The sequence below is a fragment of the Podarcis melisellensis genome (genome assembly GCF_964234715.1).
Source record: "Podarcis melisellensis genome assembly, chromosome: 17".
Classification (NCBI taxonomy): Eukaryota; Metazoa; Chordata; class Lepidosauria; order Squamata; family Lacertidae; genus Podarcis; species Podarcis melisellensis.
In genome coordinates this window covers 35,254,089-35,305,926 of record NC_138534.1, presented here as the reverse complement: position 1 = coordinate 35,305,926, position 51,838 = coordinate 35,254,089, and the positions used below count along the sequence as shown (strand labels likewise).

The window sequence follows — 51,838 nt, the reverse complement described above, 5'->3', positions numbered from 1 at the left end:
AGCCAAAACAAGATGGCTGAGTGCTGGGCCTAATGAACACAGCAGTTCAATCCTGGTAGGTCTTCCTCCATGAAATCAAGTGCAGAGACTACAGGTCCTCACTTCCTCACAGCCATCAATGTCTCGTCCTCTCCAGGGCTTTCCCCAAGCAATCGGAGACTGCGCCTGCATGCCTGTCTTTGCTCCTCCTGTTTCATGCCTCTTCTGGTTCTGGGAGTTGGAGAACTAGTTGCAACAGGAGGGGGAGACATCTCTCTCTCTCCACCAGAGTAATCTCATGTCTCCTGGCTCCCATCGTCTCCTGCCTCCGATTCCAGACTTCTGTTACAGACTCTCCCAGCTCACTAAGCCCTGTTACCTCCTCAGCTTCTGACACTTCCTCTTTCCCCGTCTTCTTCTGATAGCTCAACAACAGTCCATGACAGAGAAACTGTGACCCTTCTATGAATGTGTTGCTCACGTAGAGGAGAACCTACAGTGATGGATTATGGGACTTTAGGACAGGACAGTAACGTATCAGTCATTTCATTTATTGTTGTTCAGTTGTTTAGTTGTGTCTGACTCTTCGTGACCCCATGGACCAGAGCACGCCAGGCACTCCTGTCTTCCACTGCCTCCCACAGTTTGGTCAAACTCATGCTGGTAGCTTCGAGAACACTGTCCAACCATCTCGTCCTCTGTCGTCCCCTTCTCCTTGTGCCCTCCATCTTTCCCAACATCAGGGTCTTTTCCAGGGAGTCTTCTCTTCTCATGACGTAGCCATAGTATTGGAGCCTTCAGGATCTGTCCTTCCAGTGAGCACTCAGGGCTGATTTCCTTCAGAATGGAGAGGTTTGATCTTCTTGCTGTCCACGGGACTCTCAAGAGTCTCCTCCAGCACCATAATTCAACAGCATCCATTCTTCAGCGATCAGCCTTCTTTATGGTCCAGCTCTCACTTCCATACATCACTACTGGGAAAACCATAGCTTTAACTATACGGACCTTTGTTGGCAAGGTGGTGTCTCTGCTTTTTAAGATTCATTTATTACATTTGTCTTAATCATACAAATTTTCTTTGTCAGGCATCCAAATTTGCCGGGCCATCTCACCCAGGTTATGCCTAGCAGGGTGAGAGAATGGGATCCTCCATCTTCCATGGGGCGTCGAGTGAGAATGGGGCTGACACCTGGTGTGGGCTTACCTGAAAGTTGAAGACCACTAAAGTTTCTCCTTGTCTTCTTCTTCCCAATTGAAGTGCAGAGTGTTTGAGGACGGGGACATTCGCAGGGAAACCAAAATGCTTGTTTACAAAGCTATTGTACTAGCAATCTTACTGTATGCTTGTGAAACATGGACCACTTATAAATGCCATCTCCAGCTCCTTGACCCAGTCAATTTATTATCAGTTTATGATGGGGTGGAAGGTTCACAGGCTATGAAGGACTTGCTCACAAATTTATTGACAGCTGCACGAATAATTACAGCTAGGAAGTGGAAGGGGCAAGCAGAAAATAAAATGGAAGAATGGTATAAAGAGGTGTGGGATATAGCTATGAATGACAAATTAACACGCGCCATTAAGGTAAGATGGGGAATATGCCGGTGAAGTTATTTTGAGGAGATATGGAGGGTGTTTGTAGAATTTGTACTGTTAAAATGGAAAGGGGTCAAACCATCGCAAGAGGTGTTGAAATTTTGGGAGATTGGATAGTTGCAGTGGAATAGTTTCGGTGATGGGGTGCACATTTTTATTTATGATTTATTATTTTGTCAAAAAAGAAGAAAATAAAAGAAAGTCATCCTGCTCAGACAGCACCATGAGCCAGGTGTTCAAATAACATTTTAATATCGAGTAAAGAGCTCTTTCCCTTAAAATCAGTGCCATCAGCTGGTTACGGTGTCATGCTGATAACTCCAAGGTTGCAGGTTCCAAAAGGGACAGCTGTGTAGTTCTGCATTGCAGGGTTTGATGTTCCCCCGGGTCCCTTCCAGTTCTGATTCCTTGAGTACCACTTCGTTTTTTTACTATATTAATTTTGTGCCTGGGGCTCACTTGCATCCTTCCTTGCCTGTCTATCATGAGTTTGGACTCCTCAAATCTATTGCTTCTGCCTCCTTGCAAGATGTTTAATGAGGATTCCACCAGAGACCTGGTTGGTTTCTAGTGAACAGTGGTTGTTTAAAAGTTAGGGGTAGCCAACATGCTGCCCTTCAGATATTCTGTAATACAACGCCCATCATTTCTGACCATCGGCCATGCCGGGATGTCTTATTCCAAAGCACCCAGAGGCAATCTCGCTCACAGATTATCTTGCTTGAGGGAACCCCTGTACCCTCCTATCACCCGCAATCCATCACGTGGGTACCAAATTCAAGCTCTTGTTGCTATCGCCAAAGTACCCTACAATTTTGAGACCCTAAATGTAGTTTTTGGATTGGGTGTGTGTGTGTTTATTTGCTTTTAAAATAAACTGTTTCTGGTGAGGGCTGACCGATTGGAACTCAGATGAAGAAAGCTCTATGACAAAACTAACTGGTTTATTGTGGCAGGAACTTTGAGAAGACAACAGCTCAGTCCAAACGAGATGCATGAAGTGGACAAGAGTACATACATAGGAGGCCTGACAGATGAAAAGCCAGCGGGGGGGGGGGGGCGGCGTCCCTCTATAAGTGCAGCTAAGAGTTTGTGGAAAGGTAACAAGCAGTGGACAGATTTTGCTTCTCAGGTAAACTACCTGTATGTCACTTTTAGAATACTGGCTGCTAATGGAATCCATTTTCCAAGGAAGTTCCAAGGACGCTCAGGTTGCAAACATGGTCGATGCGGGATGCACGCTCACAACCTGCTGCGTTCGCAACCCGTGTCTGTGCATGCACAGGTTGTGATTCGGTGCTTCTGCGCATGCGCAAAGCGTGATTTAGCGCTTCTGCACATGCACGACTGCCGAAATCCAGAAGTAACCCATTCCGGTACTTCTGGGTTTTGTCAGTCCGCAACCCAAAAAAACGCAACCTGAAGCGGCTGTAACCAGAGGTATGACTGTACTGAAATCCAGTGAGGAGGCATGTCCAGCATGACAGCTCCTCCCGGTGGCACTGAAGCAAGTGGCTATAAGCAAAGGAAAGCATCTCACAACGTGCACTGTCAACTTTCTGGATCACTTCCCGTCAGCCATGTCCACTGACAGGCCACTGCTGGGGAGTCAGGGGTGGCTAACCTGGACTACAACTCCCATCATCCCTACCCACTGACCATGCTGGCTGGGGTTGATGGACGTGTGTGATGTCGTGTGTGTCTCGTGAGGCTGGTGCAGCCTTCTGCTAGGACATGTTGGTCTAGCGCAGGGATGTCCAACAGGTTGGTCGCAATCTACTGGTAGATCCCTAGGAGGTTTTGGTAGATCACGGTCGATCGCTGGGTCCCTTTCCTTAGCATTGGTAAAAGAGAATCCGCCCCCGCCCCACCCTCCATTGTTGCACGATCTGCAGAACGGAAGACGGAGTTTACTCAGTGAGGCTGTTTGTATCCCCAGCGATCTGTTGATGAGTGGCTGATCCCCTTTCTCCCTTGAGTTTAGGCGTGAATCCTCAAAAATCAGGGCTTTCCTTCTGCCTAAAAAAAAGCTCAACAACTTTGACCCGAACCACCTAAAAGGGGGTAGAGTTTTAAATTCTGTGAGTAGATCACAGTCTCTTGTGAGTTGGCCACCCCTGGTCTGGCGGAAGGCTGCACTGACCTTCGCAGTGTCGGGAGCTCCTGCGCAGTTCAGTATGACCTCACGCCTGCACAGTGGTCCCCACGGCATTTCCAAACACTGCGCACACTGCTGCAGCCTCCTGCTGGGCCACGCAGCACCGGGAGATGCCCCGGGTACCAGTGCGCTTGGTGTGAGGTCGCACCAAACCGCACAGCATCTCCCAACACCGCCATACCTGCGGGAAGGCCCAATGGGGCCTGCAACAGGCTGTGGAATATTGAACTTTGGGGGGGGCAGCTGCCCAAGATGGTACCCCTGGGCGTTAGAGTCCAATAGGTACAATGAGGCACTCTGTCCCCGACACTGGAGCCACTTGGATTAGATAATTATCTGCTCTGCGTGTTGTTTTGTTTGTCCACTGTGCATTGCTTAAGCATGAGGTGCCCTGATTTTCACCCAAGCGCACTGAATCGTCTGATGCGCTTCCCTCAACCTTGGCTGTTATCTGTGCAGGTTGGCACACCCAAACTATAACTTTAGAATGTTCTCAGTACTTCAGTCCGGGCGACAGACAGCACTCTCTCTCAGCTATTATGGGTTAGTGGCAAATTGACACTGGAGACTGCATGCATATAACTGCAGCTGTTTACACCCTGAGTCACGCAAAAGAGACGAATCTCTTGTGTTCTTTACCTGTGGCGCAGGGGGGGGAGGGGAAAGCAAGTTGGACATGCACCAAAATACTATTCTGCATGAAGGCTGAGCAATCCTGTCAAGTTCAACTCATTTAAGCCATGAGCACTGATATCCGTTAGGGGGACTGTTCAATTGCTTGCTTCAGTCCAGCTGTTACATATCAGCTTGTAATTTTACTGGGAGGAGAGCTTTTAAGGGCAGACACTTGGCTAGGTCGTCCCCCGTTGAAAGTCGGACAGGCACCTGTGCAATATCCTCATACACAAGACGAGGCCCTGAATCGTTGCATGAGGCAGAAGAGGGCTGCACTGAGGGCAGTGTACTGGCACACAAGGAGTCTTATGCTCAACTGGGGATAACCCCTCTCCCAGGCTTGCTGTGCCGCTTGGACAAACTGGCGATAGCTGTACGCGACATCTCTCAGGTTGACCGCGAGGTCTTTGTGCCTCTTGCTGCAAAGGCCACAGTTTGTGAACTGAAAGCACACTTCGGTCAGCTGGAGAAGGTTCTGGAAGGTCTCCCGAATGGCGTTTTGCGTCTCCGAGGAAGGCCCATGTGCTTTGATAACTTTCTGGCAACTGGACATCAGCCTTTGTGATTCTGTGTGCAAGGTGTTCTTGTTTTCTGAAAAATGGGCCAAACATTTATCCCGAGGGTGCTTTATTCTGCTTCCCCCAAACTGCCGCAAAATGCCCTGTAGGTCTATAATATTATCTAGCAACTGGTGGAAGTCAAAAGGTGAGGCACACATTCTATCCTTTAAACAGCTCAGCACTTGAATATGAGAGTCTGGAAGCAAGACGTGATTTCTACAGTCTTTGGGGTTACCATTCACATAGTTATGCTCTAGAATAAATCTCGTGGAGTTAATATCTAAAGACGGAGAACTTCTTGTTGTTGGTGGGGTTGTTAACGGCTCCTCAGAAGGACCACGTGCAACTGGACTGGCAAATTCTAATTCTGCCTCGTCTAGCCCATGGAAACAACTTGCATACGTCAACCGGCAACTGCACCTGTCTGTTTTATGTTTTGGCGAGAATGACTCTGCGGTGTTCACTGCAGGTGGAGACACTGTGGTCTTAGAGCTCACTGGTCCTTTCGCATCAACTGTTGAGTTACCAGAACACAAAAAAGACAACTCTGAAATACCGCTTTCCTCACTGAGCCTTGTAGACTTACACGGATTGTCATGCGAAAAGCCATCCACTCCATCTGAAATGCCAGCTTTTCCATGCTCCACACTCTTCTCTGTAGGGACAACTTGGGGACTGGGCAGTTTATTCTTACAATCCACATGGGAGGCATCATTTGTGAGCGCTCTCTCCTCTGGCTTCTGGTCACCAGCGAGCTCTGAAGACCTATCCAGAGGAGTCATGGTTGACGATGACCATTGACTTGGGACATCATCGTTTAAAGAGACCTGATCTGCAACTAGGTCACTTTGGCCAACAATTCTCTGGTACTTGTCATCTACCTGGTGCTGTGTTCCTCTTTGACCTCCCACTGAACTAAAACCAAGCTGAGAGTGGTGTGTCTTGATCCCTGAAGCACCATCACACTTGGAAAGGAGCTCATTTGCTTTGGAGAAACCCAGCCGTTTGGCATCTTCAGATGTTGCTACAGAGCCTTCACTCAGCGTTTTGCTGGTGTCTTCTTGGAGCAGTAGGTTTCCGGGAGGTGCCTGGCTTGAGCCACGTGAGGCCAGGTCACCTTTGATTCTTTTGCAGGGACCTAGCACAAGCTGCTCGTATTTCTCCACCTTCTCAGCAGGAAGGAGATCCTGTTCCGAGGTTGGCACGCGAGGCGACACTTTCCCTTGGTAGCTGTTCAGAGACCCAGAGGGTTTAGTAGTGGTGTGTATTATTTCTTCAATCAATACATAGCTGATTCCTCCTGCTTCACGTGAGACTTTCGCTGTCCCTGCTGCAATGCCAGATATTTTCTTTCCTCCAGACACACAATGGTCCTGAACTCTGCTAGCTGTTTCTGTAAGACCTTCTGGTTTTTCTTTGTAAGTGGTGTCAAGGTCGTGAAAGGATATTTCTGACACAGCTAAACTACCGTCTTGCTTCACTGTGGAGAAAGAGCTGTGGGCGAAGTCTGAACTCTCTATCCCTTCCGGAGCACCCTGAAGACGAATGGCCAAGACAGGACACACAACTGAATCGGTTAATGACTTGGTTTCTAGTGAATCGGGCTCCATCTCCATTAAGACAGGTGTATTTTTGGCTATCTGAGCTATGTGTTCGACCTCAAGAAGAGCAGAATCTCTCTCAGGGTCCTTCAAGGAGGCCACAATGGGCGAGGAGGAAAGATCTGAAGAGCCAGGTTCTCCTTCACAGGACAACGGATCAATGTTTTCCAGGGACTGAGTTGGAGCTTGAGGGAAAGTAACTTGGGAGGTGTAATTCGTCTCCAGGAAAGACCTCCTCTTTCTTAGGCTGTTACCACACCTTGGTTCCTTTTCTGGCCTGTGTTTTGTCCTCCTGCTTTGCCGTGACAGAACATTTTCACCCGAGCTGCAGCTGGAAGACCCTTTCAGGGTGTTGCAGTCTTGTACCTTTGGCAGGACCGGGTCTGCAGAACCTAAAAATAAGGAAGAGACTATCAGTGTGAAGAAAGAAATGTTATTTTTTTAAAAAAAAAACATTATGAGGATAAATGATCTGCTCGTTTGAAACCATTGGCTATTGATACCTCACTGTTTGCACTACCAGTTTTTAAGGCTTTGTAAACTGCTTAGATGTCTACTTTGGCATTAAGCAATATACAGTGGTACCTCGGGTTACAGATGCTTCAGGTTACAGACGTTGCTAACCCAGCGACAGTTCAGTGCAATCTGTCAATCAGTCCATCAACTGATCATGACCCCCACCCCCAGGGAATCCCTTTGGCCTCACCTGCTTGTGCCTCTGCCTGTGTCACCCTTTCGGCTGTGTCGTAGAATTCCTCATCTGAGCTGGCATCTCCGAAGCCGGGGGGAGGAGACAAGATGAAGCCCCGCATGCCGCTTCCGCAGAGCCCCTCGTCTCCCTCAGGGCCGTTCAAAGAGCCACCCTCTGGGCTGTCACTCTGGGCAGTCTTCTCTCCACTGCTGGCTGGGGAAATGTTGGCACAAAGGCTGTAGTATTCCATGATGTTGCTCTCCGACAGCTTGGACTCCAGAGCAGAAGCAGCCAGCTCACTTTCCCTTCGGGAGTCTCCGTCCGGCTGCGCAAGCGGCTGGGGTGGCAGGAGGAAGGAGAACACAGACTCCTGCGTCACACGGTTTCCCTCTTCTCTATCTGTACCCAAGAAGGCCTTGCCATTGCCCATCAGTTCCTGAAGGGTGGGGGCATACAGGTGGAAAAACTCCGGCTTGCTCGTGGAGCACGTTTCCAAATCATCCTCTTCGAGAGCGTCCAAAGAGTCGCTTGAACCGCTGGTCTTCAGTCCCCGACTCTCCGTGTTGGCCGAGTCAGAGGCTTCCGACAAGCTGTCGTTTGTGTTGTCGTACCCGTTGCAGAAGCTCGTCCCTTCGCCCTCCAGATCCTTCCTTTCTTGCTGCAATGACTCCTGCTCTCCTTCGTCCTCAAGCAGGGGGCTGGCGCAGTTGTGCCGGGGCGACTGCGTGTCTGAAAAACGGTCCAAGGAGGAGTCTGGCTCAGACGACTCTTCGGAATCACTGCAGGTCCTTGACTCATACCCTGCCAAGCAAGACATGGAAAGAGAGCTTGTGGGAAAGGGGTCAAAGCACCGCAAGAGGTGTTGAAATTTTGGGAGGTTGGATAGTTGCAATGGAAAGGTCTCGGTGGTGGGGTGCACATTTTTATTCTTAGTTATTTATGATTACAGTGGTATTTGGTTCTCAAACATCTTGGTTCTCAAATGCCTTGGTTCCCAAACGCCAAAAACCCAGAAGTAAGTGTTCCAGTTTTCAAATGATTTTCAGAAGCCGGACGTCCAATGCGGCTGTCGGCTATTGTTTTCGGGGCGCCTGCACCAATCAGAAGCTGCGCCTTGGTTTTCAAACATTTCGGAAGTCAAATGGACTCCGGAACGGATTAAGTTTGGCGCTTTTGTTTTTGGTATTTATTTTGTCTTTTCGTTTTTGAGGCTTTTTTGGTTAATTTGTTTTTGTGACTGTGTGGAACCCAGTTCAGCTACTGACTGATTGATTGTGTGACTGCGGAAATGGATAAAAGCCCCCTATCCAAACAATGACTATCATCAGTGCAGGTAAGAAAAAAAAATAATTTTAATTTTGATCATCTACAATACTATCTTATTTATTTTATTGCACAGTACACTGATTATTGCTTTCATATTATGGATCAATGGTCTCGTTATATAGTAAAATCCATGTTAAATTGCTGTTTTAGGGGTTGTTTTTAAAAGTCTGGAACGGATTAATCCATTCTGCATTGCTTTTATAGCCTTGGTTCTGGAACGCTTTGGTTTTGGAATGGACTTCCGGAACAGATTTATACCACTGTATTCCTTTGTCAAAATAAAAAAAGAATCTATAAAATGTATTTTTGTTTTTTTAAAAAAGGAAATACGGCTTGTGTGGAGTTGTTCATGTCTGCATTACTGATTAGAGCAGTGGTTCTCAAGACTTTTTTCCTCTGGGCTACATATTCAGAATAAAAACCTACTTGTGCCACACTGATTTTTTTAATTGATAAGAAATACGTTGGAAAATGAAAAGAATAAACTCCTAGCAGTGCTTGATTTATAACACAGAACACAAATACTGTATCGGCCTGAATATAATCAGCATCTTTAAAATTGGAGGGGGGAGAAGAAAAAAAGGAAAAATACCTGAATATAAGCCACTCCATTCCTTGCTGCTCCTGGCTGCATACTTGGGGGGGGGGGACGGACAACACTGCGTTGCTGGTGGCCTTCCCCCTTCCTCACGCTCTCCCTTCCCAGCCTTGGGGGAGAGGACAGGACTACGCATGGGGTGCATAGCTGTCAACTTACAGACTGAAAATAAGGGACCAGCAACCTCAAAAATAAGGGATCAGCAGCCAAAATAAGGGATTTTCCGAACACAGGTATGTTCGACTTCTGAGCCCCTCCGAGCCAAAGGCAGAAAGCCCAGCCAGCAGCCAAACAAAGCCTCAAGCGGTGGTTCCCACAGCGCAGCAACCCGGCGAAGGGGATGCAGCAAGGAAAACCACCGTCACCTCTCCGCTGGGAAGCACTGAGCAAAGGCAAGTTCCCAGGCAACGCGGCTGATTTGATTGGCACAAGGCATGCAAGCTCCACCCCCCCAGTCGTTCTTAGACTCCTTATTGGGTAAGCAATGCAGCCAAGCAACACAGTTGGAGCCTCCCTCCTCCCTGGCCGGCAGGGAGAGAGGAAGAGGAGCTGCTTCCTTTGAAACCCGGGAAATTTAAGGGACATCATCAATAAGGGACAGCAGTGGGACACAGCGCTGGGATAAGGGACCTTCCCGCCAAATAAGGGACGGTTGACACCTATGATGGGGTGGGTGCTGCTTTGCCTTGCTCCTGCTGCATACCGTAAGGTCATGAATATAAGCCGCACTTCAACTTTTCATGGTCAGAATTTGGGGGGAAAGTCAGGCTTATATTCAGGCCAATACGGTACTTCACAATATGTTCACGGGACTGTAAGAGTCTTCCTAACTGTTTGGTCACTCCTCTCGGGTTGTTTTTACCTTCCTCGGCAGAGATACGATGCACAGGAGGCCTTTTCTCCCCCCAGACGAATATGGAACTGCTCGAATCGACAAACAGCCTGCAGTAGCCATGGATGAGACAAGCCAGGTCTTTGGCATTGTTCGTTTCCAGAAGCAGAGTCAGCAGCTTGAAGGAGGGGAAGAAAAAGCAGGCTGAAGACATCTGCACAAACCCTCATCCACACCAAGAAACCTTCTCTGCCTGTGCCACCTTTTCCACGCATAAAATGCTCGTGTACATGTTACGACTCCATGCATGGCGAGTGTGTCCACACACGTTGTCTATGTACACTCACACGTGTGGTCCAAGGAGGAAGAAATGCAGCAGGCATTTATTATGGTTTGCAAAACAAAAGGAGAAGGTGCCCTCAAACTGGTTCCAGCTTCTAGTTTGTTCATACTGTGAACAAAATATACCCTGAAAGCACATTTGAAGCACATTTCTGCTCCCACTGGAGTTTGCTGAGGGTTGCTGGGAATTGTTAACTCTGCGAAGGCGAAACTACGGAGCCCAGAATTCTTTGAGGGAAAGAATGTGCTTCAAACATGGTGTTACAAAAGTTGGGTTCCTTCTCCTCTCTCTGTCAAGCTGTGGCAAGAGTCCAGGACTGCATTCCATTGGAAGATTGAGACACGACAGAGACCATTGTAGCTTTAAGAAATATGGTCTATTCACCTATTTACACCTTCAGTCTGCATGGGGGGGGGGTCCCATTTCCTCTTTCTTATTAAAGCACAGAATGGTGGATTTTTTTAAAAAAATAATATTTATTAAAGTTTCAAAGGAATTACAAAAATAAAATGGCGAAAAGAGAAGAAAAAAAGAGAAAAAGACAAAAAATACAAAACACAGAAAAATAAAGAGCAATTAAAAACAAATCAGTCTTTCCATATCTAGTCTTTCATTTGCTTGTTTCCCTGACCTCCCGTTTTTGTATTCTAGTTCAAAAGTTGCTTCAGCAAGTCCTTACCCTTTTTACTTTTATCTTGATATTTTATCTTAATATATAATAACTTTGCATTTTCACCTGTTAACAATCCATTTTTACATACCCCTTAATGACATTATTGCTAAAACCACATAAATTCATTCCAGCATCCTTCTAACATTCATTAATTTTACAGTGTTTCTGTAAATAGTCTTTAAATTTTTTTTCCAATCTTCTTCCATCGACTCTTCTCCCTGGTCTCGGAAGAATGGTGAATTTTGAAAGATGACATAAAATAGATCTCCCTTCCACCTGTAGTCCAAAGAATTCTTAAAGTTATGGCTCAGGACCGCAATACCTCAAGGACCGCCTCTTTCCATATGAACCTACCCAGACCCTGATATCATCTTCTGAGGCCCTCCTTCATGTGCCTCCTCCTTGAGAGGTCTGGAGGGAGGCAAGACAAGGAGGGCCTTCTCTGCAGTGGCTCCCCATCTGTGGAATGCTCTCCCCAGGGGAGTTCGCTTGGCGCCTTCATTATACACCTTTAAGCGCCTGGCAAAAACGTTCCTCTTCAACCAGACTTTTGTCGGACATCCGATGCCCTTTTAAAATGTGTTGCGGAAATGTGTCTGTTTTTATTATGTATTTTCTGTTTTTTAATATTGTGATTCTGTGTTGTGAATCTGTGGGTATAGGGTGGTATACACATTTAATAAATAGAAATAAGTAAGTAAGTAAAAGTCATATTTACCTTGATATCTTGGAGGTAGATTTTCACCATGCTCACTTTGTCGGATTCTTCGGTCAGCTCCAGTCTGCTGATGTTCGCAAATTCTGCCAGCATGGTGACAATGTTCAGTTTGTTATTAACCACTTGGCTGATTCCATATTTGGCTCCCACCAGGAGGGCCACACATGATTCTCTGTCCTGCAACTACATGGAGGGAAAGTTTGCTTACACTCCTGCGGGCAACTTCTTACCCATGGTGAGATCCCATGCATGCATGTTCATGGTCAATGAGGACTTGCATGTGCGAATGAGCCCCCATGCATCAAAGACCACAGACAGAACTTCCTACCACCGCCCTCAATATTTTACAAAGAAAAATGTCAACACACTCCACTGCAAATCAAGGAATGGAAATGGGTGACTCGGTTTCTACATTGATTGAGAAACAGTGGGCTCATTCCCAGAGAAGAATAGTTAATAAAGATGATGGACTATGCCAAAATGGCAAAAATGACCAGGAAGATCAGAAATCAGTAAGATAATAAATTGAAAAAAAGAATGGGGAATTTTAAAAAAGTTACTTAGAAGAACACTGTAAACAATTAAAAACATTGGCAGGATTTTGACAACACTTGTAACAATAACTATGGTAAGAATTGAGCTTTAAGGAAATATGGAGAACATTATATGATGCAGCTGGGTTGGAGGGAAATCCAAGGATTCAGAGGATTCTATTTCTATATGATTATGATCTATATATGAATGCAAATGTTAAATGCAAAATAAAAGACAATAACGGAAAGAGAAACAGTGGGCCATTGACCAAGTTAGTTTCAATGCCCTTTGACCTCAAACAGACATTTCTGAAAAGTTCAAATACTCTTTTAAGCATAATTTTTGAGCTATATCATCTAAAAATAATATAAATAATGGGCAGGATTCAACTAAATTGCTGCATGTGCAGAATAAATTTAGCTCATGCAATGAGACATTTTGCCCTCTCCCCTTGCACCACCTAAATCTGCTCTGGAGGACTGGGGGAACCCCCCCCAAAAGATTTAGAAGGAGAGTTGGCGGCCGGGGGTGGGGGGAGTCTTGTTGCACAAGCAGACCTTATTCCATGCACAAATGTTCCATTTAGCGCTATGTTGAATTCCACCTGTTTTCCTATTCTGGAACCTGGTTCTACTACTCTCCTAGCAAGAGCATTTATTTTTGTGTTTCTATATTGTAAACTGCCCTGTGATCTTTGACTGGAGGGCGGTACAGTCGTACTTTGGTTCTTGAATGCCTAGGTACTCGTACGTTTTGGCTCCCGAACACTGAAAACCCGGAAGTAAGTATTCTGGTTTTCGAACGTTTTTTGGAAGCCGAACGTCTGACGCGGCTTCCGCTTGAGTGCAGGAAGCTCCTGTAGCCAATCGGAAGCTGCGCCTTGGTTTTTGAACGTTTTTGGAAGTCAAACAGACTTCTGGAACGGATTATGTTCGAGAACCAAGGTACGACTGTACAGAAATTTAATAAGGAAGTAATTTTGACAAACTCCTCCAATGCAGTTCTCCTGTGAAGTAGTGTGTGTGTGTGTGTGTGTGTGTGTGTGTGTGTGTAAATAGCATTAAAATGCATTATATTAGGGAAAGTAGCTTGCAAAGAAACATATATTAGGTAACATTGCACACAAAAATTGCTTATTAGGTGAAATTCGCACCAAAATGCTGGTGCATTTTCTTAAGGACTTTAAAAAATAAATAAATCACAGGCTGAGGTGGATATGTGGAGAAGTGAAATCAAGGTTGGAAAAGTGAGAAACGACGAGTACCCAAAACTGACAAATTTGCCCATCCCTACCCTGGACCCAGACTGCTTCCACACTCTTGAGTTCTCACAGTAAAGGAGCCGAAAAAATACACTAGAAGTGTATTTCAAAGATTGCTGATACACCGTGTTAAACAGATAACGACCTTACCATTAGAGTGGCATTGAAGATCTTTCCTCCGTAGAGTTTCAGATCCCCCAGGATCTGCAGATAACATAGACGCACATGTGCTGCTGAGAGGAGGTGCTGCAATGGTGAAGAAGAATGCTTAGCAATAGTTCAGAAAACCAGCTATTGTACAAATCAAGGTAAGCAATGGGATCTCAATGCTGAAAGGATAATCTAAGACCTGGGAACTAATGCATACCTCCAGGTCTCTCCATATGACCTTTGGGAGTCTCACCAGACCACACCCTCTTCCCAGACATACCCTCTTTCCCCAAACCACACCCCTTGCCAGCCCCTCTTCCTACGCTCCTTGAGTACTTTTGCCTGGCTGGAATTTGTCCTTGGACTCACCTTCTATCCTGGTACAAGTGGCGGTGACTATACAGTGGTACCTTGGTTCTCGAACATAATCCATTCCAGGAGTCCATTCGACTCCCGAAACTGTTCAAAAACCAAGGTGTAGCTTCCCATTGGCTGCAGGAGCTTCCTGCACTCAAGCGGAAAACCAGAACCAGGGAGCTTATTTGTTCGGCAACTAAGCTGTTCAAAAACCAAGGTACTACTGTATTGCTCTACCAAGCCCCATCACTGCTAGCCAGGTGTTTGGATCAACCTCTAGTGTATGAGTCACTTAGTAGGCGTAAGAGTTTAATATTCTGGGAACATTCTTTCATATGCGGTGGACTTGTAAAAGGGTAAGAGCATTGGGAAATGATCCACAATGAAATGAAATAAATGTTTAAAAGTACTTTCTGCCCCCAAAAGAGTCCTTTCTGTTGCAGATAATTCAGATGAAAATTCCCAGGTGTCAAAAAAGGTTATTTATGTATGTCTCTACTGTGGCCCGTGTTTTGTTAGCCCAAAAATAAAAAATGAGTGAGGTCCCAACCAAAGAAGAATGGCAACTTAAGTTGACAGCATATGCACAGTTTGCAAACTTAACATATAGAAAAAGAGAACAAGAAGAACATATGTTTAGAGAATTATGTTTATTGAATATATGAAAAATAACTGTGTACAGCTGAAAATGCTGGCAGCATTAAGATAAATTCAACAGTGTAAATAAGTTTTGATGGCTGCAATAATGGAATACTGGATGGTACGGTTTTTGTAAAACATGCAGGGATTTCTGATATGTAAAATGAACCATGGAAAGAGAAGAAGGGAAGTCATGGATATGTTAAGGATGTAAAAATGAGTACTTTAAATTGTAAAACAGAAAATAATATATATATATACACAAAAAAGAGAGTGTTTAATATTCAGCTTGCATCACATGCATGCAGCCAAACCAATCTAACTTTTTCCCACATTGTGTTCTTTACGTTAGTCCACTAAATCTGGAATCGAGAACCTAGACTACTCTAGAATACTGATCAAAGGTCACTGAACAGATTTGTTTAACAGCAGCAAACAAACTCAGTGAAACAAAGCAGTCAGGGATCTTTCTGAGATGTGCTAAAGCCGCATTACCTTTTGTCTCGGATCCAGCAAGAGTTGATTCCTCTTCATGTGAAAGCTAATGGCCTTTTTGATGTCTTTGCCTTTCATGTTTCGGAGCAGAGTTGGGGAAATAAAGTTTTCAATTCCCCAGTCCTTTCTGTTCAAAAACAAAACAACAAAAACCCCAGAGAGCAAATGTCGGAGAGGATAACCCTACAGAACTCTCTGTTTAAAGAAAGTCATCCCAGAGGGGGAGGGGGGTCATTGGCTGCATATGATAGAGGTGATCAGAAACTGCTTGACTCTGCATTTCTGGTGCTAGGTAAAGGCAAAGGGACCCCTGAGCATTAGGTCCAGTCGTGGCCAACTCTGGGGTTGCGGCGCTCATCTCGCTTTATTGGCCGGGGGAGCCGGCGTACAGCTTCCGGGTCATGTGGCCAGCATGACTAAGCCGCTTCTGGCGAACCAGAGCAGCGCACGGAAACGGCGTTTACCTCCCCGCCGGAGCGGTACCTATCTACTTGCACTTTGACGTGCTTTTGAACTGCTAGGTTGGCAGGAGCAGGGACTGAGCAACAGGAGCTCACCCCGTCGCGGGGATTCGAACCACCGACCTTCTGATCGGCAAGCCCTAGGCTCTGTGGTTTAACCCACAGCGCCACCCGCGTCCCTGGTGCTAATGGCAGTGTAAAAGGAAGCATTTGCTTTTTCTTTCTCCCCCACCAGTGCCATCATTATTGCAGGAGATCATATGCAATGGGGAAGAAATTAGCACACCAGGAGTTGCCATTGTGGCACTAAGACATAGAAATAGGAAAATCTGTCTCAGTTTCCCCAATCCTAAATTCAATTTGGGATAGTTTTCTAAGCCCTCATAAAAAATCGCTCAGCATTTTCCCCTAATACAATGCATGCTTGTATGTTATTTCCGCTAGCTTTTATGCATTTCAACACCTATTTGACACTAGTTTTGCACATACCTACTTGACTAGAGAAGTACATTGCCATATTCGGAGAAGTGTGACTTACTCTATATATTTCAGAGAGACTTTCTGTGGCTGAGCACAGGCGATAATCCGCTCTTGGATGTGCAGCGCAGCCAGCCGTAAAGCAACGCTGCACTTCATCTCGACAGCAAATCTCTCCTGAAGCACATCACTGCAGCTCTGAAAATGACAGAGCCAGGTTAGCAAGATGAGAAATACACCATTTCATTTATGCAAGCTATTCCTAACCACAAGCAACCACTCCACCCACCCCCCGCTCCCCACAGACCCAGAAGTTGGTGTCCATGGTCAATGGTCCTGTCAAAGCAGAACTTTAGGGCAGAAGTCTAGGGTCCCACTCAGCAAAACGAATAGGAGGGCCCCCAAATGCAGCTGATCTGGCTTATAACATTTTAAAGTGTTGTTGTTGTTGAGTCGTTTAGTCGTGTCCGACTCTTCATGACCCCATGGACCAGAGCACGCCAGGCACTCCTGTCTTCCACTGCCTCTCGCTGTTTGATCAAACTCATGTTCGTAACTTCGAGAACACTGTCCCACATCTCGTCCTCTGTCGTCCCCTTTCCTTGTGCCCTCCATCTTTCCCAACATCAGGGTCTTTTCCAGGGAGTCTTCTCTTCTCATGAGGTGGCCAAAGTATTGGAGCCTCAGCTTCACGATCTGTCCTTCCAGTGAGCACTCAGGGCTGATTTCCTTCGGGATGGGTAGATTTGTTAGGGTAGAATGGGCTGATTTCCTTCGGAATGGGTAGAATGTTTGTTTTCCCCAGTGGCTTGCCAAAGCTGCTGAGTCATAGCATCTCCTACATATGCATACATGAACACATACATACATACGCAAGCACACTGGAATCCAAAACAATGACTCTCAAAATGTAATGAAACACAAATGTGAATAAACATGCACAATGAATATACAAATACAAAATACTATGTACTTGCTTTTATATTCCTATTACTGTATTTGTGAAGATTTACAACATACATTCTTTGGGTTTTTCTCCTTGATAAAAAAAATCATAGATCAAATTAGATTCAGATTCACATCCGAATGTGGATACTGAAGTTCTCAAGAGCTGCAATTTTGAAAATCCGATCAAGTGCATTGTGTTTTGGATCTTGTTTTAAAAATGTATTTTTTTAAAAAATGAAAAGCACCATTTGTGTGGGATCTATGAGCTATGTATGTAATGCACAGTTGCTAATCTATGCAGGCACTTCAGTGGGATGTGACAGCAGCAGAGCTGTGGCAAAAGTATAAAACTTGAGAAATACCTTTCGGGTTCCTGTTAGGTGTTGCTAAAAACCCCAACCAAGGCACACAGGGCTATAGACTGACCCATGACGCATTACCACATCACCTGCAAATAGAGATACTCAAAGGCAACTGGATCTTGCTGCAACAGATCCAGTGGATCCTTGGGTATAAAGCAGACTCTGAAGAGGCAGCGGTAATCATGAGACTCTTTCCTCTGAACTACCTGAAATGAAGAAAAAAGGGAATTACCGCCACAACGCAGTGATTTGGCTCGGTATCCAGCTTCCTGAAAATGTCCACTCTCATTTTTGTAATAAGCAAGTTCTTATGGTTTGCAAAGATGGTTGCTTGAAAACGTGTGGGCAATTCTTAATTTCTGTGTGTGCTCTAGTGGAATAACATTGAGAGAGCCAGTGTGGTGTAGTGGTTAGGAGCAATGGACTCGTAATCTGGTGAACCAGGTTCGCTTCCTCGCTCCTCCACATGCAGCTGCTGGGTGACCTTGGGCTAGTCACACTTCTCTGAAGTCTCTCAGCCCCACTCACCTCACAGAGTGTTTGTTGTGGGGGAGGAAGGGAAAGGAGATTGTTAGCCGCTTGGAGACTCCTTCGGGTAATGATAAAGCGGGATATCAAATCCAAACTCTTCTTCTTCTCTTCTACTAACAAAGCTTGATTGTCATTTTCTTTCAAGATCAAATCAATACTATTTTGATCCTTTTTCATGGGGCCCCTAAAAGGCATGGGGCCCACAGGCAGATGCCTATTCTGCCTATTTAGTAACCTGGCACTGGGGTAACTGTTGAATATGATATCTTAGGGATAAGTGGGTGGAGTTTCACTATCCAGTTTAGCCCTCACACCTCCCTTGTGTATAGTGGAAGTGGAATAAATTTTGCAGAACAGTATATTTATCAGGATTATCTGGAGTTTATTGGGGGGGCATTTGCCTGAAGTCCACCTGAAGTCTGATATGACTCAAAGGACATTCCAATGGTGTTTTAGACAAAGAACAAACAAACAGATGATATAGTCAGCACTTATGAGCTATCACCACCAGCAACACCTAGAAAGAGGGCCAGAGATTTGCTTTGAACAACAGAATACATGGCTGTTGTAACACTATTCTGAAATGCTAGCAGGAACAGATCCTTGTGAGAATTGGCATTTTAGAGGGTTCCAATGAAGTAGCTCCCAGTCACCCACAACCCACACATTCTGAGGAGCCACCCCCCCTTTTAGTAGCTGCTAGTCTAGATGGACTTGCAAGATCATTCATTTATTTATGTCTTCCGATGAAGTATCTCAAAGCGATTTCACAATACAACACAGGCAATTGCATATAGTGGTACCTTGGTTTTCGAACGTAATCCATTCCAGAAGACTGTTCAACTTCTGAAACATTTGAAAACCGAAGCATTTCTTTCCAGAAGCATTTACTTCCGGAAGACTCAATACGGAAGCCGCGTGGAACGTTTGACTTCCGAAAACTGAAGCAATTACTTCTGGGTTTTTGGCATTTGAAAACCGAAATATTCAACTTCCGAGACATTCAAAAACTGAAATGTTCAACTTCTGAGATGTTCAAAAACCGAGGTACCAGTGCATTTTAAAAATGCAGCTAAAATAATTGCATAAACATTTAAACATGGGCCCTGCCTTTCCCCTCAGAATGCAGCCCAAGGCTTGGATTAGTAAAGGAGTGCGGTAGGAGTAATAAAGGAGATCAGAGGGACCGTTGTGCCAAAGCATTGACGGTAGCTCAAACTCCCTGCAACGGGAAGTTAATCTATTCTGTAATGTACTTCTTGTTGCTCTTCCCATTTGTCCAGCACCCTTTTGCTGATGGGAGCACCAAAAGTACTGCAACTGACCTGTCCGATGAGTTCATCCTCATGCAGAAGATACATCTTCAACACGTTGTACTGCTCCTCCAAGACCAAGGCAAAATAACCGATGCTCCGGATCGAGAGCTTCTCTTTCAAAGTGAGAAGAATGTCCTGCCAATTATTGATGGCAAAGCAACAAATTAAACAGCAAATCTATGCCCCAGATAAATTATCTAGGACTACGCGTGAATATTCCCGCAGCTGGGAGTACACGTCGGGCAACGTGAAGTCTCCATCTTGGGTGGCAGATCTGGAGCACCGTTAATGGCAGCAGAATGGGCGAGAGGCAGAGCTGACCCATGGGGAGAATTCCTTGGCAAACTACCCTTTCAAATGTGTCCCAGATGTTTCAGAGCACAGCAGGTTTCTTGGTACAAAAGCTTACCCATTGCGATGGACTGTCTAATTCCAGGGGTTACTAAGCACCCCAAATCTCATGGGTTTTGTCAGGGAACTGACATTGGAGCCGAGTGGAGAGGTTAGGCTCCCTAATGATGCCGGAGAGGGAACTAGCAAGGGGAGAGAGAGAGCTTCCGCTGGGGAAGGAAACCAAGGTGACACCAGGAAGAAAGGAGAGGCTGAGAGTACTTCGGAGGGGAGGCTCCGAGACTCTTCCAGCGAGGTCAGTGAGGAGAGTGCAGGACCACCGCTTGGCACACCCACTCTGCGCAGAAGGCTTCCGCGCAGAGAAGCGAGGAGGAGGTTGTCTGTTAAGGAATTCTTATGTTGGAGGAAGTTTAGGAAACGGCCACTGACGGATTCTGCCAGTGACTGAGACAGTCGCGTTTTAGGGCTGTCAAACCGGGGAAAGGTCCAGCTATACTACCAGCTCGGAGCAGTTTGGAATTTACGCACAAGCAACCCTAATTCCCATTACAGGTTTCACTGGGATTTTATGATGATTTGGCGAGGTGGGGGAGAAGAAATCACGCCCATACGGGTTAAAACAGATATTAGCATGGGGTACAACCCATCACAGAGTTATGGATGCTTGCCTTGTTTTTGTGTTTTGCGTTCCCATTTTGTATTTGTATGTTGTGAACCGCCCTGTGATGTGCAGATGAAAGGCGACATACAAAATTCAATAAAAAAATATAAAAGTAAAAAGAACCAGTGGTACTTAAGCATGCATAACCGGACGGCGGACATAGATTTTTGTGATAAGACACATCAGGCCACAGCAAAATCTACCATGCAGAGCATCTTATGGAAACAGAATGAAATCAAAACTAGATAAGCTTGCCAAATAAGCCCATGTTCGGCATTTCTCTCTAAAATCATCAACTGTAGACCCATCACCTGGTCTCCTGTCAGCCCCACCTGCACTCTGTCTATGCACTGGGGAATGTCTGAATAGAGAAGGCTGTTGAATGTGTGTAGGATGCCCACATGACCCTGTGCTCAGCAGACTCCCCCCATCAATTCTTCCCCCAGTGCATGGATAGCATGAAGACAGGGCTGGCAGGAGGCAGGACAGTGGGGTGGCACTAGCATGCACAGCCCTGCTACCCTTTTGCACAATGTTACATGGAGAGGGAGCAAAATTGCCTGAAGGGGGCTATTGATACAGGTAGGAAGTGCTTTACTGGGATGGCACAAGTCACCCATTCAAGACTGGCATGTGTGTGTGTGTGTGTGTGTGTGCAACCTCCATATCCTATTTCCATCGTTCCCACCCCCATCGTTCAGCCCGGACACTGAGATCCAGCGCTGAGGGCCTTCTGGTGGTTCCCGCATTGCGAGAAGTGAGATTACAGGGAACCAGACAGAGGGCCTTCTCGGTAGTGGCGCCCACTCTGTGGAACACCCTCCCTTCAGATGTGAAGGAAATAAACAGTTATCCTATCTTTAAAAGACATCTGAAGGCAGCCCTGCTCAGGGAAGTTTTTTAATATTTAATGCTGTACTGCTTTTAACATTTGATTGGGAGCTGCCCAGAGTGGCTGGGGAGACTCAGCCAGATGGGTGGGGTATAAATCATTAATAATAATAATAATAATAATAATAATAATAATAATAATAATAATTACTACTACTACTACTATTATTATTATTCCAAGACACTCCTCAATACCCAAATGTTCATTTGTGCATCAGGCCCCAGCACTTTCTGCAATATAACAGAACTCAAAATATAACAGGTAAAATCGAGAGTCCAGCTCAGAGTACCTTGACAGTAGTGCTGGAGTCAAACTTGAAAGCTTTCGTCTGTCCGTTTTCCAGATACACCTTGAGAACGTTGGGCATACACAGCAGAGAACTTCCCTGGAAGACCAAAAGACACCATCTAGTCGCCATACATTGTTTTTCTTTAGTTCAAGTGTTCTGCTTAGCAGATCTATCAGGAACATGTCATCTTCGGCGATCACATATGACCCAAAGGCAAACAACGGGATCTATTAATACAATTATTATCGCACCTACAAAATACCCTGACCTGGCCACAGTGATCCATGCGACGGTCCTTTTTTAAAAAAATGCAAATTGACATGGAAATGTGGAGAAGTGCATCTGAGACAGATCACATGAGAAACAGAGTGGAAGTGACCTTGGCAATATTAACTCATCCCTTATTTTAAATTGAGCTGCTATTATTATTATTATTATTATTATTATTATTATTATTATTATTAATACAATGGTACCTCGGGTTACATAGGCTTCAGGTTACAGACTCCGCTAACCCAGAAATATTACTTCGGATTAAGAACTTTGCTTCAGGATAAGAACAGAAATTGTGCTCCGGTGGCGCGGCAGCAGCAGGAGGCCCCATTAGCTAAAGTGGTGCTTCAGGTTAAGAACAGTTTCAGGTTAAGAACGGACCTCCAGAACGAATTAAGTACTTAACCCGAGGTACCACTGTATTATGTATTAATTTATATACTACTTATATGCCAAATTGGCTTCTAAAGGGTTTACAAAGTAACATTCTGCTCTGGTCAGACCTCACCTGGAGTACTGTGTCCAGTTCTGGGCACCACAGTTCAAGAAGGACACTGACAAACTGGAACGTGTCCAGAGGAGGGCAACCAAAATGGTCAAAGGCCTGGAAACAATGCCTTATGAGGAATGGCTAAGGGAGCTGGGCATGTTTAGCCTGGAGAAGAGGAGGTTAAGGGGTGATATGATAGCCATGTTCAAATATATAAAAGGATGTCACATAGAGGAGGGAGAAAGGTTGTTTTCTGCTGCTCCAGAGAAGCGGACACGGAGCAATGGATCCAAACTACAAGAAAGAAGATTCCACCTAAACATTAGGAAGAACTTCCTGACAGTAAGAGCTGTTTGACAGTGGAATTTGCTGCCAAGGAGTGTGGTGGAGTCTCCTTCTTTGGAGGTCTTTAAGCAGAGGCTTGACAACCATATGTCAGGAGTGCTCTGATGGTGTTTCCTGCTTGGCAGGGGGTTGGACTCGATGGCCCTTGTGGTCTCTTCCAACTCTATGATTCTATGATTCTATGATTCTATATCATGAGGCAGCACACCACCTCATGTCATTTTTAAATTTTTAAGTATTACATTTGTAAACCGCCCTTCCTCCAAAGGATCACAGGGGGCGCTTCCAGCATAAAAAGACAAAATAAATACACAAAATACACAAGGTAACAATAGCAAACAAAGCAAAACACCAATGTTTGGGAGATGTCAAAGATTCTCTGCCATTTCCATGGACGGAAAATATCCTGTTTGCCATCTCCCAGACATCTGGCAGCATATTGCCTTCTCCAGAACACACTGTTTTATAGCAACAGAATCAAATTAAAGTATTAGTCAAATTGCGGCACTGCAGCCCCCAAACAGACACCCATTTGCTGAGTTGCTCAATGCAGGCAAGCTCTATTCTACTTGCCCCATGGGGCCAGGATCCTAGAAGATGGGATTTGGTTAAGCACCATCAGTTTCCAGGCCCTTGGTGCAATGTGGTTTACTTATATTTCTGTACCATCCTCCCAGAAAAAAGGTCAGGGCAGTGCGCAGCAATACAAAATAAATAAATAAAAGAATCAAAGTCAGACCATTCATCTGGCTACCTCAGTATTGACTGCTAACAGATCTCCAGTGTTTCAGACAGGGAACATTTTCACCCCACCCCGGAACCTTCTACACTAGTGGCCAAAATTGTGGATACCTTTTGGGGAAAGTGTATTTCCGAGGTTTGATGGCTCATGGTGCTGTGGGTTAAACCACAGAGCCTAGGACTTGCTGATCAGAATGTCAGCGGTTCGAATCCCCGCAACGGGGGTGAGTTCCCGTTGCTCGGTCCTGCTCCTTCCAACCTAGCAGTTCGAAAGCACATCAAGTGCAAGTAGATAAATAGGTACCACTTTGGCAGGAAGGTAAACGGAGTTTCCGTGCACTGCTCTGGTTCACCAGAAGCAGCTTAGTCCTGCTGGCCACATGACCCGGAAGCTGTACGCCGGCTCCCTTGCCAATAAAGCGAGATGAGCGCCGCAACCCCAGAGTCGGTCACGACTGGACCCTTTCCCTTTAACAACTGATTGGCTCTCTAAACACTCATACTCATTGGCTACATTCAAATGAAGGCAAGCTACAGCATATCAACCTAAGCAAGTTGTGCTTCCATTTTCTGGTTATTTGACTGTAACTTTTGACAGAATTGAACAAACTTTGTTGCATTACATTCTTCATTAAATTATCTTTCCATTTCTTTGGCAAACATTGAATAACTCTTGCAACGTTACAAAAACTTTGGAGGATTATAAAAATTTGGAGGAACTATAATATGCAGTTGAATAAGATATTTAAAAGACCCACAGAGGGGAGGAGGGAGTCCTAAGATTCGGTAGAATCTTTATTCTAAAACTTAAATGTGCAAATTGTGTGTATTATTTTGAAAAAATCAATAAAAAATATTATTAAAAAATCTTTCCAGTGATAAATAATCTTATGATATTACTCCAAAAAGAAAGTGGTGTGATGAGCCATCAAACCTCAGAAACATACTTTCCCCAAAATGTTTCCACAATTTTGGCCGCTAGTGTACCGGGTACATGCAGAACAGATGTGCAACTGTTGTCCATTCTTGCACTAGTTTACTTACTTAAGCAGTTTGTACAGTCAGTCAATGACCATTCGGCTTCCAGAAGGCATTTTATGGCTATCCGTGGTGGATTATTTCTTAGCAGCCATTCTTTAATATTAATAAACTTCAATATTAAAATTCCCAACCGAATAGCATTTTACTCTTGGGTTTTATTATTCTGCGATTTTGGTTTTAAGTCTCCTTTGAGCCTTTTTAGCAGAACAGCAACTGGCAAATCATTTATAAGCAGAAACCAAAGTCTTGGGTTGAATCAAAAGCCCAGGTTGTGCAATGCACTTTCAATGGACATGACAAAGTATACGCCGATCCGGAGCTCATCATTTTTACCTTGCAAAAAATCCTTAGATGACCTCGTGCTCCCATATAGCTTTGTCTTAAAGCAATAAACAAGACTTACCCTGGAAAATTAAGGTTTTAAAAGCATTTGGTCTCATCAACAATTCATGCCCTCAGACCGAAGGTTCATATTTCAGCTGCGTGAAAGCAGTTCTGGGCTTTTTCCAAGCAAAACTTTTGTTTCAGAACAATGTTCTCATTTAAACTGATCATTCTGATATGCATTTTTTTTTTAAAAAAAGCAAGTTACTATGCCGTTTTTGAAAACCTGCTAAAATTATTTGGAAGTGCTCTTTTCCTGCACAGCCACAATGGCTGTGTTCAGAGGGATCGCCATAGGGTACAACTATGTGTCATTCTCCCCACACCCTTAACCTTTGGGGCGTGCATTCTGGGAGGCCAACAGTAGGTAGCACCAGGGTCAACATTAAGCAGAGCCAAATGGAGTTGACTGATGGTGGGGCGGTGACCCTTTTCCCTTAAAGGGCCAATGTGCTGGTCCCAGGGGGAAGGTTACCGTTGGCGTAGTCAAAGTCCGGTCCTGGGTCACTAGCCTGGAAACAGTTCACAAGGAGCGGGGTGAGGTCCGAAGCCGGAAGCCGGGCGGGGACAGGAACACTGGAGGGTCAGGTCTGGGTCCGGGCAGGAGCAGGTACTCAACGACGTTGCTCCCGCAACCTGGGACCGGGCTGACTGGCCGTTATCTTCTCTGAGGCCAGGGGCGGTCCCGGCCCCTAGGAGACCCCCCTAGCACTCCTCCTGGGAGAACCCAGTTCCCTCCGCCTCTCTGCCCTGAGCCTCTGCAGTTCAGGAGAGGCTGGGGAGTTACTGGACCCAGGGGGAGACTCTCCTTCCTCTGGCAAGGCCGGGAGAGGCGCACCTGTAGGCACTGTGTCCTTAATCACCTCTGGAGCTAGAGTGGAATCACCTGGTGCCTGCTCCTGAGGCTCCGGCACAGGTGCAGGCTCTTCAGATCCCAGGCCCTGCTCCAGTTCAGCCAGCCCTGGAGGCGGGGACTCCTGTGCAGGCTGGGATTCCTCCGGTTCAGCCTCTGAGTCGGATTCCCAGGCCATCACAGCCAACCTGCACTACTATAGCTTATAGGGAACGCGGGTGGCACTGTGGTCTAAACCACTGACCCTCCTGGGCTTGCCTATTGGAAGGTTGGAGGTTTGAATCCCCACAACGGGGTGAGCTCTCGTTGCTCTGTCCCAGCTCTTGCCAACCTAGCAGTGTGAAAGCATAGCAGTGCAAGTAGATAAATAGGTACCACAGAGGCGGGAAGGTAAACGGCATTTCCGTCACGGTGTCCCGTTGTGCCAGAAGCGGTTTAGTCATGCTGGCCACATGACCTGGAAAGCTTTCTGTGGACAAACGCCGGCTCCCTCAGCCTGAAGCGAGATGAGCGCCGCAACTCCATAGTCACCTATGACTGGACTTACCATCCAGGGATCCTTTACCTTTTATACCTTTACTCTAGCTCAAGGGTTGTCAACCTGGTCCCTACCTCCCACTAGTGGGCGTTTCAGGATTCTAGGTGGGCGGTAGGGGGCTCTACGGCACAAAATGAATCCTCCTTTCACCGAGCACTGAAAATTTTAACATCAAGAAAGATGCATTAGTGGGCGGTAGGTATAAAAAGGTTGACTACACTGTGGGTTAAACCACAGAGCCTAGGACTTGCCGACCAAAAGGTCGGCGGTTCGAATCCCCGCGACGGGGTGAGCTCCTTTTGCTCGGTCCCTGCTCCTGCCAACCTACCAGTTCGAAAGCACGTCAAAGTGCTAGTAGATAAATAGGTACCGCTCTGGTGGGAAGGTAAACGGTGTTTCTGTGCACTGCTCTGGTTCGCCAGAAGCGGCTTAGTCATGCTGGCCACATGACCCGGAAGCTGTACGCCGGCTCCCTCGGCCAGTAAAGCGAGATGAGCGCTGCAACCCCAGAGTCGGTCACGACTGGACCTAATGGTCAGGGATCCCTTTACCTTTACCCCTGCTCTAGCTTATACTCCTTGGGCTGTATGGGGCTGTGGGCTGCATTCCCAGACCTCCCATTCCTTGTTACAATAACCTGATGCAGTGCTTGCTCTGTGTACATTCATGCACCAAGAGGTTTTGTGATGAAAAACAAGCCTCTGTATGGGGATATTTCAGATGTGGGCTCTGAATACCTATGGAAGAAAGTTTTCTCTTTATTCCAGAAAAAGTATAATCTGCTTTTCTGCAGTTGAACACAAGGCAGCTTGCAATCAGCGTGCGCACACACACACACACACACACACACACACACACAAATGGACTAAATAATGTAAAACAATTTTAGTTTCCATTTTCTACCCGAGGAAATCTTTTTTAAAAGAACAGTAAAAGGTTAATTGCCTGACTTCTGTACTCTTTTACCATAGTAGGAAAATAAACTATTAAAGCAGCCCAACCCTTCTAAGAATGAGCAGTAGATTTCGTTTACTGTACTTGTACTCAATAAAGCTGCCTCCAGGATTTCCACTTGAAAAACTGTGCATCTGCACAGGTTTGTTTCTTTGGTTTATTGGTGTGCACACCTCAAAGGTTTTCAAGTCAGATCCTACAGTTTTCAAGAACTCAACTAGTTAGTAAAGAAACAGAGATTTGAATGCGATATAAACATGCAACACCAGAGGCCGCCAGAGAGCAGGAAATTTTAAAACACAATTTCCCATAGATTTTTTTTTTGTTATAATCTAATTTCTGACTTATTTATAGCAGGTTTTCCCAGTGTTTCTTTTTATTTTATTTTATTGGGCTTTATAAACAAGAATAATGTTATGCAAATAAGTATACCAAGTTTTCTCATGTCATTTGTATATCACAAAAATAGCATAATAAATGTGGAGTAATATCTACAACATATGGTTCATTATTAGCGGTCAATGTATAAGTTATTGGTTCATGAATTGGTTTAAACAACTAGGATGAAAAGAGGGGGAAAGACGGGGAGGGGGGAATGGTAAGTGGGGTGTGGTGGGGTCGTTATGCTTCTATTCTGTTTTTCCTGTGTTTAGATCTAACCCAAGTTGGATCGAAGCTGGCTTGTGGAGGCTGGAATGCGTCAAATTGTCGCATTTTGCAAGAAACCACAGGATAGTTCTGTGGATTAAAAAAACCCGAGCCGTGGAAACGCACAGGATTCGGAGTAAACCGTAACGGGTACACAGCCAAAGAGAGGAACAAACAAGGAGGTTTTGGCAATACACAGATATACCGTATTTTTTGCTCTATAAGACTCACTTTTTCACTTCTAAAAAGTGAGGGGAAATGTGTGTGTGTGTCTTATGGAGCGAATGCAGGCTGCACAGCTATCCCAGAAGCCAGAACAGCAAGAGGGATTGCTGCTTTCACTGCGCAGCGATCCCTCTTGCTGTTCTGGCTTTCGAGATTCAGAATATTATTTTTCTTGTTTTCCTCCTCCAAAAACTAGGTGCGTCCTGAGGTCTGGTGCGTCTTACAGAGCAAAAAATACGGTATATAAATTTAAGGAACTAATAAACCATTCACAAGGCCAATAACTAGTCAGCTAAGTTTTCATAGAATCATAGAGTTAGAAGGGACCCTGAAAATAATCTAGTCTAACCCCCTGCAATGCAGGAATATTCAGCTGTCCCATACAGGGATTGAACCCTCAACCTTGGTGTTGTGAGCACCGTGCTCTAACCAACTGAGCTATCCTTAAACTGGTTATCAGCCCTAAGCACAACTTTCAATTCCACTAGCCCAGTGCAGGGACAGCCAACAAGGTGCCTTCATGATGTTAATGACCGACAACTCCCATGCATATGTATTTTGACAATCTGACCATTGCTCCAAGGCTGTTTCTTCTGGCATAATGGCCGTGTTGCAACATACCTGAGTATGTCCATTCACGACTACTTCTTCTGCAAAGCGGACTTTGACGGGATTTGTCTTGAGCCTGGCTCTTTTCTCGGCTGTAAGAAAGGAGGATTTAGGGCCACCCTGCAAAGACAATGGCATTGGGTTTGCAAAGTACAACACCCTGACAGCGACATGGTAACATGACAACAAACCCTGTCAATTCGACATCATCACGATTTTCGCAATCTCACCTAAGGAGCAGAAGAAGAAGGAGAGTTTGGATTTGATATCCCGCTTTATCACCACCCGAAGGAGTCTCAAAGCGGCTAACATTCTCCTTTCCCTTCCTCCCCCACAACAAACACTCTGTGAGGTGAGTGAGGCTGAGAGACTTCAGAGAAGTGTGACTGGCCCAAGGTCACCCAGCAGCTGCATGTGGAGGAGTGGGGAATCGAACCCGGTTCACCAGATTACAGGACTACCGCTCTTAAACACTACACCACAATGGCTCTCCCCCCACTGGTGAGGGTGGTCCACCCAGTGGCGTAGCGTGGGGGGTGCAGGGGGGCCCGGCCGCACCGGGCGCAACATCTGGGGGTTAGGGAAATCCATGGGTTAGGGGGCGCAAATCTATGGGTTAGGGGGCGCAAATTACTTGCCTTGCCCCGGGTGCTGATAACCCACGCTACGCCACTGGGTCCACCCCAGGTGTCATCACTGAGGGGGGTGACATTCAGTGTGCCGCCCGCCCATGGCTCCCAAGCCTACCCCAATCCATTGGGGGAAGGGATGGCTTTGCCGACAGCCTTCTCCCCTTCATTTTGAGGCTTGGGAGTCGCGGGCGGGCAGCACGCCGTTGCCCCCTGCTCCCGGGCTACTTCCTGGGGTGTGTGTGAGGGAGTGTTGGGATATTCCGTTCCACCTTCTGTTCCAACAGGCATGATTGTTGTGTGTCACATGTCTGTTTACACTCCAGCACAGTATGCTGGGAACTTCCGTTTGTGTAGAGCTTTTGCTTTAGCCGTTTTGCTTGGGACACGAAGGAGATCAGACATGCTTCCTTTTGCCCTGATGTATGCTGAATAAACTGTCTGTAAATATACTCACACAACCTCCCCTGCCACTTCTGTTTGGACAGTGTTTACTCTGCTGAGTAGCGTGTCCTAGCTTTTGACGCTCGGGTCGCAGATTCATGCTGCACCAAGGACTGGAGTTCGCCTGTCACACCGGCCGGTGGGCTGGAGCCAGCTGGGGGCCTACCAATTGCCCCCATTTCCTTGGTTGCATGCCAACAGGGGGAGCCTCCCCCGAGCTGTCAAAAGGAAGAGGGAAGGGAGGAAGGCTGCTGGCAAAGGGGTGCGGCTCCCTTCACTCACCCCCAGGAAGCAGCCCGCCATGGGCGGCTCAACCTTTGGGACGCATGCCTCTGCGACCCCCTGGGACTCTCACCCCGTCCTCCCCGTGGGGGGCTCGCCCCGCCCCTGGGAGCACAGCATGTGTGCTGCTCTGGGTGCCAGAGCAGCTAGCTGCGCCACTGCTATCAAGCCATTAAAAATAGTCCTGCTGGATCCGATCAAGCGTCCATTTTGACCAGCGTTCTTTCCTGAAACAGCTCTCCTGACGCCTCTGGGAACTTCACAAAGAGCACTTTAAGGAGAAGGGCTTCCTTTTCGTTTGCCTACGGCAACCCAATGCAGAGAAATGGTAGCCTAATGATCTGTTGTTGTTGTTGTTGTTGCTTGCAGGAAGGGGGCGGATCAGAAATGGAGAAATGTGCGGAGTGGGAGACAACACTTTCGCTGTTTGAATTGCTCCAAATTTATTGACTCAATGTGCATCGTCACCCAGAAATAAATAAATAAGTGGCAAAACAAAGCAAAACCACGCTCAAAATGTGAAATGTCATCATTAAAGCCCACCAAAAAGCTGGGGCAATATCCAAGTTACAATGGAGACAGAGTAAAACAGCTCAGGTTGAATGGATTATTGCAATAACCTGCAGTTTCTACAAGAGTCTGTATCCAAAGCAGGTGAATAAATGAGCAAATTGAGTGAATTTGGATATGCAGAGGAGATTAAAAATAAATTTAAGGAACGGCAGAAAGAGGGGGAAGGAAGTCCAGTTTTGAAATGTTAAAATGTTTGTGAAATTAGCGAAACGTATACAACTAGTGAAATGTACAAACTTGAAAAGTATAAATAAAATTTGAAAAGCCCCCAAAATAGCTCAGATTTAAAACACAATGAAAACGTCAGAGTGAATTAGAAAGTCTTCACTGGGCACCAAAGTGGACCCCACCCGTATGGCTGTTCTCACGGGAGGGTTCTAAATGCAGGAAAACATATTTGGAGAGTGATTTGGAACGGGGAAACAGCAGGAGGGCAAGGGTTAATCACCACCTCGTGCCTACTTTTCTTTACCCCCTAGCTGCCCCCTGGAAGCAGCTTATCTTTATCTCGACAGGCTGTCAACAGGATACGGTCACACAGACATTGGCATGCAATGGGTGGTCAACCCTCTGTCCATAATGTTGCACTAATGCCAGGATGGCAGCAACAGTACGGTGAGGGCAAAATGTCTGCCACTGATGTGCGTGGCCTCTCCAGAGTTCCAAAAAGCGCATGTTCCCTGTTCTCAGGGACATCTCCCCCTACTCATCCTTTGTAACTCTTAAGATTACCTCTGGGAACATCTCGTTTGTGCGCACCCATCAGGAGGCCAAACCCTGACCCCCCCAAGGAGCATTTCAAACCCCAGGGGTACATGAAGGCAATTTACCGAGGTGCATCGGAGAACTGTAAACTGGAGAGTGTCTTCTGATTCCCTGTAAGGCAAAAAAAAGAAAGAAATGAAAATATACAACAGCTGTTTCCACAAGGGAGATAATACATACCCTCGATAGTAGCAAAACCGCCTTTTATCTAAGGACGTACTATGAGTTATTGACTTCATTCAGGCCCAGTTGCTTTCAGTACCACTTATACACAGAGGGTAAAAAAGTTAAAAAGGTAAAGAACCCCTGGACGGTTAAGTGCAATCAAAGGCGACTATGGGGTTGTGGTGCTCATCTCGCTTTCAGGCCGAGGGAGCAGGCATTTGTCTACAGACAACTTTCTGGGTCATGTGGCCAGCACAACTAAACCGCTTCTGGGCGCAATAGGACACCGTGACGGAAACCAGAGCGCACAGAAACGCCGTTTACTTTCCCGCCACAGTGGTACCTATTTATCTACTTGCACTGGTGTGCTTTCAAACTGCTAGGTTGGCAGGAGCTTGGACCGAGCAATGGGAGCTCACCCTGTTGTGGGGATTCGAACTGCTGACCTTCCGAACGGCAAGCCCAAGAGGCTCAGTGGTTTAGACCATCAGCGCCACACAGATAACACCCAAGTTACCTCAATCGCTCTACTTTTAAACTGTCTTCCTCATTCAAGTCCTGCATCTCCAACCGTCTCCCCAATATTCCTGTCCGGATGCTTCACTGCCATCTCAAACACCATATGACTTGTAAAGTGGTCCTTCAGGTTACAAACTCTGCTAACCCAGAAATATTACCTCGGGTTAAGAACTTTGCTTCAGGATGAGAACAGAAATTGAGCTGTGGCAGCAGCAGGAGGCCCCAATAGCTAAAGTGGTGCTTCAGGTTAAGAACAGTTTCAGGTTAAGAATGAACCTCCGGAACAAATTAAATACTTAACCCAAGGTACCACTGTATTCTGTAAAGTGCTATGTGTCAGGTATGTGTGCAGAAGCCAGGCCCTGTGACCAGGACTGGGGCCTCCCTAAGTTTGTTCTGAAGAGGCAAGGCGCGGGCTCACAGGTGAGGCCAATTGGTAACTCGCAGCACCTGGTGGCAAGAGCTGGGAAGGGATATAAGGTCAGCATTTCCCTTCAGCTCTTTGCCACAGCTGAAGGAGCGTCTCCACCCCCATCGTTCTACCCGGACACTGAGGTCCAGCGCCAAGGGCCTTCTGGCAGTTCCCTCACTGCGAGAAGCCAAGTTACAGGGAACCAGGCAGAGGGCCTTCTCGGTAGTGGCACCCACCCTGTGGAATGCCCTCCCACGAGATGTCAAAGAGAAAAACAACTACCATACTTTTAGAAGACATCTGAAGGCAGCCCTGTTTAGGGAAGCTTTTAATGTTTGATGTATTACAGTATTTTAATATTTTTTTGGAAGCCGCCCAGAGTGGCTGGGGAAGCCCAGCCAGATGGGTGGGGTATGTATAAATAAATAAATAAATAAATAAATAAATAAATAAATAAATAAAAAAAAATTATAATAATAATTACAAAATACGTTCCCTGCCTTGCTGCGTTTGGTTCCTTGAGTCCTTGCTTCTTGATCCTTGGGCCCTTGACTTCATGACTCCCAGCTCTCCTGGTTTCCTGACTCCTGGTTTCTGGACCCCTGTTCCTGTTCCCACCCCACCATCTTGCCCCCGGTCCTGACGTCCCCTGCTGGGACTTTGATCGCCTGTGAACCGGACCGTGACACCATGGGACTTCAGAAATAAGTAACCCTTGATTGAACATGGTTAGGAGATGCCACAGAAAAATCTGGATCCTCCTTGGGATACCCAAACCCTGTCTTTGCTAGCACAAATCTCTGGTGAGAACCTAAGCTGTCCCTGTCCCTACCAGAGAAGAATGGCAGATTAAGTTGATGGATTATGCCGAAATGGCAAAACTGACCGGAAGAATCAGAAATCAGGAAGACCAAAATTTTAATCGGGAATGGGGGGAATTTATAATTTACCTTAAAAACCATTGCAAACAGTTAAAATCGTTAGTAGGATTGGAATAACGCTTGCAGTTTAATGGTGAATTTTGGACATGAGATGTAAAAGATTTGGATTATTATAAAAGATGCAGGAGGAAATGATTAACAAAGGGAGGAGGGAAGTCCAGGAGATTCTTTGGAATCTTGTTTTTATGTTGTATATGCGATTGTAAAACTTTAATCTGAAAAGTCAAATAAATGAATTTATATATATAAAAAGAGAGAACCTAAGCTTTTCCTGGAGCTCAGCTGCATTATCTAATACTTTGGGCATGCTCATGTATAGCACCTTAAAAGAGCGGCTGCTTGTTCCCCGGTAACATCCTCTTCAGCTGCTTTGTTGTTTATTGCAATGATGTGATCCCCCGGCAAAAGCTTCCCGTCAGCGGTGCTGCCTGCAAAACGTCAGGGCCTTGTTAGGGACAAATTATCTCTCCGGGTTTACAAAATCAACTCGAATTGCAGAAAGCTGGAGCCTCACTTCAGACATCTTACGACATGAAAATGCAAACCAAAGTTACCCAAAGAGCCGTAACTGCACCATTGAGCGACTCCATCCCACCCTAGTCAGTCCAGGGAGGAATGGCAGTGCTCCTCCTCAGAAGCAGGAGATGAGTCATGCTGGGTATGTCCCCCTCTTGCTGCAACAAGCTCCCCTCTCCTCGGTCTCCCAGAACCAGAAGAGGTATGAAGAGAGAGGAGCAGAGACAGGCACATCGGTGTAGTCTCAGATTGCTTGGGAAGGACCCAGGAAGGAGGAGATTCAGGCAGTTGCGTGAAGCTGGGGGCCTTCAGTCTCCACAACTGTGACATAGGGGCAAGACCTATGACGAAGAGTTGCTGTTCCCAAAAATGGAAAGAAGTAGTCCCAGCAAAGGAAGAATGATACAAAAACTGATGGAATATACAAAAATGGCCAGAAGAATAAGAAATAAAGATAACAAACTTTATTTTAGAAACGAATGGAAATGGTTTATTGAATATTTACAGATAAACTGTAAACAGATAAAAACATTGGCAAGATTATTGTAATAACCTGCAGCTATATAAGAGAGAGAGTGTGTGTATATATATATATGTGTGTGTGTGTGTGTGTGTGTGTGTCTATATATATATATATATATGTGTGTGTGTGTGTGTGTGTGTATATGTATACACACACACACACACACACACACAGCCTTTACCAAAGGTGTCATGGGCTTTGAAGACTCAGAATGCAAGGGAGAAACGTGCTAAGAGGAAGGCACGCTTGGCAAATCCACATTGTGATCAACTCCCACCCAGGAACCAATGTCCCCACTGTGGAAGGACGTGTGGGTCCAGAATTGGCCTCCACAGTGACTTACGGACTCATTGTTAAAACCGTGTTTATGGAAGACGATCTTACTCGGCTACGAGTGATCGCCAAAGAAGAAAGAAGAATATACGAATGATAAATAAACGAGTAAGTAAAGTTAATTTGGATATGCAGAAGAAATTGAACATAAATTTAAGGAACTGCAGAAAGAGGGGGGAAAGGAGGTCAAGTTTTAAAATGTCAAAATGAATGCAACATCAGTGAAATGTATGTATCTGAAAGGTTTAATTTTTTTTAAAAAAAGAGAAGAGTTGCTGTGCTCATTAGACCTGGCGCTCCTGAGCAGACCTTGTTTGGTCGAATATAGAGTCAACTTTGCCTACTCTGTGTGATTCATTCCTGCCACCCACCCCACCCCTCTGTCATCATTGCATGTTATTTGGTGTTACCTTAGAGAGATGTCATCCTTACCTGCAGCAACTGAGGTGATAAGCAGGGGAAGATGTTGGGACACTTCAAAGCCATAATGTCCAAGCAGCACATCTTTTTGGACCTCCACTTTGAGCTTCACGCGGGTTGGAGGCTGATATATGCTGTCCGATGCTCTGTCACCCACTGACGCTCTCCCCCTGCAAAAATTTTTTTATAAAAAAAAATGCTTAAGAAGGTTGCCCATAGGTAAAGGTAAAGGGACCCCTGACCGTTAGGTCCAGTCGTGACCGACTCTGGGATTGCGGCGCTCATCTCGCTTTATTGGCCAAGGGAGCCGGCATACAGCTTCCGGGTCATGTGGCCAGCATGACTAAGCCGCTTCTGGCGAACCAGAGCAGTGCATGGAGACGCCGTTTACCTTCCCGCCGGAGCGGTCCCTATTTATCTACTTGCACTTTGACGTGCTTTCGAACTGCTAGGTTGGCAGGAGCAGGGACCGAGGAACGGGAGCTCACCCCGTCGCGGGGATTCGAACCGCCGACCTTCTGATCGCCAAGTCCTAGGCTCTGTGGTTTAACCCACAGCGCCACAGGAATTGATACATCTTGATGGGCAAGAAATCAAATACAACAACAGTAATTTTGTTATTTATACCCTGCCCATCTGGCTGGGCTTCCTCAGCCACTCTGGGCAGTTCCCAACAGAATATTAAAAACACAATAAAACATCAAACATTAAAAACTTCCCTAAAGCGGTTTGCCTTCAGATGTCTTCTAAAAGTCAGATAGTTGTTTATTTCCTTGACATCTGAAGGCAGGGTGTTCCGCAGGGTGTTCCACACCACCACCGAGAAGGCCCTCTGCCTGGTTCCCTGTAGCCTCCCTTCTTGCAGCAAGGGAACCCCCAGAAGGCCCTCGGAGCTGGACCTCAGTGTCCAGGCTGGATGATGGGGGTGGAGATGCTCCTTCAGGTATACTGGGCTGAGGCCATTTAGGGCTTTAAAGGTCAGCTCCAACACTTTGAATTGTGCTTGGAAATGTCCTGGGAGCCAATGTAGGTCTTTCAGGGCCAGTGTTATATGGTCTCAGTGGCCACTCCCAGTCACCAGTCTGGCTGCCACATTCTGGATTAGTTGTACAGGGAGTAAATAATAAGTAATGACAACAATGTGCAGGTATTGGGGCATAACATTTTCTCTTTTTTTCTGCCAGAAGGACAGCACTGTGGGAGGGGACCACCTGTTCCTGCTTCAGGTGGGCAACACCAGGATGATGTCACAACAGCCACTGTCTGCATCAGAAAATGTCAGGATGAGGTCACAGCCTTTGTTCTCCAGGCAGGCAGCCTGGGAGCCCAAGGAGAGAGGCTCTTATTGAACCGGGCAGCGCCAAGGAAGGAAGGGGGAGAGTTGGCAGGTGAGTTGTTTCAGCCATTCTAGGACTTCTGCTTACAGCAAGTGCCCTGGGCAGCCAGGGAGGGAGGGAGGGAGGAGAGGCTGGCATGAAAAGAAGCGGAGATAATGGAAGTAGGCACAGGAATGTTGGCAGCACTCCGGGTATCGCAGGGAGACAACTTCCAGAGCTTGCCAGGACGTAGCATAGTTTAAGTGGCAGACGGGCAGAAAGAATAGCAAGCGCTGGCATGGCAGCCAGGATAGATAAAGGCTCCAGCTTTCAGCATATGCCCCAGAGAGTGCAAAGGAGGTGAGGGAGAAATCAGAGAGCAGCAGTGTCGAGTGGAGCAATTGCAGGAAGCAGAGCCGGGCATTTTCTGAGACCACACAGCTTGGTGTGTGTGTGAGAGAAAGGCAGGCGGGCAGACCAGGAACAGAAGGATATGTGAGAAGAGGAGAATAAAGAGAAGACTGGCAGGGGCAACCAGGATTTGGACCGGAAGTGTGTGTGTGTGTGTGTGTGTGTGTGTGTGTGTGTGTGAGAGAGAGAGAGAGAGAGAGAGAGAGAGAGAAGAGGTAGGAAACAAGGCCAGCTCAATACATTTTGCCACCTGAGGCAAACCACAAAATGGTGACCCTCCCTGTCAAGGAAGAAGAGGTGAATGAAGATTTGCATCAGAAACAACATGGTGGGGGGAAGAGTCACTAAATGGTCTCCCTCATGAGAAAAGTGAGGTTACAGGGAACCAGACAGAGGGCCTTCTCAGTGGTGGCGCCCACTCTGTGGAACGCCCTCCCACCAGATGTGAAGGAAATAAGCAGCTATCCTATCTTTGAAAGACCTATGAAGGCAGTCCTGTTTAGGGAAGTTTTTAATATTTAATGGTGTATTGTTTTTAACACTCAATTGGTAGCTGCCCAGAGTGGCTGGGGAAACTCAGCCAGTTGGGTGGGGTATAAATAATAAATTATTATTATTATTATTATTATTATTATTATTATTATGATCGACATCAGGATCTGCTGCCCTTGTGGATCTTGCCACCCAACGTGGTTGTCTCACCTCGTCTCATGGGTGGGCCGGCCTTGGCGGGGAGGGATAGCAATGCTCACCCTGGACTTGCAGGGCAGCTTGAGAAGTTCCATCAGCCAATGGAAAAGAGAAAGGGCTTGGGAATGAAGGCAGGAGGCAGAGGGAGACAGGGACAGGAAGATCAAAAGGAAAACCCAAAACTGCAATAAAAGTGGAAGGAGAGAATGCAGGGACATTATGGAACGATGAACTACATAACGGGATGGGAAGGAAGGGAAGCATCAGCTGGATTCGTCCCACACAAAATTAGCAGCTGCCAGAAGTTCAAAGCAGCCCCCTATTGGAGGGGTGGAGACCCTTAGGCCTGGGAAGAAAATGCAGCTCTTCAGACGCCTCTACCTGGCCCCGAGGACTCTCTCCAGGCCACACCCCCTTTGAAGCCACACCCCTTCTCCCTGGGCTGCATCCCTCACCAGGCCTGCTTTGCACTTGCCTCGAGTGTTTTAGCTTCGCTCACTCATGTCAATTTTGTTCCTTGGGCAGGATCCAAGAGTCGCCCTTCGATCGCCCTCGCCGCCCCACAAGCAGGCAGCAATGTTATTTCTAGGGGGTGGGGGAGAAACTAGATAGAAAGGAACCATTTACAGCAACTTCCAAGACGAAAGGGGAGAGAGGCCACAGCAGCACTGGGTACCGCGTAGCTGTCAACTTACAGATTTGAAAATAAGGGACCAGCAGCCTCGAAAATAAGGGATCAGCAGCCAAAATAAGGGATTTTGGCTTCGTTTATACAGAAATCCGGCACTGATGGAGCCAGGCTGCTTTGGCTGCAACTGACTGTGTTTTGCAGGGAGTTGGACTAGATGATCCTAAGGGTCTACAACTCCCACCCAAGAAGAGGGGCAGACAAAACGGATGAACGACGTCGAGATGGCAAAGCTTCCAGGCAGAATTAGACACCAGGAAGAGGACCTCTTTCATAAAGAATGGGGAAAGTTTATCATTTAGTTGAAAAGCTATTGTCAAGAGTTATATACATTGGTAGGCTTGACAGAAAACTTGTAGTAAAAAATTGAACTATGGGTGGACAAATGATCTATAAAAATAGAGTTATGAAAGGGATGCAGAGGGGGAAATCGCTACATTAAGATGCTGCACTGGCTGGAGGGGATGCTAAGCAGCACGTTAGGGCTGCCGTCGTCCTGGCGCGAGGAGTTCTATCGGCCCTTCCTGGTTAGAGAAAGAGAGAGAGAGGGAGAGGGACTCTCGCCCACGCCGCCCGCCAGCCCGGCATGAGGCGGTTGTGGCGCCGTGGCAGCCACTGAAGTGCCGCCTTTCTGCGTCCCTCCCCATCCCTCCTCTTCCTCCTCCCTCAGGCCGCCTCCTCAGCCGCCACTGCCGCCTCTGGCTTCCCCTGGCAGCGTGGCGGAAGTCTCGCAAGAGAGGGGCTGCCTGCCCGCCGCCACCCGTCTCCTCACGACGCGCCCCTGAGGGGAAAAGGGAGAGACGGGGACGCGGCAGCCCGTGTGCACGCTCTCTCTCGCTGCTTCCCTCCTGAGCTGGGTGAGCATGAACCTTGGAAACTTAAGGAACATCATCAATCCGGGACAACAGCAGGAAACGGCGCTGGGATAAGGGAGTTTCCCACCAAATAAGGGACGGTTGACAGCTATGGTACTGGGAGCCCCCAGGAACCAACCCATCAACTCCCCAGCTCAGCTTTCCGTAACCGGAGGCAGATAGCAGGGACCATACATGCTGAGGTTCATCACCACCCGGAGAAGGTGGGTGGGATGATCAGGATCCGCTGAGAGAGAGAGCTGTTTCACAGCCTCTCTCAACAGCGCCCTCCCAACTTTACGAGGCTTCACACATATGTGCAGAGCCCGGGTACATAACCCTCTGGTGGGGAGACGCTTGTTTCCAACAATCTATTAGAATACGTTATAGATAGGGCTGTCTCTGAAGGTGGTTTGGGAACTTCAGCTGGTGCAGAATTCAGCGACCAGGTTGCTCACCGGAGCAAGAAGATCTGAGCATATTACACTGATCCTGGTCCAACTGCACTGGCTACCAATTAGTTTCTGGGCCCAATTCAAACAGCTGGTTTTGACCTAAAAGGTAAAGGGACCCCTGACCATTAGGTCCAGTCGTGACCGACTCTGGGGTTGCGGCGCTCATCTCGCTTTACTGGCCAAGGGAGCCGGCGTACAGCTTCCGGGTCATGTGGCCAGCATGACTAAGCCGCTTCTGGCGAACCAGAGCAGCGCACGGAAACGCCGTTTACCTTCCCCCTTTTAATGACATTTCCTTAAAATACCTACCTGGCTGCATGATCCCGTGACCGCCACAGCCATTTGGCTACCATCTGCTCAATCCGACGTGCCTTGCGTGTCTCCAGATCTTCCATTTACCTGTGCAAGAAACATACCATCTCTATTATTATTATTATTATTATTATTATTATTATTATTATTATTAATATACCGCCCTATACCCGGGGGTCTCAGGGCAGTTCACAGAATAAAATCAAGCTATAAAACCACAAAATACCTAATAAAAATAAAAGCAACAACTCAATAGCCCCCCGCCCCCCAAAAAAACACATTTTAAAAGGACTTAGGATGTCTTTCTCAGCTGACAAGACTTGACTGGATTTTCTCCAAGAAGGTTCACTTTTGGAGTCTTCAGACAAAGAGACCCCACATTCCTTTCTGTTACAGAAATATTCTTCATGTGCAAGGTTTTGTTAAGCGTTATTACTAAGACCTATCTCTGTAAACCTAAAAGCAGAAGTTATCGGTGTGTAGATAATGAGTTCCAAACTCTTTTTTAAAGGTAGGCATGCATAAAGTAATTTGGAAGCATGGGAGGGAGAAATAAATCTTTTCCTAAGAATGATCTCTAACTAGGGAGTCAGTGTGTTGAGTTTGAGCTGGGGGAGACTGGATTTAAATAATTATTTCAGCCAAAACGCTTAGGCCCCATCTGCACTATACATCTAAAGTAGTATCACATCACTTTAAACAGCCATGGCCTCCTGCAAAGAATCCTGGGAACTGTAGTTCGCTAAGCGTGCTGAGAGTTGTTAGGAGACCCCTCTTCTCATCACAGAACTACACTTCCCAGAGTTCCATGGGAAGAGGTAATCTGAGGCCACAGTCCCTACAGATTTGCTTGAAGGAGGGTTCAGGGTACAGTTCTACAGCAAGGATAGGGAACCCGTGGATCATAACAACAACAACAGTTTATTATTTATACCGTATCCATCTGGCTGGGCTTCCCCAGCCACTGTGGGCAGCTCCCAAGAGAATATTAAGAACACAATAAAACATCAAACATTAAAAACTTCCCTAAACAGGGCTGCCTTCGGATGTCTTCTAAAAGTCAGATAGTTGTTTATTTCCTTGACATCTGACGGGAGGGCGTTCCACAGGGCAGGTGCCACTACCAAGAATGCCCTCTGCCTGGTTCCCTGTAACCTCACTTCTCACAGTGAGGGAACCACCAGAAGGCTCTCAGAGCTGGACCTCAGTGTCTAGGCTGAATGATGGGGGTGGAGACACTCCTTCAGGTATACTTCAGATTGTTGGACCTAAACTCCCATCTTCCCTGACCATTGGTCATATTGACTTGGTCTGGTGGGAGTTGAAGTACAATAACACCCAGAGGGAACCTGCAACCTCCTTGCTGGTTAACATCTGCTCAAGTTCAGCCCTCGGAGGTTCTAGCTTAGATCCTGGTGGTCCCAAAAGCTGGCTAGAACAAGGCATGAGAGCCAAGGGGAGAGGAGTATAATCCGGAGAGTAACTGTTGTTGTTGTTTAGTCGTTTAGTCGTGTCCGACTCTTCGTGACCCCATGGACCGGAGCACGCCAGGCACTACTGTCTTCCACTGCCTCCCGCAGTTTGGTCAGACTCATGTTTGTAGCTTCGAAGACACTATCCAACCATCTCGTCCTCTGTCGTCCCCTTCTCCTTGTGCCCTCCATCTTCTCCAGCATCAGGGTCTTTTCCAGGGAGTCTTCTTTTCTCATGAGGTGGCCAAAGTATTGGAGCCTCAGCTTCAGGATCTGTCCTTCCAGTGAGTACTCAGGGCTGATTTCCTTCAGAATGGATAGGTTTGATCTTCTTGCAGTCCATGGGACTCTCAAGAGTCTCCTCCAGCACCAGAATTTAAAAGCATCAATTCTTCGGCGATCAGCCTTCTTTATGGTCCAGCTCTCACTTCCATACATCACTACTGGGGAGAATAACTGCTGGATGTTAATTGCCTCAGGTCTTTATTATGAATGTCTTAGATGCATTGCAGGATGGTACTTCGGAAGACCAAAACCCAGAGGGGAAAGTTTTACAAAGGCAACAGTGGCGATCACGCACAAAGTACTTGTTCTCCGTAAGTATGCATACATCCAGTTTCTTCCAGGAAGGTTGAAAATGTTCTTTGCTGGGATATCTTACGAGATAGAACAAGTTCTTTGATGAGTGTCTTTGATGAGTGTTCAGTATGGAAACATACACTGTGTCCTGGGTGCATGAAGAGACCGTAATGGAAACAAAGCCCATTGCTGCTTTGAAAACTCTAGCTAATTAGAGAAATTGGCTGACCCAAGGAGAGAACTGACGGCTCCGCTATGGGGTGGCTGTCTCAGGTGGGTCATTAAGGCTGCAGATGGGAAGACAGACAGATCGGACTCAAAGAGTCTGCCAGGAAACTACTTGCAAAACCCATACTGAATTGAATGGGCAGCTTGCAAGACTCACACTTGGCTAGTTATCATTAAGCAAGCATTACCTCTTGCCCTTGATTGGCTCTGTGTGATGGCCTGGGACTAGGGTTCGGAACCAGAGGAGACTCAGTCTGCACCAGATCCTTTGCCTCAGGCATCATCTGAACCAAGTCTGGGGCCTGATCCTGAAGAGTCCCAGTCTGCACAGGTTCCCCTGCAACAAACACCAGCTGGGCTGAGTCAGGGGCCGGAGCCTGCCCTGGCTCCAGATGCGGGGATTACCTCGTTGCCTTCAACTGGGCCATCACTTATAGCTGCTCCACTACCATTTGGGTCAGGGGAGACTGAGGTGACCCCTAAGTCTAGTAACCCACTGACATCTCGCGAGCTGCAGAGACTAAGGTCTGAGAGAAGGAGAGACCTGAGTACTTGCAGGAGGAGTGCTCGCCTTCGGGCGAAACAGGGAGGTGAGTGGCCGGCGGATCAGGACCGGCCGTTACCCCAACAGAGATAAAAAGCTGTCGGACCCCGCTCCAGGTTGCGGGAGCAACATTGCTGTATGCTAGATCCTGCCTGAGATCCTGTACCTGTCCTTGCCTGGTTTCCTGCCTCCTGTCCTGCCTTGGCCCTGTCGGACTGACTCCCAGAGGAACCTTTGGATTCTGGACCGCGTTTCACGGGTTACCCCCAGGCCCAGCACACTCTGCCCAAGCCAGAGTAGGCAACATGGTGTCCATTGGATGTTGTGGGACTCCAACTCTCATCAGCCCCAGCCAGCATGGCCAATGGTCAGGGATGATGGGAACTGTAGTTCAGCAGCACCTGTTTTGCTAGCCTCTCCTGGTCTATGCAATAGCTCTATTTACATAACGCCTCGAAGCAATACATGTGGGATATTTAATGTGACGTCAAACCAACAATGCATGTTTTCTAGATAGGCACGTGATAGGAGCTGAAGCTCGGAGCTTTCCTGTAAGTTTGCTAGAGAGAACTCCCATTGTGCCCTGACAGGGGAAGGGTGTAGCCGTATAAATATTCTCCTTGTGTGAAGTGCTGGATTTACTTATAAGCTAAATAAGCTATAGATTAGGGCCCCACTCTCTTGGGGGCCCCCCAAAAAATTAAAGGGAAAAAACACCTGGATGTACATTTCCAAAATATAAGATAAAAATAAAATAAAACCTACATACAGCAACAGTGTTTTGTGTTGTGTAGGCTCCTGTTATGTAAGTAATGGGTCCCGCCTGCTAGCCTGCTCCCTAAAGTATCACTGGTTTGCTCATTTCTACATATAGGGTGCCAACATTCTGCATGGGCTGGTTGCACGGCAACATGTGCAAATGGCTTTAGATACCTATTAGGTCCATAAATTACCATACAGCATATATTCAACACAAAAAACAGTGACAATTTGTTGTTGACAAAGGACAGCTGGACATATAAAAGGCTCCATTACCTTCAGTAACTTAGGGCCTCATCAAACCTAAATCTGGCCCTGCCTGCGTGGGCACATCCTTTGTTGTCTTTCTTCACTCTTAGCTCTTCATCTCAACGCCAAGCCAGAAATGTCAGAACAATCTGCATATCTGAGCTTAACTGCTCAGACACCATCTTCAACCAGATTTAAGCATGTCTTTGAAACTGAGTTACCATTTTAAGCCTGCCTGAACAAAGCTGCTGTATCTGATATTCTGCAACAGAAACTATAAGTGAGTAAATGTTATTTTTTTTACCTTTTACAAGGCTGTTTGGGTGATTATGGTTTTAAATATATCCTCTCCTAGCATAGGTATTTCAGAGGCAGTCAAGATCTTTGTTCCACCAAGCGCCTTTTGTTTTTTGTTTTTTATAAATATTTATTGGAGTTTTTAATAAAAGAAATACAAAAATAATAAACAATGTTACTTTGTTTTTGCAAAATTTCATAACATCTTTAGACTTCCTCACATCCCCCGCTCCCACTTACATCATTAATAAGTTTTTGTCAAGCAAATTATCATCTTATTTTCAATTTTATAACCACTTATTTAAATACAATAAAATAATTCTCCTACAAATTTTGTTTCTCTTAATCTCTCTTATCATCAAATTCTGATCCAATTTAGTGATGGCCAATTATTTATAACCAAGCATCCTTCTTAACATTCCACTAAATCACAATGTTTCGGTAGATAAATCTTGAATTTCTTCCAATCTTCTTCGATCCTTTCTTCTCCCAGGTCTCGGATTCTGCCAGTCATCTCCGCCAGATGCATATAGTCCATCAGTTGCGTCTGCCATTCTTCCAGTGTGGGTAGATCTTGAGTTTTCCAGTTCTTAGCGAGTAGTATCCTTGCTGCTGTTGTTGCATACATGAAAAATGTTCTATCCTTCTTTAACACCTTCTGGTCGACAATGCCCAGAAGAAAGGCCTCTGGTTTCTTGGTGAAGGTATACTTAAATACCTTTTTCAACTCATTATATATCATTTCCCAGAAGACCTTCACTTTAGGGCAGGTCCACCAGAGGTGAAAGAATGTTCCTTCATTTTCTTTACATTTCCAACATTTATTATCAGACAAATGGTATATCTTGGCAAGTTTAACTGGAGTCCTGTACCATCTGTATATCATTTTCATTACATTTTCTTTCAAAGCATTACATGCAGTAAAGTTCAACCCAGTGGTCCACAACCTTTCCCAGTCTTCAAACATAATGTTATGCCCAATATCCTGTGCCCATTTTATCATAGCTGACTTAACCATTTCGTCTTGTGTATTCCATTTCAACAGCAAGTTATACATTCTTGAAAGTACCTTAGTCTTTGGTTCTAACAATTCTGTTTCCAACTTCGATTTCTCCACCTGGAACCCTAGCTTTTTATCACTTTTAAAAATTTCTTTAATCTGAGCGTAGTGTAACCAGTCTCGCACTTTATCCTTCATTTTCTCCATACTCTGCAGTTTCCAATTATCTCCGTCTTTTTCTAACAGTTCCCAATATTTTGGCCAGTAGGCTTCCATATTGGGTCTTTTTCGGGCCTTAGCTTCCAAAGGTGAAAGCCACCTTGGAGTTTTATTTTCCAATAAGTCTTTATATTTTGTCCAGACATTAAATTGCCTTTTGGACAATTCCATTTACCCATATTTGTGGCTTTACGGTGGAGCCTTCTGAGCTACAGTTGATGAACATTTTCTTTTTAGAATGTTATTTTCTCATTGAGTGAGTCAAATTTATTTGCCTGCCCCCCCAGTTCATTAGAAAACAAGGCTCCATTTAGAACATGATAAGAGTCGTGCTGCACAAAGTTGCAAGTCAAATGAATACAAGCACTGAGATTGCTATGGTTACAAAAACCAAGGGAAACGCTATCTGGAAGAGGAAGCTGATAAGGCATTTCCACAGCAGTTTATACCGAATGACACAGGGCATTAAATTAATATCCTCATTTCTAATTTTCTCAGCAAATCAAGTTTCTCATAGGTGGTAAACTTGCCTGAGTCAGATAAACAAACAAGCAAGAATATTGAACTTCTGGGAGCCGTAAGTCTATCTAGTAAAACACTCTGAAGGCAAAATGTTCTCTGGTCCTGTTCATTCATTCCCATGCTACATTGAGGCTCCATCTGACCCATACAGTTAAAGCAGTACTGTACCACTTTAAACAGTCATTACTTCTCTCAAAGAATCCTGGGAACTGTGGTTTAAGAGAGCTACCGGTAACACTTGTTAAAGGTAAAGGTACCTCTGCCCGTACGGGCCAGTCGTGTCCGACTCTAGGGTTGTGCGCCCATCTCACTTAAGAAGCCGGGGGCCAGCGCTGTCCGGAGACACTTCCAGGTCACGTGGCCAGTGTGACGAAGCTGCTCTGGCGAGCCGGCACCAGCGCAACACACGGAAACACAGTTTACCTTCCTGATATAAAGCGGTACCTATTTATTTACTTGCACTTAGGGGTGCTTTCAAACTGCTAGGTGGGCAGGAGCTGGGACCGAAAGACGGGATCTCACCCCGCCGCGGGGCTTCGAACGGCCGACCATGCGATCGGCAAGTCCTAGGCGCTGAGGTTTTACCCACAGCGCCACCCGCGTCCCTAACACTTGTTAAGAGAGCCCTATTCCCTTTGCAGAGCTAGATGGGCCTTTAATTTGATACAGCATTCGTGATCTTACATTCTTTTGCATTCCACTGTTAATGTAATTTACAGAGCATGAAAATGTGCCTCATTTTTCTAACGCAGAGGTGAGCTTCAGTTACTTAAGTTTTTGTGTGTGTTTGGAAAGCACAGAAAAGTTCATCCCATCTTCTAATATTTCCATGTAGAAACCGCATTGTTGTTAAATATAGTAAGCAAATCACGCGTAGAAAGTTGCGTGATATTATGGTATGAGTTTGTGGGTGCCTTGACTCCCCTAAACTCCCGGGTGCCAGATTCTCCGCTAAATTCCTAGGTCTAGTGAGTGTTGGGATTTAATCATTGCTTGGAGTACTGAAATGGGCTGCTAGATGCTGAATTTAGCAGTGTCAAAATACAGACCAAACCAGATTTTCTGTGCTCTGGAAATCAGTCTGGAGAAGAGCCATTAGGGAGAATAAAACCAGAGGTAATAGGTGATTAACAAAGAGATACTCTGTGCTGGGTAGCAGTGAGCCTCCCCTTTCCCTGGGGGGTAGTTCGCAGGGAAAAAGCAGAATTGGCTGAGATATAGGATAGACAGAAAAAGTGTTGGTTAAATGCAGAAAGCTGAGCAGGGGGACAGAGGGCCTTTCTGATTTCTGCTGGCATCCAAGACTATGGCTGTGGGAGAAGCAATAACCTATTAAGAGTGTAATGCTGTGGCCCCCTCTATCATTGGCTCAGGTTGTATATATACGTGTAAATATACCATATATCATAAAGACACCACAGTTTCCACTGCCTCATTTCCAAAGGAAATACAAACCCTGGATAAACACCTAGACTCCCGGAATCTTGCACCACTGAGAGATTGGGATGGTGTGTAACCATATAGTGTAGCCCACTGACCCATGCAACCCTCATACAGGCCTCATTTGTACGTTGTGACCAGCCATGGTTAATGGTGCACCATGTTTGTGCCTGTCAGAGCTGCCCAAGGTCCCAGCTCACAGAGGACCAACGCCAGTTCTTGTTATATACAAAAGTCTTTATTAAGGTTCAGTTTCCATTCCAAAGCTGCGGCGCGCAGCTCTACGTCTCAACCCTAGACCGCTGAAGCTCCGTCTGAATCTCCCCCACCCCCAGACACCAGTTCAAGACCCTAGCCTTGCTCCACCTCCTCCTTTGCTCCTTTCTCTTCTGGGTCCTTCTGCCCGCTGGGGTGTTGCCCTTTCTGGACTCTTCTGATGCTGAGTCCCCGGATTCTTCCCCCTGCCTCCGGCGTGCTTTAGGACCTGGCTCCCAGTCTGCACTCCCGGCTGTCCCGCGCGCCTGTGCATTTGAACTTGGCGCGCGCGCCCAGCCGGCAACCTTCCTCCTGACCGTTACACTGCTCCTTTCACTGCTTCCCCCTTCGGGGGGGGGCTAGCTGGCTCTGACTTCCCCTCTGTTCCCTCACTCAGCGATAGGGGCGTGGTCAGCCCTGACTCATCTTCTCTTTCCCCTGGAGGGGAAGCCGGCCCTGACACGTGGGACCCTTCCCCCCCGCTACGCTCCGGTGGGGAAGCTGGTCCCGATCTCCAGCTGCTGCTTTGGGAGTCACCGCTGGTCCCTTGCTTCTGGTGCGTCCCCCCCCCCGGGACTCCCCTTGCTCTGGCTATAGGTGCCCCCTTCTGGGAATCTTCCGAATCACTGGACAGACTCATGGAATCTCTTGTCCCACTGTCATCCTCACCTACACTGCCTTCGGATTGTTCCCCTTCGCTCTCTGCTTCCTCCTTCCCCTGTGCCTCTGCTCCTGAACCCCTGACAGTGCCTTTCTAGGCTGTCGCTTTCCCCTGCTAATACACAGAGGAAACAAAGCACAGCTGTATTCGAATCAGGGCTTTTTGGTTTGTTTCACTCTCAACAAACCACAGTCTGTTGCTTGAGTTTGTTCCTGGCTTGCCAACCATGGTTTGTTGGAGTGAAACAAACCACAATCCTGAGTTCAGACACAATGCTAAGCCAGGGACCATGGTTTGCTTCCTCTGTGCTAGCTGCGAGGAAATAAATAGTCCAGAAAGGCACATTCATAGCAAACCGTTAACTTTTCTGAAATCCGCAGCTGGGCCAAAATGGCTCCTCCCTTTCTAGAGCTTTCTTTAGGGCCTAAGGTTTAGGCCAAAGTTATGCAAAAAAAAGTGCAGTCCTGGACGAAACAAGCTGCTGAATTAAGTGCACACGCCTGCAAAGGAAGAGAGCTCAGCACTTCAGCAGCTATTGATCAAGCTGTCATGATCGTTCCAAACTTGCTGTGGTTAAAAGGTAGCATGACTTCTGTTTGCTTTGGGCTTTCCGGCCCTCCCCCAGGATGAACGATCTGACTCAGAACCCAAATGAATAAACTGAATCCAACCGCGCCGCGAGACTTACGTGTGTGTACTTAATGCTGGCTTTAACCCAGCGGAGTTGTTCACGTGCTTCGCATTTTGTGAGATTGGCTCGTGCCTCTGGATGCTACCTGTTGCTTAGTGTTTGGGACATTGGTTCATCTGCCTTTCTGCCTGTGCAAGAAGATGAGAAGTATGAGATAATTCAGACAAGACTTTCAGTAGCACGTGGGTCTAGGATATTCTCCCCTTTTTGTGCTATACAAATATTAGTATTCTAGTATGGTGGAGGGATGCGGGTGGCGCTGTGGTCTAAACCACTGAGCCTCTTGGGCTTGCCGATCAGAAGGTCAGCGGTTCAAATCCCCAGGATGGGGTGAGCTCCCGTTGCTCAGTCCCAGCTCCTGCCAACCTAGCAGTTCAAAAGCACACCAGTGCAAGTAGATAAATAGGTACTGTTGTGGCGGAAAGGTAAAGGGTGTTTCCGCGTGCTCTAGTTTCCATCACGGCATCCCATTGCGCCAAAAGCGGTTTAGTCATGCAGGCTACATGACCCGGAAAGCTGTCTGTGGACAAAGGCCAGCTCCCTCAGCCTGAAAGCGAGACGAGCACCACAACTCCATAGTCGCCTTTGACCGGACCTAACTGTCTGGGGGTCCTTTAACTTGGGGGTAAGACACATGTGCCTCCTTAATTTTCTTACCCCTACTGCAACTCAAGAACGTTGGATGCCCTGGAATCAAGCATAAGCTGAATATACTCGCAATTATTGCCTGTGCCACAACTAAAAAAAAGTAACAACAGTCTGTGCTAAGTTGTGGGTGAACATATCACACGACACAGCGATTCTTCAAACAGCTCTTGTTTATTCACAGGCCAGGACAGAACTGAACTGAAGGGTTCAGTCAGCCTGCTTATATAGAGCTGCAGTACAATGTAACTGTAACAATTTTCTAAAACTATCCAATCACTGAACGTCACTTTCGATCCCTTATTTGCATAACTATCTACAGTATCCCCCTGCTGGCCCAGGATGAGAACTTCAGTACATAACAGCCTCCACTGATGTTCTAGTGCAGGGATGAGGAACCTGCAGATGCTATTCTGCTCAGCTTCCATCAGCATGGCCATTGGTCAGGTATGATGGAGGATCAGAGCTTATCCACTCCTGTTCTACTGGGACATGCAGTCGCCTTCAGTTTCTATGGCTCCAGATGAAAAGAACATTTAGGTCTCAGTGAGCATTGCAATGAGAGAGCAAACAAGGGCTGCACAGGTTATGCTTGTGCAGTTCCTTTGCTAAGGTAAAGGAACCCCTGACCATTAGGTCCAGTCGTGACCGACTCTGGGGTTTTGGCGCTCATCTCGCTTTATTGGCCGAGGGAGCCGGCGTACAGCTTCCGGGTCATGTGGCCAGCATGACTAAGCCGCTTCTGGCGAACCAGAGCAGCACACGGAAACGCCGTTTACCTTCCCGCCGGAGCGGTACCTATTTATCTACTTGTACTTTGACGTGCTTTCGAACTGCTAGGTTGGCAAGAGAGTTCCTTTGCTAGGTTGCGACTAAAGATGGATCATTCTGCACTCCACTTCATCACAGGCAGCCCTGTTTCTGTTCCTCTGCAGTTCATCTTCTGCCACAGACTATGTTATCTGTCCCACTGCCTGTTCTGGCAAAATTACATAATTGATGTAATTAATTAGGTAAATTACGTAGTTTACATTGTCATTGTGTTACTGCATCCTATTCATTTCAGTGCAAAGGAAACTCAAGGCAAATGAGGGGGGGACTATAAATGATGTATCATTTGTTGACCAAATGCAACAGCAACAAACGCTGAATTATATTTGCTGGATTGTTCTCTGTTCCAGACATGGGGTGAATAAGTGAGCGCTGGCAATTTCTGCTCCTGTTTTTGTCAGAATTCTCTGGCATCTCCAGTTGGAAGAACCATCTTTTTTTTTTTTTTTTTTAAGGAGGCGGTTGCAATGCTTCTCACCCCTCCTTTCCAAGAGCACCAGTGAATCCAAACATAGGCCAAAGATCATCTCAGTTGTCCCTGTCAATTTTGGTTCTTTCGGTTTCTCATTTTTCTAGTCTTAGATCCAGCTCTCTACCTTGCATTAAAAAAAAAAAAAAATATTCGTGGGAATTCCTCAGCATTTTAAAGTGAATTTCTCCTAAGAAACACGTTTTCTCATATGTTTTTTTTTTCTTAATGTACACATTTTTTGCAAGCAGTTTCTCCTAATACAGTGGTACCTTGGGTTACATACGCTTCAGGTTGCATACGCTTCAGGTTACACACTCCGCTAACTGAGAAATAGTACCTCAGGTTAAGAACTTTGCTTCAGGATGAGAACAGAAATTGTGCTCCAGCGGCGTGGCAGCAGCAGGAGGCCCCATTAGCTAAAGTGGTGCTTCAGGTTAAGAACAGTTTCAGGTTAAGAACGGACCTCCGGAACGAATTAAGTACTTAACCCGAGGTACCACTGTATGGGACACAGGTGGCGCTGTGGGTTAAAGCCTCAGCGCCTAGGACTTGCTGATCGAAAGGTCGGCGGTTCGAATCCCTGCTGCGGGGTGCGCTCCCGCTGCTCGGTCCCAGCGCCTGCCAACCTAGCAGTTCGAAAGCACCTCCGGGTGCAAGTAGATAAATAGGGACCGCTTACCAGCGGGAAGGTAAACGGTGTTTCCGTGTGCAGCTCTGGCTTGCCAGAGCCGCGATGTCACGCTGGCCACGTGACCCGGAAGTGTCTCCGGACAGCGCTGGCCCCTGGCCTCTTGAGTGAGATGGGCGCACAACCCCAGAGTCTGTCAAGACTGGCCCGTACGGGCAGGGGTACCTTTACCTTTACCTTTTTACAACTGTATAGTGTACTTTTGTATGACATTTCCACTAATATATCTGCTTCTTAATATATTCATTTTTGTAATTATTGTTTGGTTGGAGAACTGCACTGCAAAATTCGGATAGCTGTGTTTCGGTTCTCATATTGTTTTGGAAAGTCCAAGTTTGACAGAGTTGGGTTTAAATGCATATCGAATCAAATTCCTCCTCCATCCCTGCTCACTGCCCTTGCAAAAACCAACACAGAACTCCTTCCCAATGACCCTGGGTTCCTTAAACGATCTCCTTCTAG

The 51,838-nt window shown here is 46.4% G+C and overlaps 1 protein-coding gene across 2 annotated transcripts; it reads right to left on the bottom strand.

Moving 5' to 3' along the window:
* Positions 1-3,244: 3,244 nt before the first annotated feature.
* FRMPD1 (FERM and PDZ domain containing 1) lies at positions 3,245-48,892 on the bottom strand. Of its 2 annotated transcripts, XM_081893727.1 has the most exons (16): positions 48,738-48,892; positions 39,822-39,911; positions 35,111-35,268; positions 33,629-33,734; positions 31,335-31,380; positions 28,589-28,696; positions 21,476-21,571; positions 19,292-19,417; positions 17,522-17,641; positions 16,187-16,323; positions 15,188-15,314; positions 13,697-13,792; positions 11,752-11,934; positions 10,048-10,195; positions 7,277-8,062; positions 3,245-6,962 (listed from the first exon to the last, which is right to left on the bottom strand). In XM_081893727.1, exons 2-16 carry the CDS (start codon positions 39,905-39,907, stop codon positions 4,633-4,635), a joined length of 4,653 nt encoding a protein of 1,550 aa, XP_081749853.1. In that variant the 5' UTR covers positions 39,908-39,911; positions 48,738-48,892; the 3' UTR covers positions 3,245-4,632. The 2 variants fall into 2 exon arrangements, with proteins under 2 accessions (XP_081749853.1, XP_081749854.1); XM_081893728.1 differs by lacking the exons at positions 35,111-35,268; positions 39,822-39,911; positions 48,738-48,892 and having other exon boundaries at positions 28,589-28,668; positions 33,629-33,732.
* Positions 48,893-51,838: the final 2,946 nt, after the last annotated feature.

Coding starts and splice junctions, on each gene's coding strand:
- FRMPD1 (XM_081893727.1), bottom strand. CDS start 39,907: ATGGAAGATCTGGAGACACGCAAGGCACGTCGGATTGAGCAGATGGTA. Junction 21,572..28,588: donor TCGTGAATGGACATACTCAG/GTATGTTGCAAC, acceptor TTGGTCTTCCAG/GGAAGTTCTCTGCTGTGTAT. Junction 10,196..11,751: donor TCTACCTCCAAGATATCAAG/GTAAATATGACT, acceptor CCCTCCTTCAAG/CTGCTGACTCTGCTTCTGGA.